Source organism: Takifugu flavidus, chromosome 14, assembly GCF_003711565.1.
Source record: "Takifugu flavidus isolate HTHZ2018 chromosome 14, ASM371156v2, whole genome shotgun sequence".
In the NCBI taxonomy this organism is placed as follows: Eukaryota; Metazoa; Chordata; class Actinopteri; order Tetraodontiformes; family Tetraodontidae; genus Takifugu; species Takifugu flavidus.
In genome coordinates, this window is record NC_079533.1 from 4871864 (window position 1) to 4940837 (window position 68974).

Here is a 68974-nt window from a genome sequence, read left to right on the forward strand (position 1 = left end):
AGCTGGAGCTGGCACCCTACTTAGCACCCTCTCCTCTGGGAGTATGCCAGGCTCTATAATGATTGAATATGACAACCAGTTTTGGCCGCACACTTTCAGGTTGCTCCTTCAATTAAATGAAAATTCTGCAACAAGAGGCAGAAAAGCCTAAACAAGAGTGAGAAAAGTTTGTCAATAATGGTGAATATGTCCTTTAATACAATATATAATGCGAACCCTAACCCAAATATATCAAATAACTGCAAATCGAAGTCAGAGGTCAATAGATTTATTTTATTAGATCAAACTCAGATTTGTGAAATCAAAGAGTCTTTATGTGAAATTCAAAATTGCAAAATAAACTATAGAGATTAAAATTTGATCAAATTAGTGTGAGAGTAAAGTATAATGTTAGAGATTCAAAGACAGGGTGTAAGGGGCTGTCCAGCTGGAGGCCGGGCCCTGAACACAGAAGACTGAAGAAGAACCAGTTTATAAAAACTCAGCAGAAAGGTGACTCCAGAAAAAATAAACCAAAAATGCAAAAGGCAAATAAAGAGGCGAAGGAAAGACAAGGGCTGCAAGGATAGGAAACAGCAATTAGGGAGTCTCAGAAAAAAAACAAGACAGGAGCTGTGTCCTGCAACTGCAACAGGGAAAATTAGAAAAGCTCAAGGCTGTGTTACTAGCACCAACCAAAAATCATCTGTACAACCATCTGGCCCTGGAGGGAGGGATGCCAGGGCCGGCCTTTTAAAGAGAGTTGATGGTGATTGGCCCCAGCTGGTTCTGGGGTGCCCACCAGTTTCCTACCGAGGTGAGTCTGATAAGAGTGCACCTGATGCACAGGAATCCCAGGACCATACAGGGGAGGCAAACATCAAAGAGCAAAACCAGCATTTTGGAGTTACAATTCAAATTTGGATATTTAATGCGGACATTTTGTAATTAAATAAGTTCTAAAAACTCACTCATTCATTCCTGACTGTTGTCCTGGGCATCGCTGTTAAATGGAAGTTAAATTCCCGAAACTCACTCCGATTTAACATTGCCCTGATATTTAGCAGTCAATCCAAAAAGATCCAAAAGTTGCCCCCAGTAAAAGGCTGCATTGCTGACTCTGATTCCTGGCTAATATACAGTACAATTGGGTAAACAACATACAGTGTCCACCCCAGTCTCTTCTAGTCTGGATTACAGCACCTGGACGAAACTAGAGCTGGGCCTGAAATGAGGTTGTGTGTCAGTTCAGATTAAAGGCCAGAACACAGACAAAAGTACTTCACTAGAAATATTAAATAAAAAATTTAGCTTAAGCATCATCTCAAGATCTCATCATTGTGTGACAAGGTCAAAACAACAAAAGACTCTATCCCCATAAATAAACTGCCTGGTCAATACAAATGTCACCAACATAACAAAGGTCACACTAATGTTTGGTTGGACCCCCTTCAGCTCAGATCACGAACACACTCGCTCTAACTTTGTCTCCACAATCTTCTCCAATCTCCATCCAGCACATTCCAAAGGCTCTCAGGGAGTTGAGGTCTGGACTCTGGACCCATCCATGTGTGAAATGATGTCTCATCATCCCTGAACCACTCTCGCTATCTGAGCCCCAAGAATCTTGGAATGTGCCCACATCATCAGGGAAGAAGAACTTTATTGATGGAAGAACTTGTTCATTCAGGATCTTCAGGTAGTCTGACCTCATTCTTTGGGCCCATAGTGTTGCTGAACCTGGACCTGAGGACCTGCATCAACCCCAGATCAGAACTCTGCCCCCCCAGGCTTGTCCAGTAGACAAGCCTGGGGGGGCATCCGCCTCTCTTCTTACCCTGATGCCCGATCACTCTGGAACAGGGTAAATATGAACATCCTGACCTTCTTCCATTGCTGTAGATGGCCTTGTCTTTATGCTCCCCAACATTTCTCTAATCAGCCTCCCTGATTAGTGTTTTATGAGGGCTCCATAGCTGTTTAGTACCTGGACTTCCTTCAAATTGTGCATGTGGAAATGTGTTTTTCTACCATCTGATACCACTAAACTTTAAAGTGACCACTGCTCACCATCATTCAGGATTTTCCTTCATCCTCCAGTTAAAACTGGGAGGACAGTTTTAAATAATGGACAATTCTTTACCCAGTTGTAGTAGTTTCTTTAATTTCCTTAGATGTTTCTTCTGTTTGATGGATAACGATGATGTGACTCTTATCAAAGAAACCAATATCTTCTCCACCACATGTCTTTCACATGGTTGCTATAGAAATGAGAAGCTGCTACATCAGTTGGGCTTAAATAACATGTTGCTAGCTGAAAAGTAATCATCCAGGTAGTTATTATCCAACAGAAGCCTCTGTCTTTTGCTTGGTAAATCCAGGAGGAGACTGTTTTTGGCCTTTTTTCTACCTGATGATATAGAGACAAAACAGGCTGGAATCAACAGATGTTGATGACGTCATGATTATCCTTCTGAAACAGAAATGATTCTTACATTCACTACCATGTTAAAGACCTCAAAATTTACATTTCCAGGTAGCCAAATAAGCCAACCTGCTTTCACCCACAGCATCAACATCTGGAGCTGCTGTTATCATCTATTAGCAGCAATCCTGCAGCCTTTGGCTGTTGCATTGCAGATGCTTTATTACTCTGGTATAATTACAGGCATACAAGAGGCTTTGGAAGTTTAATCACCATCCTTCTGCAGGGTCTCGTGTGTTTGTAGTGAAGTTCTGAGTCATCTCCTGTCCACATCTTAGGGAGGCACAAGAGGAAGAAGAAGAAGAATCTATTCCTCTCTGCACCACTGCCTTTGCAACAAAAACCTACGCATTTTTATGCAGTTCACTGAGACGCTGCAGCCTTCGGACACATACTGAAGTAATCACAAACACAACGCACACATACGCGAATGCTTTCTCTCTCTCTCCCTCCCTCTCTATCTTTTGAAGTACCAGATGAAAGCACACCTCCATCAGCACATGATCAGCTTATGGGGTAGCAGGACAGGGTGCACAGGACAAACATATTTAAAGTGGCCTGTGGACATTTGAATCATGATGGCAGCTAACAGTGACATGCTGAAACATGTAGCTCCTAGCTTCTGTAATGCTGAGCATTATCATTGTTTTTATTTTGCATCAATACAGCCTGCCTGACCTTCCCCACAGGTGCACGTGATATGAGGTAGTTAATGGTCAGTGGGGAAGATTGGTTCTGCTCACTCACACATGAGCAGAATCTTCTGGCAGAGCAGATGACCCAAGCGTCCACTTTGAAGTTGACAGAAAAATGAAGCAGCACGGTGACACCTTCAAAGGGAATGTTTATACCCTCTGGTTAGCTGTTTGATGCGTAGTGCTAGTGCAGTGCATCGCTCCATGTCAAGTGAAACAAAGGTGAGCCCAGAGTTGTGGCGGAACGTGGCGATCCCACGAGGATCCACCAAGGAGGTTCGTCCATCTGGAGGTTCAAATGCCAAAGGAGAGGTTAAAGACTCAGTGTCATTGACTTTCTATCGCAACTCGGAAAATAAAAAACAAAGTCATAAAACATATACTGGTGCTATTGAAAAGCAAAAACCTTGTTGGTTCTTGGTGAATCATTCCTTCATGTGCTGACTTCATGAGAAATTCAGCTTTGACTCCTCGACCAAGATCAATTTATCAAGAAATACAACATCCAGACTCAAAACAAATAAGAAACTTACTAAATAAAAAACTTTTTGGACCAGTTTTCCTGCCTGTACACGAATCTCTCTAAAATAGTCAACCATCTTAATTCCAAGACAATATCATCTTGTGTGTGAGAGTGTGTGTGTGTATGTGTGTGTGTGTGTGTGTGTGTGTGTGTGTGTGTGTGTGTGTGTGTGTGTGTGTGTGTGATATGTAAGCCTCAGGTGGTGCTTGTTGTCCTGAATAGAAGTATCACCTGGGGGACAACACATCTTAGCTGGGTATTCTGCATCTCTTCTTAAGCACGGGGGGGGGGGGGGGGAGGAGAGGAGAGGAGAGAGAGGAGAGGAGAGGAGAGAATGGTTGGGGAAGCGGGGGTAAACCCCCTTTTGCGCTTCATTGCACAGTCAAATGTGCACCTATGGAACACGTGATCTTCTTTGGTGTTTTATTTTTAAATGTTGACCATGACAGCACAACCACACGATACGTCTTTCGGGCTACAGTTGTGGCACACGCGCGCACACCCCTGAGGGGACTGTTTCCAATAACAGCGTGCGCTCTCCTGACATCTGCAGGGACCGTCTTCTTTGTGCTGAAGCAGCAGCACGAAAAAACATGAGCGGAGGTGCTTTATGGTCCCAGCATCAGCTTCACTCAAGCGGTTCTTGACCTACTGCTGCTTTGGAAATTCCTGCTTTGACCCCCATTTCAGTACTTTAGTCTGATTTTAATAAACTGGGCAGTATTTGGGTGTGTGTGTGTTGGGGGTGGGGGGGGGGGGGGGAGGAGGTAGGGCTGAGACAACACTACCCCCTGTTGGTCAAGTTACATAGAGAAACACACACAGCAGGCTCTGAGTGTGTTTGCTGATTAGGTGGTGGGCAGATTATGATGTTCAACCTAAATTCCAGTTGACTAAGAACAACGTAAAGAGAAAGAGGCTGGTAATCAAACCAAGGTCAGTCTACCACCGTTGGCTCTCATCAGAATCAAATCCGATTTTCATGAATTGCACCTCCAGGGCACTTTTCAGTGTGGCCCTGAGGAACTCCATGACTAACCCCAGTAGGAGGAGCTTAATTCAAATGGAATAGTCAAATGATGCCAAATAAATAAGATTGCACTGAATTCATATTGGCAACATTAGCATTTTCAAACATCCCTTAGGTCAGGGGTCGGCAACCTGCGGCTCTCGAGCTGCATTTGGCTCTTTAGCGCCGCCCTAGTGGCTCCCTGGATCTTTTTCAAAAATCTGAAAATGGAAAAAGGTGGTGTGAATACATTTTTTGTTTTAATATAATTTCAGTAGGAAGAAAAACATGAAAAGTTTTAAAGTTTTCTAATGCTGTAAAAATGTGTACAATAATTATTTAATTTCAACATCTCATTACAATGTAAGTTAAACTTAAAGGACGATCATACAGCAGAGTAGTCATGTGGTGCGTCATTTTCTCCAGGATGCTCGTTTTGTATTTGTAGTCCACCTATTATTTTGAAAGTAAGCTAATATAGCTAATATAGACACTTACAGCATGTGTTGCCTTCATAATAAGGCTTATATAAGGCTTTTCATTTTTTGTGGCTCCAGACAGATTTGTTGTTTTGGTCCAAAATAGCTCTTTCAACATTTTGGGTTGCCGACCCCTGCCTTAGGTTTTTCTTTTCTTTTTTTTTTTTCTTTCTCAGGGCCTTTTGTGTGAACGTGTTCTGGACAGGGGTGTTCTCCATGTTCCAAACACATGACTCTAAATTAGCTCTTCCTGTATTTCTGCCTCTGCGAGAAGCTTCCAGCACCAACGGCGGCCCCGCTGGTTTCAACTCTGTGACAACACAAACATGTTTTAAGTGACTTGGAGTGAGCTGCCTATACTGCAGAACCTAGACCATTCCTTTTGCTCATTCCCAACTGCCAACTTCAGCACCGTCTTTATTTTGTCATTTCATTTGAAGCAGCTGCCAGGAAGGGGAGGAGATTCCATCTACAAGAGTTAGCAAATCACATATTTGCCCTTTCAGGACCCCTCTGCTCTGTGTAGGACTCACATTTGTTCCTTCTGGTTGGTATTTTTGCTTCAGGGGGCCACAGCAATCAGAAGTGGATTAATAATATGAGTGAGTGTCCAAGATGAAGAAAGAACTGAAGCATAAAGGAATATGGGGAACATGGAAATGGGCTTTGAACCAATCAGAGCCACAACGTGTGCGCCTATTCAACCGGACTTGCTCGGGCCTGAATGGTTGAATGATTGATTCCAAAAAATGAATTAATTCATTTTGTTGTGTTAAAAAAGTGCAACGGCAAAAAAAAGTATTTTTACCTTATTTTATTAAGTATGTAAAAATACAATATAAAATAAAAATAACAATCATTACCAGGAACACATGAGAGTTTGGAAGGCCAAAACAAGCTTGTGGAAATTGGAACTCCTGCTGGGAGTTCATTCATTGAATGGTGAGAAATGGGAGCTGCTGGTTTAAAAAAAAAAAAAAAAACTTTCAGTGCTGATACCTGTAATAAACAGAGCCAAATGACATAGACACCTGAAGAATCCAAGCTGGAATAGAAATCTTTTAAACAAATCTGCTGCCAGCTTTTCTAGCCCGCCCCCCCATGTTAAACCCCCCCCCAAAAAAACAGAACTGTAAGCTCTGCCCCTTGCCCAGTGTTGCAGGACAGGCTTGATATCTCAACTGACCTTCCTCAAAAGTCTCCTTGTCCTCCTCCTGCTGTGTCTTCAAGAACATTGGAGAGTTGTGGCCACATGATAGGTCTGAGTCTTCATCCGGCGCTTCATCTCTCTTATCATCTGACACACAGCCAAAGGGTAACAGCAGTACACAGTGGTCCAGTCCTCACACACGCTGCCCTGCTGGGACACACTCATGACCCCATCCAGTAGCAAATAGCAGCAGCTCCCCCTTGACTCACTGGTTTTTGCCCCGCTCACCTGGATCTTGTACCTCTCCCTGATACCGACTCTCATGGCAAAGGTGGATCCTGGTAGTAAAGGCAAGCACAGACATTCGCCAAACTGGTGGGCCAAACTCAGATCCAAACAGCACGGCACTAGAGCTCCCAGAATACCTGCGAGCGCAAGAGCAGTTTGTTTGTGAGGTTGATGGTTTGAAGCAGTTAGGCTGTGATTGTAATTTTACCGCTTTGTCCCGTACATGTAGTCTTGTCTCCACAGGCGTCAAACAGGCTACTGCTCCAGTCTCCCCCCGTCTGCGTGATGGTGGTGATGGTGGTGGAGGTGGTGCCGAGGCCAGGCTGTGTGAGCACTGGGTCCGTCGGTGCTCGGACGCTCTTTGACATCACATTATCTTCACTTTCTGCCGCAGAGCCCCCCACTTCCTCTTTCCTCTTGTGAACGTCAATGAGTGAAAGTTCTGGTCTGTAATGACAATTTTAATGAATGCTGTTCTAAAATTAGTCCTATGGTCTGCAAAGTTGTCACTCAACCTCTGAACCAGTCTGATCCTTTCTAGAGGAGAAAATGACATCTCACTTTTAGTGCAAACTGAGAAAAATACAAATCAAACTTTCAAATTTAGGACAAATGGCTCATTTTCACCCTAACAGATGCAAATGTGCAGGATTAAAATGCACAACTAGATTTTGTTGTCACTGACAGCACTGAAAAGACTTACTGGTGCGTAAATTTGGTTGGCTCCATAAAGAGAAGCTGCTGGTATCCAGTAGGGTGAGGTCTGGAGGTGAAAGAGGAGATGGTGAGAGGGCTGTTAGCAGGAATAAAGGGCTGAAGCAGCAGGGTGGAGTGACACATCTTCAGAGAGGGTGCATGTGTGGTGACAGATAAACAGAGATGGCTGCACGACAGAGATAAGTTGTGTAGCGGCGTGGTGAGTTTCCATTTTCTCTTATGACTGAAAAAGCTTTCTGCTGTGTTGGAAGTTCCTGCATGAGCTTAAAGAGAAGCCAGAGAAGGTTTGCATGGTGCAGTTACATGTACCGAAACTGGGTTGGTTTGAAGGCTTCTCACACATGATCATCGCCGCTGGGTTGAGGGTTCAGTTCCACTTCCCTTTGTGATGTCAGGAGTGATTTTTATAGGCATCACACACACCCACAGTCTCACACAAACAGACAGACACACACCCACCACGTCTAATTCTTTTTTTGCAGCAAACAGTGCAGCCCAACATGAAGAACACTGCCATGTTATAGCACAGAAAGCGGTTTTGGTTTTCTTGAAAGAAATTACACAGACATGTCAGAAAAAGGAAAGAAGTAGGCCCAGATTTCTGTGTTTCATTTATTTCTGTGGAAAAGGTTTGACAAGCACCATTCAAGGTGACAGAACAGGACAGCTAGAACTCCTCATCCTCACTTTATAAAAGAACAGGGCAGCTTCACATGAACCCTACATGAGCAGATAAATCATGCTGTGAAACAGCTGTCCTCCTCTGGAAAGCTGTAAATGACTGAATCCAAATCAGCAGGTTTACAGAGACTCGTCATTACATATCTGAAATTAATCACTGCTGGAAAAGCTGCTGTATGGATAAAGCATGAACTCTACTGAAGTAGATAAACCAGAGTGTCCCCGATGTTCACAGTCAGGCCATTGTCAACCACAGTGACTTTCTTCTCCTCCAGATTGACGCTGAATACAGATGTGCTGGAGATGGCTGACTTGCCCTGTTCCTCCTGTCCCAGGACAGGGACCTTGCGTGGCCCCAGCTCAGGGTCCTCGTACCTCATCAGCTTCACTCTGGACAGATCTGTTGGCAGCAAAACAGCAAAGAGAGACAGAGGAACAGAAAAGATGGGAGAAGAGAGGGAATTAAATTGTCATGACGAGTAGCATTGACAGTGCCTTGCGAAAGTATTCGGCCTCCTTGAACCTTGCAACCTTTCGCCACATTTCAGGCTTCAAACATAAAGAGATAAAATTTAAATTTTTTGTCAAGAAACAACAACAAGTGGGACACAATCGTGAAGTGGAACGGAATTTATTGAATAATTTAAACTTTTTTAACAAATAAAAAACTGAAAAGTGGGGTGTGCAATATTATTCGGCCCCCTTGCGTTAATACTTTGTAGCGCCACCTTTTGCTCCAATTACAGCTGCAAGTCGCTTGGGGTATGTTTCTATCAGTTTTGCACATCGAGAGACTGAAATTCTTGCCCATTCTTCCTTGCAAAACAGCTCGAGCTCAGTGAGGTTGGATGGAGAGCGTTTGTGAACAACTCTTTCCACAGATTCTCGATTGGATTCAGGTCTGGACTTTGACTTGGCCATTCTAACACCTGGATATGTTTATTTGTGAACCATTCCATTGTAGATTTGGCTTTATGTTTTGGATCATTGTCCTGTTGGAAGATAAATCAGTCTCAGTCCCAGTCTCAGGTCTTGCTGTTCACAAACGCTCTCCATCCAACCTCACTGAGCTTGAGCTGTTTTGCAAGGAAGAATGGGCAAGAATTTCAGTCTCTCGATGTGCAAAACTGATAGAAACATACCCCAAGCGACTTGCAGCTGTAATTGGAGCAAAAGGTGGCGCTACAAAGTATTAACGCAAGGGGGCCGAATAATATTGCACACCCCACTTTTCAGTTTTTTATTTGTTAAAAAAGTTTAAATTATTCAATAAATTTTGTTCCACTTCACGATTGTGTCCCACTTGTTGTTGTTTCTTGACAAAAAATTTAAATTTTATATCTTTATGTTTGAAGCCTGAAATGTGGCGAAAGTTTGCAAGGTTCAAGGGGGCCGAATACTTTCGCAAGGCACTGTATATCACAGGTTAGTAAATACTGCAATAACAACCTCTAACTTCATCCCTTAACATAAGTGAGCTACACAGGACCTTCGAAATGCAGCCAGGTGTGTGCTGATGAATCTCACTCACCTTTAATGAACCTGTTAACCTTTCCTAATCGGCGGATGATGCCATCTCCGCTGTCCCCCTGTCTGATGTAAACTTTTGTTGAGAAGAGTCCATTGCATGGTTGAGGGTTGACCAGTGAAACACTCACTCCAGGCTGGGGACATAGTACAAATGCACACATAATGATCACATTCAAATAAGCAACTAGAGGGAGAAGTGCACCAAAATTGAATTGAATATCCAAATTGATCTCCTGTAAAGCCAGAATTGAGTGTACTGGGCTGTATATATTCCCTTGCAGGGAGAACGCACTGGAAACCTTTTAACATGACGCAAAAAAGCCTTTTCTCTACCTCTGATCTGAAAACACTGAATGGTTTCCCTGGGCAACAGTCCTCCTTCACTTTGTCATCAGCCTCAGATGCAAATAAGACATCTATCTGTTCCAGCTGTAGAGGTAAAAAGAAAGCAAAATGAGCATCAGGCCAGTTTGTGCCTAATTGACAGTACTGTGATGAAGCTGTTAGGAAGTAAACATCTGGAACACTTGTGAATAGATACATCCTCCATGTGAGGTCTTTATCTGCCATGCATCTCGCGCAATGGCCAATCCTTTGGATTCAGTCAGTCAGAGTTGGAGTACAAGAGCAGGCTCCTCCCTTCCTGTGGTCAAACCCGCACAGGCCTTATCAAAATGTAAGGTGTGTGCTGACAAAAGAATTAAGGGCTCTCCGGACTCACATCTGAGCTCAACTCCAGCTTGATTCAAGTATAAAAACCTGCCCTATGATTTGACTTTGTATTTAACCACCAACTCCACCACATGGACTTGAGTTTACTGACTTTAACTTGCAGAATTCCAGGAGTAGAAGAGAAATGCTTGAGCAGAGCGATATTATCTCCCTTAGCTTTGTTTGAGCCTGGAACTATTCAAATGTGGTTCAGGTGCCGTTTAGTAAGTGGCATCCTCAAATATAACATGTCCAACTGTACAAGGGTTAAACAATTATACTTCTAGGGAATTGGCCAAGTAGACAAGGTTCTCCATCAGAACCACTTGTTCATCAAACTCCAGCTGTAGGTCCAAGACCCTGGGTCCGTTCTTCTCCAGGTTCTCCTACAGAACACACAAAGAAGATTGCAAAAGACTGCATCGGGCTGAGATTATCCATACAAGACATTGGAAAAATAGAAAAAAATATAATAACAATAAAAGCAACTTAAACTCCAGTGACATCTTGTTTTCACCCTCTTTTCCTGATAAGACATGCTTAACCATTTTTCTTTAGTTGAGAATTTTTTTAATTTTTTTTTTTTTTTTTTTACAAAGGTGGATTTTGTACTCATCTAATCAATAAACATTAAAGGGCAGAAGCAGGACTCCTAAATTTCTTTTGAATGTGATAATGTCAGCGCTGAATCTGGTGTTTCTGTTTAGGCTGCGGTTCTTCATTGTTGAACACAAACAGGAATAATCGCTTTGGCTGATACGCGCTACTACACTTTTTGATTGATTGCCAGGGCAGATCAATAAACAGCTTCACTCACAAGCTGAAAAAAAAACAACTTCTTAGCCAGAAAATCAATGTGATGGACTCTAAAACAGTGTGGCCAGATTAGTGAATAAGAACCTATAGAAGAGAAAAAAAATCTTTTGGCCAGAGTTACCTTGATCATGGCTACAAAAGGCATGACTCTCTTCATGTACTTCTTCAGTTCAGGCAGCGCTCCCAACTCACTTGCAATTACTTTGTTGTCTGGAAGAGCTGCGTTATTGCTCTACACACACACCAGGATAAGGAGAAAAAGACAGGTGACACAAAGTGACAGACATCTTGACTCGCACGAGTCACCTGACCACTGGATGGGGAAGTGAGTGTATGTGACTAGTCTGGATGTCATCGCCTCACCTTGTAATGCTTTCTGAGTAAGGATAAGGCACTGTGCTGCCACGGTGGGTAGTTCCTGGCCACGTAGATGGTGCAGTGGGAGGGTTTCGCCGGAGCTTTGGAATCACCCTTCTATGCCATTAAAAAACACACACACAAAGAAGCACTTCAGACTGTGTTCCTGCATGTGGCACCATGTCGGCGGACCCTGTGCCTTAATTACAAAAGGCAAGTGTGTGAGGTTCTGCACAGCAAAGACGAGGATCTGTGAACTTATTTTATGTGACGGCTGTCAAACCCACTCTGGTTCTCACTAAGCTCCCCCAGCACGTTTCTGCTTGAGTGAAGTTGATGTGGCAGAATATTAAAGGCTGTTGATCAAAACTAAAATATGGCTGCTGTGTGAATAAATGATGAGAAGAAATACTGTGACAATGAACAGTGCATGTAACCTTTAGATACTGTTATGCCAGCTCTCAGTTCTCAAGATTCAGTTTGAGTGCACCAGAAAGAGGTAGTGATGCATGTGAAATGGCACACAGCTCCACTTACTTTGTTTTTGGGAGGTTGCATATATGCCTTCAATCTCAGCCGGAGGTCGTGTGCCGTTTCCATCAAGTATTGAGAGGATCGGATCAGGATCTCATCAATTGGACCTACCACGGGCCATGACGCATTCATCAGAGAAGTAGGCTGTCAAGACCAGAGAGCGGAAAGATGAAGACTGACGATAGGTGCTTTTAAATCCTACACAGACAGCTGCCGTAGCTTCTTTACAACTAAATATGAATGTGCTAGATTGATCAGGTATATGGAAAAAGTCGACACTCATATGTCCTTCTCGGTCCATTTAAGGCCCGGATGCTTCTTAGCTCCAGGGGATAACCACTTAAGTGGCAATGAAGGGGCATTTGTTGTTGCTAAGCCACAACTGGAATAAACATCTATCCAAGCAGTGCACTTGTGTCTTCATACAAAAACAGATTTAAATTACTCAGAGCTGTTTATTCTTTGCTAGTGTAGGCAAGAGAGGTAGACAAGTAAGGGAAAAAGCCAGAGGGAATAATCTCAGATTTATTTACCTTTCCCAGCAAAGCCCAGGTATATTCACAAAGATGTGGACAGATGGGTGCCAAGAGCAGAGTTTGTCTCTCTATAAACTGGAAGACCAGGTCTCTGTGCATCCCCTCAATCGCCAGCTCACGATACTTATCTTTGGCTGCCTACAGAAACACAAAGATGGGGTCAAAGGTCAACATCAGTCAATGAGCTGTGTCAATACTCTCAGAATTCTCTGTATAAGGAAGATCAGTTTTGAGACACAAATCAAAGTTGATTTACCTGGAACTCAAAGAAGCCAGTTTTTAGAGCCTCTTTAAACATCATCTTCTCATAGTGTTGCTCCGTCTTTAAGATGCCAGCATTCATCTCACTACACCACACACAGAATCCACAGTTACTGTAGGTGATATTTCTTAAAACACAACTAGGGAGCCAGCTAAGGTGAAAGCAGTGTTGGCTTCATTCTATGCACACTCTGGAAAACAAATCAACGTAATGCATGTACCTGGCAAAGACGCGGTCATTGAAGGTGTCAGCGGGTCCAGTCCTCAGGTTGTTCTGATTGGCGATCATCTCTTTCACCCACTCCAGCCAAGTGTAAAGGCGCAGAATGCCAGCATCAGCCATGGTCTCCACAAAGTTAGCGTCTTCCACTGTGTCGCCGGCGTCGGCCAGAGCCAAACGCATCCCTGAGAAAAGAATTGAGGACTGGATTCACAAAACTCCTCCTTATTCAACATGGACAGACACAGACACACACTTCTTCCACACTTTTCCGCTAAAACAGCTTCTGACTACTGAGATGAGGTTTAGGGAATTCTGTCAGAGAAAACTGGATGTCTCCAGCAGACCGACTGTTCTAAGACAAACTAATAACCCTCAGCTGTCAGGCCATCCAGTTTTTCACTTTCATAGGAAGAACGCTTCAAGACATTGATCCATTAATTATATTTCTAAGGCATTAAAAGAGTAGCATACGAATGAGAAGGCTGGGGGTTGCATATGTCTCTGCTCCACATGCAGTGTGTATGTATACTAAGACAGAAAAAGACAGGCCTTCTATAAAAATCAAATTGTACTAGTTGTAAATTGTAAGGGATAGAATAAATCCAGAATATACCATCAGCTGAGAACTTGTCGATGGCCTGAGTGAGAGTGAGGAAATTTCCAGTTGATTTAGACATCTGGTGGATACAAAAATAGTTTAAAACACAGCAAACTGTGCACATCAAAAAATTAAATTAATGGCTCAACGTATATACCGGTAATGCAATATTTCTCGCTTTGATTTTAACTTCAAAATATTTAACACTGACTGATATTTCCACACCTTTTCTGAGTTGAGGAGTAGATGTCCATTAGCTCTCACTGCCTGTGGCCATTTCCCACTGAGGGTTAAAGAAAATATTTTACAAATATATAAATACAATACAATACAAATATAATCAAAACCTGAAATAAACCTGCCATGAAATAAACCTGCCAGTGACGCGCAGCTCAAAACTCACTTGTCTTGGGGCCACATTGCCACGTGGTTGTAAAGGTAGTAGGAAAGATGGTTGGGCACTAGGTCTTTCCCTGAGACACGAACATCCACGGGGTACCAGTACTCAAACTCCCTCCTTAGCATCTGTAGACACTCTTTTGGGATATCCGTCTCGGGGAAAGGAGATGTCTTAAAAAAGATGAAGTCCCACACTTCTTTGGTCATCTGTTGAGGCCTGTGAGGAGCGAAACAGGACAAAGGTCCCCAAAAAAGGGCTCCTTTAGCATCCTGACAACTGATTTACCCTACTCTTGGCCATTTCCAGTCTGTGGTTTTATTTGGTACAAAAGGGTGTAAATCCTGATTATTTTACATGACAAACATCTCGCAAATGCTGCATTCACACCAGAAGACATCAGATCGCCTGCCCGTCCGAAGTGGGTCTTTCAGACGGCAGTGCAGATGTGTTCTTTTTGCTCTCCCAACTGTACATGTCTCTAAATTTTTTTCCACCTCCTCTTTAAATCATGGTCTGGAATCATGGTCTGGAAATAGACACAGCCTGTCACCTCACTAAAACAGGGAAGTAGCATGTGCTTTGCACTTGTAGACCCCCACCTACAGGAGCCTACAACTTACCAGATATCCCCACAATTTTCAACACCTTCTTCTAGGTATTTTGTTTACTTGTCGTGTCTCTGCAAAAAGACTGGGATCATGAAGCTCAGGAGAATGCAGAAAAACGGGCTCAGATCAACCCAGGATTAACTGTTGCCACAGTGGCGTCACTCCTCATTTGCATAAAGTTGAGCTTCTCTCAACATCAACTTGTTGCTCAAGTCGCTTGCATCGCATTGCTCACTGTCACTTATCTATGCGAGCGTCCATTGAAAATAAATACAGCCGATCGTTAACAGCCGATCGCCGCGGTAACTTCTGGTGTGAATGTAGCATAAACAGCGAAAGGGGGCCATGCTGAGCAAGTGTGTATCCATGTCCATACTTGATCCCCAGTGGTGAGGTTCCCTGACCATTGAGCACTCCTCCCTGGAGCAGGTGGGCTACGGTGTAGTATGCCATGTAGATGGTTGAGTCTGATAGCGACTCTATCAGCCACTGCTCGTCCCAAGGCAGCCGTGTTCCTATGGTAACAGGGTGATGTCCACAAAGAGAAGACAGCACAAAAGAACACACAAGCCCACAGACAAAAGAAGGTAGGACAAGCAGATAAAATCATTGGACAGAAAGCAAGAGGAAACACTGAAATGAAAATCTTGTCTAATCTGAACAAATACTTTTGTTGCATTTGTCATCTTGTCAGGCTGGCTGTGTTTTGGAGCCAACAATGAATTGTAAATATAATAGTCAGCACATATTTATTTTACTGTACCAAAATTATCTGCAAAGGATCATTTTCATTTAATGCTCTAGATCAGTTTTTAAAAGGTTTGATTAATAGTTAAACAAATCAACCCAAAAAGGATACCATAATTCACAATATGAGCCTACAAAAATGACCCCAGAACCCCATGGACAAATCTACAGGGTTGGGCAAATTCATATCACCTGTGAAGCTCAAGTCCTCTAATAGAGATCAGATGATGTTATGTGGCTCACTTTCTTTTAAATTGCATCTATTCAGTGAGGCAGGCAGCTGCCAAACACTACTGTGTTTGATCCAGCTGATCCAAAATGCTGCAGCCAGAGTTCTGACAGGTATTGACAAAAGAGATCACATAAGTCCTGTAATGGCATCGCTTCATTGGCTGCCCGTTAAATTTAGAATAATTTTTAAAACCCTTCTTTTGATCTCCTTCTCCCTCTCCTCTCCTCTCCTCTCTCTCCTCTCCTCTCCTCTCCTCTCCCCTCCCCTCCCTCTCCCCTCCCTCTCCCCTCCCTCTCCCCTCCCTCTCCCCTCCCTCTCCCCTCCCTCTCCCCTCCCTCCTCTCCCCTCCCTCTCCCTCTCCCCTCCCCTCCCTCTCCCCTCCCCTCCCTCTCCCCTCCCCTCCCCTCCCTCTCCCCTCCCCTCCCCTCCCTCTCCCCTCCCCTCCCCTCCCCTCCCTCTCCCCTCCCTCCTCTCCCCTCTAAATAAAGATTGATTTGATTTGATTTTTACTGACAGGCCTCCATCTATATGCCAGGATAGAAGTCAGGCAGCTTTGCTAATTCTCCAATAACTAATCTAAATGTGAGAAAACTACACAGGCGCTCACCGAGACCATATGTCCGAGAGCAGGCGTGCTCCTGTAGCCAGTCCAGTGTTGCCTCAAAGTTTCTCCTGGTTTCCTCACAAAATCTATGCAATGTTGGAAACAACAAAAGTGAACTGTATGTGTGCAAGTACCGGTATGTGAATGATCTATATCGTGAAGCCATCTTACGTCTCCAGGGTCGTGAGGGCTGCATTGGTCGTCTTCTTCCACTCTGCATCCCCATAATCCAAATACCTGAGGAAGGCACAACATCAGTATGCAGCTAATCCAAGAAACCCAAAGAGATTATAGGGCTTCAAAGTGATTTCCTGTAACTTCTAATATCTTACAGGACAGAGATAAAAGTGTGAGCAAAATTCACTCACCACTGGTCGCACAGAGCAACCACACACTCGTCAGTCGATCGGGACATAACTGCCTTTTCTGGCTCCATGTAAATCGCGGCCTCGCCCTGTGATACAGCAGGCATCACAAGACACAGCTTGTAGATAGTGATCATACTTATTGCTGAACTAGCTTAACATCCCCAACCATGAGTAAAGGGGTGAGATTTTACCTTCTCTATCATCTTTTTCTGGATGGGTTTTTTGACATCCTGGACTTTCTGTCCTTTGTAACCATCAACCAGCATGATCTAACACAAGAATACACATTTTATAGAAGCAAATGCCATTACGACGCTCATTCTGCAATCACAATCTAAACCACTAAGATGTGCTTAAAGCGTGCATTTCTTCATTCTCTTCTGCAACTGTGGGGAAATTTAGCCCACAGAGTTAAAAGCAGAAAAAACTACTTTGAAGCAGCCCGGCCAGCAGACAGCTAATGAATAATTAATTTCAGCCTTAAGCTGTGAATAATGTGGTATGTGTCTATGAGATATCTTAGATGAGCTGTAAAAATTTAAATCCATCAGGAGTTTTTCAGAGGGCTTGAATTTTGCTGACCTGCGTACTATAAGGGTTTTTCTACATTAATATCAATAACACTGACTCACTCCTTCATAAAACCCCTTCAGGTAGACTTTCTCTTTGGCCTCAACCAGCTTGTCTTTGTCGTTCTGGCTCTGGATCTTCAGCTCGTCACACACCAAAGGAGCAGACAGATTCCCGTAGCCTGGGATTTCTATGATGGGAACCTGACATTTGACATGTTTGAGGAATGAGTTTCAGTTCACCTTAAGTACACCGCAAACAGGGCAAATGGGCTTACCGCCTCAAAAGGCAACACCATCTTGTCTTCAATTCCATATTTATCCCTTAGAGCCTTTTAGAAGGGCAAGCATAGGGAAATTGTAATGAAAAGGATTTTGCATAGTTAACACTACAGGATTTGTTTCAAAAGTGGGAGATTATACTGAAGTGTCAGATTAGCTCTGATTCTGAGGAACCTGTTTCTTCTTGATGTCTCTGAGAGCAGCAATGTCATCAGGAGCATCAGAGGGCACACTCGTAACAACCCCGGTACCTGAGGTGGAAAAAAGCAGCACAGAAATGTGTTTTTATGGAGATTAGAACAGATGTTTTAGAAGTCAAAAACCAAATTACAACACAAACGCTGGTCTCGGGGGAAGAGATGAAGAACAATATGAATGGGAAACTGATAAATGACACCAGTTAGTCCTGATTTATTAATTTACAGATTCTATCTCAATGAGATTTTGAATCATTTTACAAAAATGATGGCCAGGACAGTTGAAAACAAAACCCTTCACCACCGAGGCTATGCAGAACAGAAAAACTGTCAATTCTTTGGCACAGCAATACGTCGTATAAGTCAAAAAGACCTTTACTAAGCCTGTTGTGCTCCTTCAAGAACATCTAATATGGGGAAGAATAAGATGTCCTCACACAGATGGTATAAACACTTAAGCAGCTTTAAAGTGGTTTGAGATGAGCAATTCACCAGCTGTCACACATTTATCTCAAGTTCATGCACATAAAACAGGGGAGAGAACCATCGGTCAATGGTATTTTTGTGGTCAATGGCAGTGAGAATTGCACAATGTGATTATTTCAACCCTAAAATCATACCTTTGTCCTCTTTAATGGTGAGCATGGGAAGAGCATAGATTATTTTATAGGAGGTCAAAGGAGCATTCAAAGCACAGCCAAGGAGGTCCTAGAAATAAAGAAATACATATTATGAGGCAAAAGTAGATGGAATGGACACATCCCAAGTCTTCCTGTAAAAAAATGATTTGTTTTCTGTTTAAAGTCAATATTAGAATTTACCCAGTGTTCATGTGTAGCATATAATCAGTACCTGTCCCAGAATTTCCATTATGACTGGCACCACTCCATTCTCTTTGGTGAAGCCCTGATAGGACATGTTTCTAGCAGCTCTCTTAGTGCAGATGAAGATGTCTCCACTGGTTGTTTCAAAGGCAATATATTTCATGTCAGGCCTAACCCAGCAGTTAGTTTGTCCAAACATGGTCTCGGGTCTCAGGGTTGCAGCCACCAGGAAGATGGTTTTGCCCTTCACACCACTTTTGGGAAAACAGGGTTATCTTTTATTAATTCGGGGTACATATATACACACACATACATACATATATAAATACACACACACACACACACACATATATATACTGCTCAAAAAAATTAGAGGAACACTTCGAAAACACATCAGATCTAAACGAGGGGAAAAATGATCTTGGATATCTTTCCTGATAAAAAGTAGGTGATGTATTAGTAAAAAAATGATGGCACATAATTTGCTAGAAATGAGGATCAAGGATTTCATCCCGATACCTAATAGCAGTCAGGGTGCCATTATCTAACCTGTAGAGGTCCGTGCGCAGTAGAAAGTCAGTCAGTAAAAAAAAAAAAAAAAAAAAAATCAGTCAAACTTCTGGGATATTGACCTGGTCAGTTAAGTAGCAGAGAGGGATGTTTCTGCTGCTTTGTTGTTAATGAAATCAACAACAGGTGCATCAGAGGGGCAACAGTGAGACGGCCCCCAAAACAGGAATGGCTTTCCAGGTTGAGACCACTGACTTTCTACTGTTGTAGTTATTCATTTGGCTTGGATCAACATCTGTTGATAGCATGGTGCGGTACCTGGACACTACAGAGGTTGCATAAGTAATCCAACTCCTCCAGGATGGCACATCAATATGTGCCGTTTCAAGAAGGTTTGCTGTGTCTCCCAGCACAGTCTCAAGAGCATGGAGGAGATTCCAGGAGACAGATAGTTACTCCAGGAAAGCTGGACAGGGCCGTAGAAGGTCCTTAAACCCTCAGCAGGATCGGTATCTGCTCCTTTGTGCAAGGAGAAACAGGATGAGAAGTGCCAGAGCCCTACAAAATGACCTCCAGCAGGCCACTGATGTGAATGTTTCTGACCAAACAATCAGAAACAGGCTCCATGAGGGTGGCCTGAGGGCCCGACATCCTGTAGTGGGCCCTTTGCACACTGCCCGGCACCGTAGAGCTCGATTGGCATTTGCCATAGACCACTAGAATTGGCAACTACGCCATTGGCATCCTGTGCTCTTCACTGATGAGAGCAGGTTCAACCTGAGCACATGCGACAGACGTGAAAGGGTCTGGAGATGCCACGGAGAACGTTATGCTGCCTGCAACATCATTCAGCATGACCGGTTTAGTTTTCCTCCTGTGTTCCTCCTGGTCCACGACAATGCCCGACCTCATGTGGCTAGAGTATGTGGGCAGTTCCTGGAGGATGAAAAAAAAAAAAAAGATACCTTTGACTGGCCCCCACGTTCACCTGACCTAAACCCAATAGAACACCTCTGGGACATTATGTTTAGGTCCATCCGGTGCCGCCAGGTTGATCCTCAGACTGTCCGGGAGCTCAGTGATGCCCTAGTCCAGATCTGGGAGGAGATCCCACAGGACACCATTTGTCGTCTCATTAGGAGCGTGCCCCGACGTTGTCAGGCATGCGTACAAGCACATGGGGGCCACACAAACTACTGAGAATCATTTTGAGTTGCTACATTGACATTTTGGCAAAATAGACCTGTCTGCTGCATCATTTTTGGGGTGTCTTTGATCTCCCACCTCTATAGGGTGATCATTTTCATTTCTATCAAATCCTGTGGCATCATTTTGTTACTAATACATCACCTACTTTTTATCAGGAAAGATATTCAAGATCATTTTCCCCCTGTATTAAATCTGATGTGTTTTCGAAGTGTTCCTCTAATTTTCTTGAGCAGTGTAACACACACACACACACACACACACACACACACACACACACACACACACACACACACACACACACACACACACTTTTACGTACATTACTAGTGAGGCACATTGTGCAGCATGTCATTTATGAGACATGCCATACAATTAGATTTTATATTATATTACCTACCTGCTAAAAAAGACTTTGGACTTGAATTTGGCCGTGTATGGTTCAACAATCTTCATCTTGATCAGGGTGTACTCCTGAGGCCCGACTCCCTGTGGATGCAGTAATGTTTTAAACATTATAGTTCTAAACTATTTCAAATTTCCTATCATTATTAGCAGACTAAATTTTGCTTTGTTTTCCCTGAGAAAAAGCTTCTCCAACCTCTCCAGTTTGCCTGTCATGGTCCATGCACGGCTGACCATCTTTGGGGGAATAGATGGTGTACCTGCACACGACGTAGACAGTCAAATTATTCTGCTGCAGACACAGCCCAGGGCCACCGTAAATTAAACTGCCACATTAACACCAATCACAAATGGAGAACAAGAGCTGAGGGGAGACACCTAAAATAACTCTGGTAAGAACAAAAATAAAATTCTTATTATATTTTCTCTATATTAGTCAAAAGACAGCACTTAAAAATACCCAAGTCCCACAAAAATGCATAAACAAGCAGACCTCTTGCCAAACTTGATCTTTCTTCTCTCCTTCAGTGTGATGAACTGCCATCTGACGAAGGAGTCGTAAAAGGGATTCACATCAGTGGTGATGAATGAACGTCTCCAGTCCACCTGTAAAATGAAGGCACCAGATAGAATCAGGCTAGACTGGATAAAATAATGTAGACATTACATTTTCCTCACAGCCTGACAAAACAGCTACAGGCTCACAAATAAGTTGAACAAGCCAACTCACAAATGCCCAAAGATTAATCAACGTCACCTTGACTCCCATTTGTTTGAGGTCTTTAACAGCGAGAGGAGGGAAATATTCCAACCAGTGTTCGGCACTGGCAAACCTGGCAATATCTTTGTCACTCAACCCCAAAGACCTCATAATGTCCCACTGGAATGTAGATGTTCCAGATTTGGAAACTGCTTTGCTCTAAAAAAATAAAAACAAAATGTCCATTGTGTTAGCAGAATGAAATGAAAGTGAATGCTTCACTATATGGTATCTCTGTTTGTTTCTCTGGACCTTCTTGCCCTTCGCTTTGTCCTTGATGATGATTTCATCAAATGACTTTGGCTTCTGCTTCTCTTCCTCTTCCTCATCTGGAAACTGTGGAGGATTTCCATACAGCTCTATCTCTCTCTTTAGTTTGTCTGCACAAGCCTGATTAACACATTACAGAAACATGAATGCCAGAAAAATCAAAGTAAATGTTTTTGATTTGTGCAAAAACTCCAAGAATCACACACTTTGATTGGCATTCCTGTGCAGTGTAGCCCAAACGGAAAAAGGCATTTTTTTCCTTTCAGCATCTGATAACCAACCGCAAACTACAAAAAAGAAAACATTTCGCTGCAGTGCACAAATTAATTACATGTTAAAGACACTGCTTTGTGTCACAGGCACAGAATGTAAAAGTGAATAATTAATATTCACCCATCTCATAGAATCTTACCTCGCATTTTGACAAACTGAACGTGTGGCCAAGGTGCAATCGGCCATTCATGTAAGGATAGGGGAAGGTAACAAAGTACTTGTCTTTCCTGGAGGGAATACAAAGCTGTTACATTGTATTTGGTGGTAAAAGTACACAAGAAACACACACAGATCGGGATTGAAACTTTACTGCAGTGTTTATAACAGTCTACAACCCTTAATATTTAGATGACTTTAATAATACCTCAGTGGACAACATAACATAACACAGCTCATCGGTGTAGAAGAAATATACAGCTAAAGGGTAACAGTTATAGAAAAAGCATATGAATCCACAAGCTTGCCGTTGTTCTAGCAGTTCTTTTCACATAAACTGCCTTTCCTGTTAGTAGCAAATACTTACTTTGTGGTCTCTCCAACCGTTGTTGGTGCATCACTCTCAAAAGCCTTCTCTTTCTCCCATCTTTCCTGGATTTCTAATTCTATCTTTTTCAAAAAGTCCAATTTTGCCGTTCCCTTCCGCTCCTGAAACACAACAGACGAGGTAATAACTCAATGGGGAAAGAAGCAAGACTGAATATAACAGTGAACAGGATTTGCTTAAAATGAAGCCAGCAGTTAATTCTCGCTTTTAAATAAGTAAAATGTGTAGCTGACAGTGCCCAACTAACCAATAATTTAGACAATAGTGTTAGCTTGTGTTAGCTAAATTAGCAAAGCGATAGAGTAAGTAATGAATAAGATTAGAAAGTTAAAGCATATCCGCTGCCTTATTTTTCGAAGCTAGTCAGAAGACAAAGCATTGGACCGACCGTCATTTTGTTTCTATTGACGAGCACTTTACTACTATCCAACTCGAATCGAAGACAGAGAAGTAGCTTCCACTTTGACAAGAGGAACACCACGCCACCGGTGTCTGGCTGACGACACACTCAATCCTCCCGCGTGGGATTCTGGTAAATGGAGTCCTGGGTTATATCTAAAACGTTTAATTTGGACATACCCACCGAAATAGGACATCAATTCTGCATAAAGCTACTTTGATATCCACAGATATTTCAGTCCTAAGCGTAAGAATGCTGATACGAATGATGTTTAATTAAAAGTGAATCTCGAGGCGTAGTCCGTCATCCGATTGTATTACGACAGCTCACTTTGTGACGCCAAGCCGTAAACCGTTTTATCCAACCTGCCAGTGGAAAGAGACATACGGCCTTAATGCTTATAAATTTACAGACGATGACAGTGGGGCTGTTGAAGCTCACTTTCAGTTTATAAACAGTATTATAGTTTTTTTTCACGATGATCATAGAGAATGTTGAAGCCTTGAAATCATGGTTGGCAAAACTTCTGGAACCAATGTGAGTACTGAATTGAAATGACATTAAGGTTAGCATTCATGCTATGTTGCTAGTTAGCCAATGTCGGGCTTGGGGAGGGGGGGTTCTTAGAAACTAATGGCAAATTCTGGCACGAGTTAGCTAACAGCCTTTGGAGCTAGCTGCCTTTTGTAGCTAAGGCAGATATTGGAGTTTTATTTAACAAAGAAATCCAGATTGTGTTGCATATAGTAAATATGTTGCAGTATTACTTTAGGGTTGTCCGATTGGGTTAGCGACTGTTCCATTATAAGTTAATATGACTTATTCTGGTTGGAGGCTGGAACAAACTGATAACAGATGTAGCATAACGTGTAATCTGTCAACCTACTTTTTGTAGGATAGAATTAGATATGACTGCTAAGTTAAGCGGTGAGTCTTTTAAACAAACGATAGCAAGCGTTTTGTTAATGAACGTTAGACATGTATGTTCATGTTTACTGTTTGACTTGCCCGGAGTTACGCGCACACACGCACACGCTCTCCTCCCGTTCATGCACAGTGGTCACTATCTATTTCATTGAGACGCGCACATTGTCCCGAGACTGCACTCCTTGGCTTATGAAAACCTATCTTTTGGCTTCAGTTTGTCCGTAGAATAATGTCAATTTCATGATTACAGACTTGCAAACATTTCTATCATGAAAATTGGTTTGTATATTTATTCTCAATATGGTCTACTTAGTAATGTAATTAATTCCATATTAATGTGTGAGTTCTAAAAATAGTTTATTTCTGAAGATGTTCACTGCTTGGCTGGCTAAGGTTTTAATTGATTTTACCTCCGTCAAGGTTTGTTAGCAAAATAACCCAAATATTTGGGAGTGATTTTCATGAACCTTTCGAGAAATGTAGATAATAGTTCAAGGCACAGGTGATAATATTGTGGGCATTTTCTGTATTGGAGAGGGACTTTGATCTTACAAAGATCAAGGAACCTGCTATGTTATCTATCTTTGTATTACTGCTACTATACACACACAAACTCTCACACAAGTACATCATATATGTCATATCAGCGTTTATTTCTAGCACGCCCTGGTATATGCTCATTATAACATAGTTAAACGCCGTTCTTCGGACTTGGTGGAGGTCTGCTTTCTTTCTGTTTTGCCTGAGAAGCAGTTGTTTATTGGGTAATTATGTTTTCTATTCTTGGTTAACAAAATGTTCTGACCTGCAAATGTTTCAAGCCATCTCATTTGATCATTCCTGGGGATTTTTTTTTTTTTTTTTTTTTTTGCAATTTTATAAACTGTCTTATTATCTAAAGCACTGGGTAGATGAAATCATGTACATATTGTCATTTTCAGATGTGATGCTGACCCTTCTGCATTAGCTAACTATGTGGTAGCTCTTGTGAAAAAAGACAAACCTGAAAAGGAGCTGAAAGCACTTTGCGCTGATCAGCTTGAAGTCTTCCTGCAAAAAGGTATGAATTGTACATAGTTTCATGTCCCACAATGAATGATCCCATAATATTTGACATATCTATTAACCCAGGTGCTTTGTTTTACTGCTCTGCCCAGTCCAGGCATAGTTACACCTAATTTTTCAGCTTTTCCAGCCTCTCTAAATTGTGTGGCCACTAGAGGGCGAGTTTGTATCCCGTCCACGTTGGTACCAAGTAAAGCATCGCATTGTCAGCTGAAAGCTGATTTTTTTACTGACACAATTTTAGGCTTTAAAGCTACTTTAATCACAGTTACAGACCAGGTTCAATAAATTAATTATGAAATAAGGCCGCAAAGGGATGAATGCACTGAAAACCTTTGTCCAATTGTGTATTTTCAAGGTTTTAGTGTTGAAGAAATATGCAAATAAATTTTGTACACTGAAACAAAACTTCTGTGCTATGTGGAAATCCCAAAAACAGCTTTGTCCCCTGCAAAACTAAAGGCTTGGACTGTGTGCATCAGGTTCCAATACTGGCTAAAACAAGTGTTCCTGATTTATTTGTACTGTTGTCTTCACAGAGACTATGGCATTTGTGGATAAACTGTTTGAATGTCTGAGTACAAAGAGCTACCTTGGAATTCCTTCTGACAAAGATGTTTCTAAAGAGGAGGTCAAACCGGTAGTTGTCAAGTCAGATGCTGTTGAGGTCAGAGTAATACATCGCCACTCTGTCTTCTGATAATTAATTATTATAATCCAATGAGCTGTTGGCTGAAAAGTAAAGCATGGTGTAAATATGCTTCATGGCTTTATATTAAAGAATTTGTTTATTCCCTGAAGCCTGAAACTCCAGAGGAGGACAGAGAAAACAGAAGGAGGAAAAGTCCCCCGAGAAACCGCTCTGACTTCAGTGACTCCAGGTTTGCTTCTAATTTGTATATTTTTCTGCTTGATGTACTTAGCTTCACTGATGTGATGTGGTTCAGAGTAGAGAATGCTGCCAGTTTGCAGAGTATGGGTATGTAGGAAATCCCAGCACTGTCTCTTTTGCCTCTTAAGGGGCTTCTGGTGTTCTGTCCAGTCCCTATGATTATATAATGCACCACCACTGTTTGGAGAAGATGTTTCACATTTGTTTGTATTGTTATATTATCGTTTCATTTCATGACAGTCAGAAAGAGGGATTGAAGCTTGTCCTCTAATTGTACATAGTTTCATCTTTAATATGTATTTGAAGTCAAATATAAAGAGAAGGTGCTCAAAGAAATGTGTGGACTGCATTGTAAAGGCTATTATCAAATAGATTTCAGATACATTCAGAAATATGCAACAGAAATCTATAGTGTTTCCTTCCCTCTCTACAGGGGCCGGGATGACAGGAAACGCGATGAGCGCAAGCGCCGCGACCCTGATCGGCACGGGAAAAGCTTGAGTGACTCCCACCGTGAACGCGAACGGCACGAGCGCCGCAGGGGCAGCCCTCGAGGGAGGAGCTACAGCCGCAGCCGGAGCAGGAGCGGCAGCCGGGGGAAGAGCAGAGACCGGAGAGGTGAGAAAGCTGCACGCCGGGATCAGCTGCACAAGTGCAGGGACTCATGTGGGAGAGAGTTGCTGAAACCTGACAGGAGAGCTGGATGTAACTGCTGTCAGCCATATTTGCAAGGAATTGTTAGAAGGAACAATGTGGACAGCTTTGCATTCCTATCCAAAGGGAACTGATAACATGGGCTGGAACTGGTCTTATTGCTTTCAAGGTTAAATCTGCAACTTCCTGATTGATGTGGACAGAAACTTGTTTACTCCTTAGTTAAAACTTCTTACAAGAAGAATTGATATGGCTATTTATGTTTTTCATAAAAGTTTCTGTTTCCCTAACAGACTTCAAATCTAAGTTTGATGTGGAAAGGAAGGACTCTGACTGCTACAACTCCTCCACCCAGTCTGGCTCCCAGCAGCCTCACCCGCCACCTCTGCTCCCCCTGCCAACACCTCCACACCCCTTTTCCTCTTCGTCCTCGTCAGGAGCTGGAAGCTGTCCCGTAGCAACACCGGCTCACCTCCCCGATAGCACCACAGACAGCTGGTCTGGCTACTACGGTGCGCAGAGGCAAGATGGTGTCAGCAAGCCATTCGGCAGCAAGAGCGCGTCTCTAAAACATCGTTGCAGAGATTATGATGGTAGGAATGGATTAAGGCCTCCTTTAATAGCTACATTTTATCATTCCATCATTTGATCGTTTTTTAACAGTAAGCGCTGTTGTTGTCATTTTGATCTGATGATGGTGTCAACTCTCCCAGCATCTTCTCATGAGATGTATTGTTTTTCTGGTTGGCTCTCAGTGCTAATGACCACTGTTTAGCTCTTATTCAATTCTCCCGAGGCACCAGTGGATTCAGAATTCTCTACCGTCTCTAAAGCACAGTGCTATCCTTCACAGCGCTCGAGCATGGCCACTAGAGACACTCATCCTTAATGAGGCTATGGGGTAAACCCATGCACTGTTGTCTTCAGCTGCTGTGCTCTACAACTGTTGGTCATTTTAGGTTTTTATGATTCCGCTCTGTCATCTTTATCTTTGTGTTCTTTGTTTCAAAAACAATAAGGTAGTGAGATAAAGTGAGCTGCCTATAATTTTTAAGAGGAATTTGAATTAATAGTTTTACCTTTTTCATTCACAGAAAAGGGATTCTGTGTGCGTGGCGACCTCTGCCCATTTGACCATGGCAACGACCCTCTCGTGGTAGATGATGTCAATCTACCTGGCATTATTCCGTACCCACCCCCGCCGGTCATGCCACCGACCAGCCTGCCAATGCCCCCAATCACAGATCCACTACCTCCACTCAGGATGCCTTCAATGCCCCCCTATGGCCAGCCACCTCCTCCAGGAGTCTTCCCTATGACCAGTAAGCACCAGTGAGGTGTATTCATACCATCCAGTCTGGGTGCTGCTAAATCTGACACTAGTATCTTTCTGCTTGTAGCCGCAGTCTGAGTGCTCACCTTCAGGGCAAGGGGTTGTTTTGTCTGTGGTCCGATTGCAGCCTGTTTCACTGATTTAATTAATTATTTTTATTTTCCTATAACCTGCACAACTTTTTGACTTGACATTAGCATGGGCTCGTGTCTCCCCCAGGACCCCCATTGATAGCAACAAGTGGAATTGACACCCCCAACCATCAAACAGCCATCACATCTCCTCCTGTTGGACCACCTGGTGTGGGGTTGCCTCCTACTCTCCCTCTTCCTCCTTCCTCTTCCACATCTGCGTCACTTCACCCCCAGTATGCCCAGTCTGAATGTAAGCAGTAGCGTTCTTCCTGTTTAGATTGGACCGTGGAGACATTACTGTGGCTTTGCATTGATTTCCTGCCCTCTGTTATTACGTTCCATTGAGGCTACAGTGATGAGCGCTGGCCGGGTGATGGCGCTGTTTACCAACCTTAGAAAGACAGTTAACGTTACCCTTGCATGGCCTCATGGAACTGGATGGGTTTTGCGTAATTTCATCCATGAATAATATATTAATGCACTTTTCAGTCCCACTGGAGTAAATCTATTTTTAGTTTCCTTTTTTTAACCTTAATTCAGTTGTTCAACTGCTGTTTCATCTTATTATTTATTTTTTATTTTTTATTTGATTGTATAGTTTTATTATTCAATTATTTAGGATTTCCACAAACTTGTTTCAAGCCAGTTAAGTCTTCAAATGTTGTTTGTAGTTTTCTAATATCATTTTGTTTGGTTACATTTTTCACGTGTTTGCACTGTAGATAATTATGACCCAGAGGGCTACAACCCGGAATCCCCAGCTTTGACTCCAGCAGGCCGTCACCCATACCGTCAATTCATTCCTCGAGTGCAGACGCAGCGCTCCAACCTCATTGGCCTCACATCAAATGAAGGCCAAGGTTCCAGAGGTAGCGGATATGGCACTGTTTTACAGGCTGGTTATTGAGAGGACAAATGCGAGTTCATGTTGGTTTGCCTTCCAGCTGCCAACATTGTGATTCAGACTGAGCCTGCTGTTACAACCAGCAATCCTGGAAATAATGTGCCCCGATTTAACAAGGACCCGGACAGCAGGAAGAGAACAGTGATACCCAGTACAGCTGACGGACCAGCAGCTAAAAAAGCATGGATGGAGAAGTAAGAATTTTTTAAAAATCCCTAGATTCTAAGAGTTGATAATGCGTCTGTGCTGTGGACATGTACCTGAGTTGCTTCATAAACTAAAACCCCTCCCTTTCAGCCTCTGTTTTCTGGAAACATACAAAGCTCCCCCAGTTAATTTTATCTTGAGAAAATGTAATAATTTGTCCTTAATTTAGAATATAAAAGTGCTGTTTTAAAACATATTAACTATGTAAGTTATCTTGAGTTGTTTCTTAATGATAGCCGGAGAGTGTCGACACTTGAAATTTGATCAAACAGTGCCGCCCCACGTGTCCTGTCGCTGTTGGTCGCTCACAGATCCAAAGCTTTTGTTTTGCCAAAGCTATAAGACATGTCAACCTACTTGAGATGCGGTCGGCTTCAGTTTGCAGGCAGAAACCTAACCCTTTTCTCACCATCTATTTGTTACCTGCTCCACTTTTCTACTCATGTTTTTGCAAGTCAAATCACTTTTTTGATGTTGGCTTCCGTTCTTTCTCTAAAGCTTTAAAATCGAGGCCTATTCTTGTTTTTTAGGACTAGCTTCAACAACCAGAATAAGACTGGCTTTCCCAAACGATATCATTACGTGAACACCAAGTTGGAGGTGCGGAAGATCCCACGGGATCTTAACAACATCACCCAGCTCAACGAACACTTCAGCAAGTTCGGAACCATCGTCAATATCCAGGTAAAATGCGTCACCTGAGGGGCAAAAACCATGCAGGAAAACCTTGATATCTGTGGCTGATTTGACGAGCGGAATGTGTGACGTTAACCTCTGCTGAAGAGTAAAGGCGTGTTGTACCTTCTCAGGTGGCATTTGGTGGAGACCCCGAAGCAGCATTGATCCAGTACACGAAGAATGAAGAAGCCAGGAAGGCCATATCCAGCATAGAGGCCGTTCTCAACAACCGGTTCATCCGCGTTTACTGGCACCGTGAGCCAGGCACCAGCACCACCCCCCAGCAGCAGGAGCAGAGCTCAGGGGGTCAAGCAGCCACCTCTGCTCCCAGTCCAGCAGCTCAGCACAGCAACATGCACATGGTCAGTTCAACATATATTCATTTTCGCTTGTTTTGAACATCCTTCCTTAAACTCTCATCTTCTTTTATCTGCAGGGGATCAGGCAGCACAATCCTGCCGCCTATGTGTTGAACAAGACTATAGGCAAACGACGATCTCCAGCAGGATCTGCCAACGTCTCAACAACAAATTTGGACAGCCTGGACTCTCGCACTGAGCCAGTTGCTGTGCGTTTAACACCTTTGTTAAATATTGCACTGTTGGTTTTGTCTTTGACTCCTTCATGTCAACTCACTTTTAAATCTGAATATCTCGACTTATGTCAGGTGGCGGCTGCAATGACAAATCCCCCAAAGAACAACTATCCTCCCACAGCTCTCCAGCCCTCCAAGAGCCTGGGGAAAACTGCCAAAGCCTTAGAAGTGCAGGAAGTCCTCAAGAAGAAACAGGTATGATTTTTATTTCATGTCTCAGAGATTGTGGGATGATGATCAATTTTTAGCTTTACATTTTTTTTGTCTGACGTTTATGCTTATGTCTGTCTCTTTTTTCATCTCAGGAGGCATTAAAGCTCCAACAGGACATGAGAAAGAAGAAGCAAGAGATGTTAAAGACACAGATTGAATGTCAGAAGGTAATACTGCCTATAACCATGCTTTTCCTCCTTTTAGCCATTTGCACTTTCTTATTATTGTGATCCATCTCTTCCAGGCTTTAATAAACCGTCTGGAGAAGAACCGGGGAATGAAACCTGAGGAAAGGGCCAACATCATGAAGACTCTGAAGGAGTTAACTGAGAAGATCACCCAGCTGCAGAATGAAATGAGCCTTATTCCTGCCTCTCAGGCGTCCCACACCAAACCAAACCACAGCCAGCCCAAAACAAAGACTGATGTAAGTTTGCAGACATCTGAAAGCTTCTAAAGTGTTCAGACTTGGAGATGGTCCCGCTTGATGTGTGTGTCTGTGTGTCCAGGCGCAGAAAGAGCTGCTGGATGCCGAACTAGATTTTCACAAGAGGATGAGCTCTGGTGAAGATACAACAGACCTCAAGAGGAAACTAGGGCAACTACAGGTGGAGGTAATGACATACCCAGTTTAAGATGCCCTTACGTCTGCGTCTGATTAGCAGCTCCGTTTACGGTATCACATGTACAAGCTTACAGCTCAGATTTGGCTTGTCTACAGCTCGTCTTATGCTCATCCAGCTGCAGCCAAAGATCAGCCAAATGGAGCCTCTGCTAGCCATACCCCTCTTGGCATGGTTGTTTTTGCTGTACCCCCTAGCTACTAAATTAGCTTTCTTCTTTAAAAATGCATAGTATCCCCTCCCCATCCATCTCAAACCCGCCCTCATTCTGAAGATTGAACTTCAGCCACTTAAGTTAGCCCATAGGAGCCGTTGCTAACAAAGCCGTCAGACACGCTGATGGAGCTGTGTTTCATTAAAGTTTGAGCTGCTCCTTCCTGTAAGAAAATGAGATGACAATTAGAGGGAAGTGAAGGAGGGACAAGTTGGACAAGGGGCGTGGGGAGAGTGCAGAAATGGTCAAAAATGGGTTAAAAAAAACTGTACAGAAACTTGCTGCTGAAGGTCATTTGTAACCTCCTTCCACAATCATGCAGCATAGTCTGGTGCTAACATCTGCAGACAGGTGTCCATGACAGCCTCTTAAGTGTGTGTGTGCTTGAATAAGAGAACCGTTTCTAACAGCAAACTTCCTGACCTCTTCTGTTGCTAGGCGACTCGATTGGGACTCATCAGACCTCCGACCGGTCGAGGCCGCGGGCGGGGAAAGATGGAGCCCGGGTCAGTGCACGTAGGCCGTGGGAGAAGCCGGAGCCGTGAGATTAGCGGCCGTGGCGGGACCGTGAACCGCATGGTGGTGGACCACAGACCCAGAGCGCTGGCTATTCTAGGAGTGGCGCAGGAAGAGAAGGAAGAGCTGATGCCACATTTTCTGGTGAGCTTTTGGCTATTTTAAGGAAGATTAAGTATGAAAACTGAATTGACTGTTGATTTTTCTCCTTTGTGGATGCAGAAGTTTGGTGAGATTGAGGATTGTCGTGACCAAGACGCCAACACTGTTGTGATGACATTCAAGACGCGAAATGAAGCCGAAAACGTGCGTTGCTTCACTCTAGTCTCCACCAGTTTTAGGTCGCATGAATTGCATCAATTTGAGAAATTTTGGTATTTTTGTTTTCCAGGCAGCTAACCTGGGAGCAAAGTTCAAAGGGCGCGTGCTACAGATTTCCTGGTTCAAGCCCAAGACCCCGTCTGTCACGACAGAGCCAGAGGACGATGAGTCTAAGGACGAGGAGAACAGGGTACAGCAACAGTTCCTCATGAAGGAACATTTATCCACACAGAAAGCGTGACAGGAACTCACAATATGACTTGAAATCCCTGGAGGGCTAACTTGTGGGAGTTTGAGTTCAATTCACAGATTTTACTTGTACATCTGATTCCAGTACAGCTGAATTATTCACCACAGCTCCCAGTGGGAATACCAAACTGAGCTGTACTAAGAGCATCTTAAGCTTTTGACTAAAATGACATTACTGTCAGCTGAACTGCTTGCTCATACTGTAGCGATTTGAAGTTTCAGTGGAGTTCAGAATGTATCAGAAGGTAGAAATAAAAAAACAGGCGTTTTAAAGGGCCTAAGCAGCACATTTGAAGTGTAGCGTCATGTCCAAGTATTGATGTTAGTATTTTCTCACAGAAGGAAGCCAACTCTTATTTGCCGGGTGAGGAGGAAGAAGAGGAAGAGGAAGACGATGACGACGACGAGTATGAGAGTCGGTCTTGGAGACGGTGAATTGGAAGCAAAAACCCTCATAATTTCAGAGAAATGTCGATGCAACTGGACTCATTATTTTCCAGTATTTTCACTTTTAATCTCCAACCAGAGTTTAAAAAAAATCTTTATTGTACATGAAAATTTCAGAGGGCTGATGGTTTTTTCTCTTTGTCCCTCGACAAGAAAGTCTCACTTTTGCTGAGAACCATAAATACTAAATCCTTTAGAGATGGGAAACCTATGTGTGCTTTGTTGTGCTTGCCAGATGATAAATATCAGTAACGCACAATATTTGTGTGAATAGGTATTTTTACTTGTGTGTGTGTTTATATACATACATACATACACACACACACATACACACACTGTATTTAATTAGTCTTCTCACCAGTTTTTTTTAAAACTTGTCCTCGGTTGAGGGACAGCCATTCCTTTACTGATAGAAGACTCTGTCGCTGCAGAGGGACATTAATTTATTTTTTCACTGCACAGATGCACTGTACACAATCCAGATTAGCAGAGTGGCATCGGTCTCATTTGTTTCCATAGGAGTTTGCCAAAATCGTTTTCATGTCGTCCTTTAACTGGCCCGCGTCCACATTAATGCCGGTGCCCACACAGGATGAATCCAAACCATGTTTACAAATGACCACTTGGATGCTCCTCACACAGTCTCTGTAGAGGATGTTTGTGGAGCCACTGCTGTAAATATCAACCTTCATGGGTGTGTGTACATTTTATCTCTCCCCCACAAGGCTGGACTGGTGGCCAGATCAGTGCAAACCAATAATGTGAAATCTGTGTGGATGGGTGTTTGAATGTAATACCTAACTGTTGCTTTTAATACAGAGATCAACCTTTCTTTGCCTTACACGCTCAGCAGAGGCTGGCTTTTTACCAGGTTTGTAATTTACCCTTGTAGATTTTGTAAATGCTTTAAATATGTTGTACATTTAAGTTCCTCCGTTTTCCAGAAGGGCGGGTTTGTGTTAGGTCACTCTGGGCTCAGCCGCAGGACTTTGTTCAAGTTTGTGTTATTTAGTGAAATTTGAAGCGATGACATTTGCACATCAAACTCATGGTTGAGGTTGTGAAATCCTGCATCTTTTTGTTTAGTGGCGTGCTGAATCCTCGGTGTCTGGCATTGTTGTTCAAATGTGAACCCACGTGGTCACCCATGGTCTGTGAATCCAACCAGTCAGAGCATCATTTTCCCGGCTGTACGCATACCTGTTTCTGCCTTTTTTTTTGTTGTTTTTTTTTTAAACCAGGATTCACGCTCGTGACTGAAACTTATGGGAAATTTTTCACTTTTTGTACAATATGCTCACATCTCTGTAAAAAGGAAATGTAAAATGTTTATGGGATAATAGTTTTGGATTTGTTACAGTTTATATTTGAAGGATGTGGATGTATTTTCTTCCTGTATTTGGTCTGTAAGGATTTCTAATTCACTAGCATGTGTGCTTTTGCCAATAAAGATGGAGGAATTTAGTGCTTGTAAAAGAGAAGGGGGAAAAATGACAAATTTGAATTGGCTCTTCAAAAAAAGAATGTTTTGAACTATTAGCAAAAGATCTGAACAGCTAAAGATACAAGCAAGGCATTCCACAGAATCTAACTGTAACTTGTGTTTGATCTCATTTGTTCTGGACTTTGGCATTAAGTTGAACTGGGAAAAAGTTCAAACTGGAGAATTTGGGAATTTTGGTCAAGTGTCGCTGGTCTCGTTTAGCAATGGATAACAAGGTCAGCGACTAAAGTATTACTCAGTTATGCACCACAACTTCCTACTTTAGGAAGTGGAGTGAAGCCACTCAGTCTGTTAATCTTGACTCAAAGGTTTTCAGCTCACCCCAGAGGGGGGGGGGGTCATAGGGTTAGACTTGAATCCACCATGTCATATGTTCCTTTAAGTCTGAGCCGTGTCTACTCCCAGCAGTTCTTGCATGTGGAGGGAGGTCTAAAACTTGAACATGAGGAAGGGGCAGCAGCAATGGAAGCCATCCATGTGCTCTTCAATTATTCAGTCTGTGGAAACAGAGAGGTGGCCAGCAGAATCAGATGGAGCCGTTGTGTTATCGGCCAGCTTTTCTTCTGGCACAGTGAAGGTTAAACAGAGCACCCACATCGGTAGTCTGGGAGGAGTTCACTTGGGAGGGACGAGACACCCCTCCCTTTAACCCTATGTGACTGTTAAATGACCCATTCTGCGGCGGGGTCATCAGTGACCTGTTTCGTACAGTTTTATTCCTGCTTTGATGCACAACAAAGTGGTACTCGGGTAAAAGTGAGAGGAGAAACTTGTCCCTTTATGCCAGAGAGATATCTCAGAAATCACTGTTGAATTCTCAACCACAACAATCCATTTAGACCAGAGGTGTCAAACTCAAATACCCAGTGGGCCAAAATTCAAAACTGGGACAAAGTCACAGGCCAACATTCATGTTTATTGAAAAAAATCTTCCTCCAGCTATAACATGGAACCTTTTCATATGGACCCAAACTAATTTTGCTCAACAATTGAACATGGAACAAGCAAAGCTTAACACAATACAATATATAATTTATTATTGCACACATGCAAAATCTAAATTCAAATTAAAAAACACATCACTGGCATTCATTTCTTCTCTTTATTTGCAGCCTTCTGAATTAAATTTCAACCGTAATCTTTTGCCATTGTAAGTAAATGTAATGTAAATGTAATGCCTTTTCATTTCTTCTACTTTCTGGCGCCTTTGAGTCATTTCTAGGTGCTTGTGCTTGTCTTGGTGATGCGTTTTATAGTGTCATCTGTTGTTGTTCTCCTTGTAATGCACATTGGCTCCACATACAGGTCTGTCTTTTACATATCTAAACAGATATTCTGCCTCCTACCTGTTCAGATAGGTCTTATTTTCTGCCTTTCCTTTAATCATTTTTCAGAGGGTTAGTGCGGTGCCAGAATTAGCATTAGCAAATAAGGTCGCTATGACTATGGTACTTCCTCTCTCTTGGTGGTTGGCAAGCCACAAATTGGTGCATTACAACCACCAACTGATTTGGTGTGTGGATTTTCACACCAAAACACCAGCAGAGCATTCTGGTATTTGTAGTATCGCTTTAAGCGATAATACCGGCAGGCCAGCTCTAATAGTCAATTGGTATGGCTTCGTAGGGCAAATACAATTACATTGCAGGCCAAATTTGGCCCACGGGCCAGAGTTTGACACCTATGATTTAGAATGTCTGTCCCATTATAAAGAGCCAATTTAATGCCTCTGCCCTACTTTGAGCAGTCCGTAGGACCTCTTCATAACAATAGAACCAGACTACTGAGCCCTTCTGTCAGCCTCTCTGTCCCATTATGGTCAGTCCATTCATTCTCCACCCTTTCCTGCTATTTATTATCTCTGTCCAATCAGTTTTACCCATTTTAATTGTCTTCCCCCCTTTAACCAGTCTGTCCACTCTGTCCCCTTATATAAGCTCATTTGTCCTCTCCCACTACAGTATAACCACTGTATAGTGTTTCATATTTTGAAATTTAAATTAAATTGAAGCTAAAATAATCCTTAATTTTAAATGTTCAATGCTTTCTAGTATAAATAATAACTGTCAGTAAATAGTTGTCATTTTAAAAAGAAACATACCAGTAAAGAGAACTGGACGGTACCTGGTTTGGCTTCTGGCCACGCTTTTGTCACCTGAAAGTTGAGCACAGAGGCTGGGGGGGTAGTCTCCTGACGAAGGGGGCATAGGAGCCCCGTCAAGTCCGTGCGCTACACAACGTGCATGTCAAGGGCCACACACGACCTGCGAGGTGAGTGCGAGGATGACGACCATGAACGGCAAGCAGCATTTCTCCGCACACCCACCTCTCCACGAGCCCAAGTATCCCGGCCTGCACTCGGGCGCGGACGGGATGCGCAGAGTCAGTCTGGTCGCCCCGCAGGTATGTCGAGGTTAGGGTTGTGCGTGTGTGTGTGTGTTTCTGTGTGTGCGCGCGCGCACGTGTGTTGTAAAGTTGATTTGACGGGACTTTGTTCTATCCACTCCCCCCCACCCCTCACTGTCTGCCTCCATCCACGTGTCTATTCAATGCTCTTGCTTTCATATTAATTTTTATGACCTGCGCTTTGAGGAGGGCTCTCTCCTCTCCTCGGCGCTGCTTGCCTTTGGAAAATGTTTTTTAGATCCTGAGAGCTGCTTAACAGAATTCCCTACTGACTCCAGTATGCGCACTCTTGCTTGCAGCTGCATGGCAATATATTCGGAGGCTTTGATGAGAGCCTGCTAGCGCGGGCAGGGGCTCTGGCAACTGCTGACAGCATTGTCTCTCACGGCAAGAGTCACCCGTTCAAAGCAGACGTGACTTACCATACCATGAGCAGTGTCCCCTGCACCTCAGCCTCCTCTTCTTCCTCCACCACCTTGCCTATCTCCCACGTCCCCTCCGCCATCGCTTCACACCATCACCATCACCACTTCGACCAGACCCTGGAGACCGGGGACCTCCTGGATCACCTTTCTAACAGCCTGGCCGTCAACGGGATGGGCGCATCGGAGCCTACGGGGATGGCCGCGCCGGCGCACCATCAGCACGCTCACCACCACCACCTGCAGACCATGGGGCAGCTGCACCAGGCGATGGCCTCCATGGCCCACCCTCATTCTCTGTCGGTACACGGCGGCATGACGTGCGTTAACGACGTGGAGTCGGATCCGAGGGAGCTGGAAGCTTTCGCTGAGCGCTTCAAACAGAGGCGGATCAAGCTCGGTGTGACACAGGCGGACGTCGGCTCGGCTCTGGCCAACCTCAAGATCCCTGGCGTGGGCTCGCTGAGCCAGAGCACCATCTGCAGGTTCGAGTCGCTCACTTTGTCCCACAACAACATGATCGCGCTCAAGCCGGTGCTCCAAGCCTGGCTGGGGGAGGCGGAGGCTGCGTACCGGGAGAAAAGCACCAAGCCGGACCTTTTCAGCGGGAGCGAGAGGAAAAGGAAGCGCACCTCCATTGCCGCACCGGAGAAGCGCTCTCTGGAGGCGTACTTCGCCATCCAGCCTCGACCCTCGTCGGAAAAAATCGCGGCCATCGCCGAGAAACTGGATCTGAAAAAGAACGTGGTCCGAGTGTGGTTTTGCAACCAGCGGCAGAAACAGAAGCGGATGAAATATTCCGCCGCGCACTGACTTGCACACGTCATGAATTTAAAAAACTGCTACATTTTTGATCGACTGATTATTAATAGCCCGGGTGGAGGATTTATCAGTGGGATTACCTCCTGGGTTTCCATGCTGTCACTCACTAGTAGTGTTTTTATCCCACCAAGGAGCTCACACACCTGTCAAACATTTGTGTGGGGGCTGCTGTTGACTGGACGGATCGATTGAGGCGCACTTCCCACCAAGACTTTGTGTCCCTTCGGGCTTTTCTTTACTTCCGGAAAAGATTTAGTTCTTTTGTCAGTGTTAAATGGATTAAAAAAACATATATAAAAGAGGCAGAGTTGTGTGTGTGTATGGATGATTCATTCTCTTTTAATTGTGCTTTCACCGGACGCAACAAGAGTTCGACAGAAACACTCCCACTATTATTGTTCTCATTCTTCTCAACAATCTGTCCTGTCTGTGAACGTCTGTACGTACAAATGTCAAACTTGATCCCGTTATTGAAACGGACGTTTAGGAGGCACTTTGGCTGCTGCTGCTGCTGCTGTGTATTTTGTATATATTTTCGATGTAAGCATCACTTCCGCTCTGCTACTTTCTTCAAGCAGGCCGCTTTTAGACGTTTGGGCCTGACTCACCTTCCTTAAGTATTTATTTATTTCCTCACTATTGTTTTCACCTTGAAAATAACGTGGGACTTCAACCCTCATAAATTATTGGTTATTTTCTAATAAAAAAAAATCAAAAGCAGCATATTTATTCCTTATTTTTAGTCTTTGAGGCTTTCTTTTCCTCTCTGTCCAAATGGTGATAAAAGCCTTGTTTGTGCCTGTTTTATGTATGACTCTCCGGAGCTGTGCGAGGATTAAATATGTATCATAGGACATAATATTAAGTGCCACACCAAATAAAAGGGAGGCCCTGGATCGTCTCTTAATTAGCGCAGGTTTTAATCATAGATGCCTCCGGTGTCATCGGCTCTGTCCTGCTCAGCGTTTGGAATTATCAAGTAATGACGAAGCGATATTAAGCACTGTGTTTTGGAATAAAACCAAGAGTAGGAGACTGGGAACACTGGTGACTCCAGGGAGAGACGGATATCAGGTGGAAAGCTGGCAAGTGAATGTTTTATTATATTTAAAAATCTGCGTTTTTACAATTTATTTCTATTAAATCTAATTTGACTTGGCGGTACAATTCAGATAATGTAATTATCTCTATTTAATTGTATTTTATTAGGATTGGTATTTTATTAGACTTTATTGCCGTTTAAAAACAAATCGATAAATTCAAATTTTGCATTTTCTTCACTTTTTAAAACCGACATTATTATTATTATTATTGCTGTTATTATTATTATTATTATTATTATTATTATTATTATTATTATTATTATTGTTGTTGTTGTTGTGTTGTTGTTGTTGTTGTTCGCGGTTGCGGAGACCTTTCCAGGGAGATTCTGCTTGTCGTTTGCTGCTTTGAGGCCTTTGTAAAATATTCCCTTTAATGCTGCAACGTAATTAATAACATTCTTTATTTAAATTTGCCTTGATTTGATCATTTGTCGTGATGGCGGAGGAAGAATTGTTTCACATTCCAACGGAAGCCCGTCTTTTGGACGCGTGCAGACGCGTCCTGAGCTCGAAGGCCCCGCGGCTGTTTAGATGTTCATATAAAAAGAGCCCATTTGATCTCGAATGTTTTTAATAGTGTGTACTGATATGATCCCTCCAAGTTTGTGTGGAAACTGATCTGCTGGACTCCGCACTTCGACGACATGTGGCCACTGAAGGAGCCTCAATTATTCAGCAGCAGCTCAAAGGTGAACCTTCTCACCAGTGACGTCACTAGTGACGTTCAGCATATTCTCATCAACGTCTGAGTGTTCAAAGTGTGTGTGTATCACGCACGTGTTTGAATTGGGATAAGATGGATGTTGACAGAATGGGGTTTCATTTAATTGCAGCTTACACTCTCTCCCTCCCTCTCTCTCTTGAATGATGGTCTTCTCACACACTCTTCATGTGTGTGAGAAGACCATCATTCAATGTTCATGCAGTTAAGTCTAACTTCAATGCTTCATCCAATATGAACCTAACTGTAACTCTTCAAGATAGCCTTCAACCTTCTTATTTAGCAATTAAGTCCACCCCCCCCCCCCCCCCCCCCCGCACACACACACACACACACACACACACACACACACACACACACACACACACACTGGGATTTTAATAATTTATCCAGCAGTCCAGCAGTAGCAACAAATGTGAAGGGAGACATCAACCCCTGTTTCTCTCACCAGAAACCATACTCAGCCAAGGACTGAGTGTGTGTGTGTGTGTGTGTGTGTGTGTGTGTGTGTGTGTGTGTGTGTGTGCGTGCGTGCATGCGCGTGTGTGTGTGTGTGTCTGTTCAATCTATCAAATGTCTCTGAAATGTCCCTGAAATATGCCCACACCAATTAGTGACAGTAAATCTGACCTCTGACCTCTTTTACCCAAGCCTTCCACACCAATAGCCAGCACACACACCAGGGCAACAGCAGTGGGCAGTGGGTGGCACACCAGCCCATGTCCCATGCCAGGATTTGAATTGACAAACCGTGGTTACAAGTGTGATCCAGGATGGAGGGGGACTTGTGTCAATATGTTGTTTTTATTTCCTATAAAAAAAGCCTGCTTTTATAATATTTAATGATATTTTCAAGCTGACAGATATGACCTTTAAGTCTCAAGCAACCTGAGAGAGAATGGATACCTTGACCATGAGGACTCTGAGCTGAGGGGTGAAGAAAGAGGCCAAGACAGTTTACAAAAGCATGCACGTTTGCATGCACCTTTCATGAAGGTCAGACGTTCAACTTGTCTGAGTGGTTTTATGCAGATTCTACACAGGAAGGGACAGCGCTATCCATCCTCTATCCATGGCAACTTAATGATTGATTGATTGATGATTGAACTATTTGGTTTAAGCTGCGCAGCGACACAGAGATGAAGTCGACAGGAGGGGGCACTGCACCAGAGATGGACCCACAAACTGACTTCCAGGCTCATTGAATTCCTCCTGCAGTCCTGAAGAAGCCTATTATGCAGCCATTCATTATTCAGACACTTCCATTATCAAAGTGCCCAGAGAAATAAGACCAAGCCAGCCAGAAATAACTGACTGTGGCGTGATTCTCTTTCCTACAAAGCTTTTAGCTGCTGCAGACTCATGCAGAATAACTCAGATTAAAGCAGATGAATGCTGATGATGATGATGCAAAAACAGGAGGAAGAAAGGGGAAAAGGATGGATTTTAGCAATTAAAGCTGTCAGGGTAGAAATGAGAAGAAGGAGCAGAGAGGGCACAAAACTTGATTAAAAATCCCACATGTCTGTCCTGCTGACTGACTGGATTTAGCTTTTTTGCTGTTTCCAACTTGATCATGTCAAGGTGAGAGTGTCCCTGCTGGCCCAGAGGCCTGACGCTAAACTCCAGTGACAGAAGGAGAACCCAGAGGAGAACCCAGGAGAGAGCTCAGAGAAGAGCCCAGAGGAGCCACAGCCGGGAGGAGGTGTTGGCAGGGCATCAGATACAAACACATTTCACTTTCCTTTGAGTGATTCAGCTCTTCATGTATAGATGACACATGTGATGTCAACAAGGCTGCTTATTTAAGATGGACTGAGGATACATTGAAGAATGAAGGCTGTGAGAACATATCTGTGTCTCCTCATTCACACATGACATCCATCCCAGCATCTATTACTGCCAAAAAGTTTCAAAAATGAAATGAAACTCGTTACCATCAAACAGGAATTACAGAATGCCACTCGGTGGATACTTTTGGTACTAGAAACTAACAAAGTGTCCCTCTGGGCAGATGCAGGCCAGAAGTTCTCAAAGATTACCTTTAACCTCATGCTGGGACATGTAGAATTCCATGTAAATTTACTTTCCACAAGTCATATCTTGTCTCCCAGAAATATTTAAATATAATTATAGGCTGAACATTGAAAGTTAATCAGAACTCAGCAGCTAAATACCAATATTAATAAAAATGTCATTCATATTATTCAGTAATTTACTAAGTGTTAAAGTATTTAACAGATTTACTGCTGATATATTGCAGAGCTCCTGAATTTTAAAATAATGGAAACCCCTCTCTCTCATGTCTCTCTCACTCTGTCTGTCTCTCTCTCCTTCTGCCTGTCTCTCGCTCTGTCCACTGTGCTGTTGAAGACCAACAGACAGGCAGACAGACAGGCAGGCAGGCAGTGCCAGGCAGCAGCGGGGCCCCTGAGGGAGGTCCCTTGGCAGATGCAGCCTCCCACTGGCCCCAGGCCCTGAAGCCTGCCCCCAGGCTAATGGATCAGAAGCACAAACACGCGCAGAGTAAAACGCGCGTCTTCATGGCAGAAACTGGAAAGAGGAGATTTCCCAACCCGGAGACAGGTTGAAGCAGAGCACATCGCCGGTTTCATCAAGTTCCGGAACAATGCCACTGTGATGTGATTGGATTCGGGTGGGGTTCTGCTATTCCAGCTCATCAGCATCAAACAGTAAATGATCAGCACTAAATCAGATGAGATAGTGACGTCATTGCTCAAAATCCAAATCCATCTTGTGTGACGCCAGCATCCTGAATGTGCCTGCGTCGGCCTTCCGCGTATGCGCACCCTAACCCGTTAAAGAAAAGACTTTCATTTAGACCTGAGCTTGTGACTGTTCCAAATGGTAATAAAAAGCACTGTTGAACAGGAGAGATTGTCTTCATTTAGTAGTGAAGGAGACGCGGGCGCGCGCACGCACGCAGGGGTTCTGTGAAAAAAAGAGGGTTCGGGACTGCCCGTGAAGGCTGAGAGCTTCGCAGAATCATTAAAGTTTGAAGAATCATTTTAACATCTAAACGTTGCTTTTTCTGTACATGCATAAATGATTCAATGCTGCTGTTGTCTGGGTACCCCGATTCGATCCACTGCTGGTTCAAGTAAATCAGCCGTTGAGATTTATTCGTCAGAACCACTTCGGTACAGTTTTAATTTGAAATGTGTCATTTATTACTATATTAATATTATTAATACTTAAGACGAATACAAGCTTTTCAATACTTCATTTTCTTCCCAGAAAATGAGCTGCATAATTATAAGGTCATAGAGGAGGCAAACGAAAAAGCCACAGCATAGAGCCCAAACGTATTACGTAAGTTTTATTTTGAATATTCTTTGTTTTGTTGGATTGAAATATTATATTTGATTACACATAATATTAATAAAATAAAACAATAACCACAAACAGAAGTAAATGCTCTTCCAATTTATTTTCCTGTAAACACATTTTCACTGCTCAATGATTTAATATAATAAATATGTAACTAGAAATACATAATAGCATTTAGCTCTTAAATACAATGCTATTTAAATAAATAAGCAGGTTTTTTACAGTACGATGCAATGCATTGTGCCTATTCTTGACCTGGTTAAGATTTTAACCACATGAACATCAATCAGTTGGAGAAAATGAATCCACTTTATATGTTAAATGCCACTAAATCAAATAAAATAATACTCTTGCCATCACTGTAAAAATAGTTGCCAGTGAGCCATTATGTTTACTGATGAAAGTTATGGTGCCGAATACAGGTGGCGACGTTTTTCAGAAGAACAGACAAAGGTTTGGTCATGTTTGAGGGTCTCACGTGCTCCAGAACCAGGCTGCAGTTCACCTGCAGAAGAAAAATGCTCACAATGGCTGTGCCTACTGACGGATGTCGGGTGGAAGGTTGCCTGAAAATCCTTACTTTTTGATGACTGAGGTGCTCCTTCAAGTTCTTTGTGATCTTCTCCCCCTCATTCTTCCCATTCACCACCAATTTGGTAAAGTTATTGTACTGCAGGACGTCTTGGACTTTGCAAAAAAAAGCATCCTGAACATGAAAAAAACAGCATCAGTCAGACACAAAGGCTGCTGTTGCCATTTGTGGGTGGTCAGAGGGCATGGAGCCAATGAGTGATCAAAAGCAAACTTCTCACCCCACAGTTGGAATTGTCCACATCTTCCACATAAATATCCTGAAAAAGAACCAATTCAGCTTTCTCTGTTTGATGGACCTGAGGAGGTTGACAGGTTGGTGACTCTTACCTGGGTGGTGAGGTTCCCAGTGATTTTGTCAATCCAGAGCAACACCGTATTGAGGTTGTGATTCTGAATAGCGAAGGTAGCACCCAGCTGCAGTACCACAGCCACCAGGAGTGTTGGGACCAAAGTCTTCAGGACCAAAGTCATGTCTGGAGCCGATTCAGCAACGCTTTCAGCTTGATGAGCGAGCTCAGACATTTATACGCCACCTTTGCTGTGTTCCCCCACCCACTCATTACAAAAGAAACCCAACGAGGATGCAGATAAGATGAGCTTGATTAAAGCTGTGGTCAGGGAGAAAATTCTCTGAACCGAATCGACAGTTTGGTTCCCCTTCAGGTGGGAAAAAAAGAAAACTCAGCCACATTTGCAGCAGATTTATTGAGAGAACATCAGGAATGAAGACAATGACTCTGAGACATTGTTTTAATCATAACGAACCACAAGGATTGTGGCTGCGCTCCCCCTCCAGTTCCAGTTTTTGAACATTACTCTGAAGACCAACCTTAACGTCTGTGCAGGCCATTTTAAAACCACTCTGCAATCCTCTACATGAGATTATGTCTAGTGAAGGTACGCTGATAGGGAGGAGATGCTGCACTTTGTGATCTCAGAGTTCTGGTCTTGGTTCTTACGGATGCGATAGAAGTGCTCGATGTAGCTGGAGCGACCCAGCAGCTCCACAAAATCCTCGTCGTGAGTGATGACCAGGAGCTGGAAGTTCCGCTGTCGAGAGCGACTCTTGATGATTCTGGAAGAGTGTCAGGTTCAGACGCAATAAGATCTAAGAAATGTGAAAAGCCCTATGGGTCTGGACTCACTCTACAAGTGCATGCGCCAGGGACTCAATATTGTCCCTATCCAGGTTGGTGGTGGGCTCATCCAGGGCCAGAATTCCACAGTTGAGACAGAAGGTTTCAGCCAGTGCCAGACGGATGATCAGGGAGGCCAACACCTGCACGTACACGTAAAGATTCAAAAACATGCTTTGGCGTCGGACATGACGCCCCAGAAACCACCGAATAGTACCTTTTGTCCAGCGCTGCAGCGCCCCCTCATGTCCAGAGCAGTGTCGCCCTTCACCATGACCACTCTGTAGTTGTAAACCCGACGCTTCACGCCAGCAGATGAGCTATCATCCACATCAGACCTGATCTCGATGTACTGGATATCTGGAGGGAGGTGGCAAGAGCGATCGGTAAGACTCAGCCAGAGAAGCTGCACCTGTATCATTCAAACTTTGAAGGCAAGTGAACCTTGACCCCTGTACGTGCTGCGCCACAGGTCTCTAACGATCTTGTTGATCTCATCCATCTTCATACTGTGAAATTTCATGATGGTTCTAAAGAAAAGCAGATAAAGAAAGCTAAAAAAAAGTGTGATTTTTAATAATTTCAACACACAAATGTGTCATATATGGCCATTTCATATATGATGGAATGTCTCTACTAATGGAGCTACGTCCTTGGTGCTGATATCAATAAGCAACAATCCAAAACTGCTGAATTCTGCAGCAGATTTTAAACCAGTTGTTTCCGACACAATTAATTAACTCCTCCTTACCATCTTAATTATCATATTCCTCGTGTGACTGGTCGAGGTGGGGGAGTGGCAGCAATCTATCACTCCAAGTTATTAATTAATCCTAGACCCAAACACAGCTCCAGTTCATTTGAAAGCCTGACTCTTGGCATCACCCATCTGAACCAGAGGACAGAAAAGCCACTTTTGTTTGTAGTTGTATATCGGCCCCCTGCTGGGCCACATTCAGAGTTCCTATCTGAGTTCTCTGACCTCTTATCTGACTTGGTCCTTAGAACAGATAAAGCCATTATTGTTGGAGACTTTAACATCCATGTAGACGTAAATGACAGCTTTAGAAATGGCTTCATTTAATTTCATTCATTCATTTCCTTCAACTGATAAATCAACTCATAGCTTCAACCACACCCTTGATCTAGTTCTGACTTATGGTGTTGAGGTAGAACATGTGTCAGTGTTCCCTCAGAACCCACTCCTGTCAGATCATTCTTTGATCACTTTTACATTTATGATTAAGGATTCTTCTATGTTCAGAACACAGTCTTACTATGGCAGATGTCTTTCAGATAATGCTGTTACTAAGTTTAAGGAAGTGATCCCTGTGCTGATCCCAGGACCACTGTGTGCTTCTCCAGAGATCAATCATTATAATCTTAGCCCTGCTGAGGTCGACTCTGTTGCTGAAGGTGCAGCAGACTCATTGAAAATCATGCTTGATTCTGTTGCCCCCCTGAAAAAGAAAATAGTAAATCAGAGGAGGAGTGCCCCCTGGTATAATTCACACAGTAGGACCCTCAAGCAGAAAGTGCAAAGACTAGGAAGGAAGTCGCATTCTTGTAAAATAGACAGCTACCATTTAGCCGGGAAAGACTCTCTGGCAGTTTACAAAAAGGCCCTCCGTAAGGCTAGAACAGCTTATTTCTCTTCTTTAATTGAAGAAAAACAGAATAACCCCAGATTTCTTTTTAGCACTGTGGCAAAATTGACCAGGAATCACAGTGTTTCAGATCCACGTATCCACGAGAAGGAGAGGAGAGAGGAGGGAGAAGGAGAAGGAGAAGGAGAAGGAGAGGGGCGAGGAGAAGAGAAGAGAAGAGAAGAGAAGAGAAGAGAAGAGAAGAGAAGAGAAGAGAAGAGAAGAGAAGAGAAGAGAGAAGAGAAGAGAAGAGAAGAAGAGAAGAGAAGAAGAGAAGAGAAGGAGAAGGAGAAGGAGAAGGAGAAGGAGAAGGAGAAGGAGAAGGAGAAGAGACATAAAGTCTTGGATGTCTTCAAATTTCCTTGTCCTTAACTCAGGAAAAACTGAGGTCATGGTGTTTGGTCCTCTCAGGGATAGATCACTCTTATTGCCATTAATTCTGTAGTTGCAGTTACTATCCTAGACAGACAAATTATCATACTTAGAGGGTTGTCTAATTATTAGTTATGCTGCTATAGGCCGAGGCTGCCGGGGTCCAGAAACATGATCACCTGACAGGCCTTTGTCACCCCACTGGGTCATGGCTGCCTCTCCTCTCTCCTCCGAGTAGATCATTGATGATGTTGTTTCCCGTATAGTTTCTCTGCTTCTCCCCCTCACGTATCCATCAACAGGTCGAGCTGCCTTTATAGCTGTATGCTGGCCTGCCGACCTCTGAAACTGCTGACCCACTCTTATACCAGCAGCTTGTACTATTAATGTATATCTTTGATTTCTGCCTGTTCTACCAACCTGTCCTCCCCCTTCTCCTCTCTCTCTACCCAGCCGGCCATCAGTCCCCCTACATGAGCCTGGTCCTGCTCAAGGTTTCTTCCTGTTAAAGGGGAGTTTTTCCTTGCCACTGTTGCTTGTCAGGGGTTAGCCCCTGGGATTCCTGAAAACACCTTGAAACAATTCTGATTGTAAAAGACACTGTATAAATAATGATTGATTGATTGATTGATTGATTTTTCCTTGCCACTGTCGCTTGTTTGGGGTCAGGCCCTGGGATTCTGCAAAGTGCCTAGAAACAATTCTGATTGTAACAGATGCTATATAAATAAAGATTGATTGATTGATCATATGTGATGCTGCTTTATGCTCCTATTTATGTTTGAATTTATTATACTGGGCAGGATACTTGCCCCATACCAGTGACGGCCATGGAAAAGCACTAGACTGGCAAACTACTGACAAACATGAAAGAATGAACATGTCTCTGACTGACATCAGCCCAACTTCTGGATCCAACCAGCGACCCCAGACAATTGACAGATACTTGAAAGACACTGGACAGACACTTGACAGATACGGGACAGACACTGGACAGACACTAGACTGACACTGGACAGACACTAGACTGACACTGGACAGACACTTGACAAATACTGGACAGACACTTAACAAATACCGGACAGACACCAGACAGACACTGGACAGATACTGGACAGATACTTGACCAGGCGTGGGCAAACTAAGGCCCGGGGGCCACACGCGGCCCGTTAAACGTTTTAATCTGGCCCGCCAAACTTGAAAAATTAAATGAATAAACCTTGTTAATGTTATATTTTCACTGCAATTCTGGTGTTTTCCCACTAGAAAAAAGACAGTCAGGAGGAGAGTGATCGTGATATCCTGAAGGATAACAGAACTTTCAGTGCTTTAAAATAGAAATGGTTATTAATTTTTTTTAAAAAGGCACATTTTATTCATTTGATTTTAAGTGTTTTAAGACTCATTCCACAGTCAGATATTTTGTTGTAATGCTTCTCTTCATTTTCATTTGAAATTAAAGCACATGTTTTCTCCATATCCCAAGATGTGTATTTTTTCTCCAATGAGGTGAGGTTACCAAAGCACTCCATCCATCCATCTGCTCCTGGTCCGGCCCCTTTGTCAAATGTTAGAACCCATTGTGGCCCACGAATCAAAATGTTTGCCCACCCCTGTACTTGACAGATACTGGACAGACACTAGACTGACACTGGACAGATACTGGACAGACACTGGACAGACACTGGACAGATACGGAACAGACATTGGACAGACACTAGACTGACACTGGACAGATACCGGACAGACACCAGACAGACACTGGACAGACACTGAACAGACACTGGACAGATACTGAACAGACACTAGACTGACATTGGACAGATACTAGACTGATACTGGACAGATACTGGACAGACACTGGAAAGACACTGGACACACACTGGAAAGACACTTGACAAATACTGGACAGATACTGGACAGACACTGGACAGGCACTAGACTGACACTGGACAGATACTGGACAGATACTGGACAGACACTTGACAGACACTAGACTGACATTGGACAGATACTAGATTGATATTGGACAGACATTTGACAGATACCGGACATACACCGGACAGATACTGGAGAGACACTAGACTGACACTTGACAGATACTGGACAGACACTGGATAGACAGGATCTTTTCCCAGTGAAACACTAGTGAAGCTCCAGTTTTTCATTAACTAAGTGTGGCAGCTCACACCCTTGTGAGAATGTGCACATTCAGACAGAAAGTGTGACCTGGATACTAAAGCTCTTCTGAAAGTCTTTGATCTTGATAGCAGCAAACCGATGCTAACATATGATGCTAACCCATGTATGGTTAGGCATGCTCCTGCTCCCCTCTGAGATGCTATCAGACACAGTCTAATCTTAATTCATCACAGAAGAACGCAATGAAGAGAGAGCTTGAATTCTCGGGCAGAGTTGGATTAATCAGTCAATCTGTTGTGTTACTGAAGATTTCCGACTTGCTGCCATACTGCAGTGATGTCAATGATAGTGGCAGAGTTCTTGGAACACACATGCGTAAGCTGATTATGATCTGAGGGGGAACATATCGGTAACTACTTATCTGAGTGGATGTTAGACATTTACTGTAAGGTAAAAAAAAACCGGTTCAATTACAAAATAGATCCAACTTTCTGAGTAACAGCCTGAATAACTGATTAGGAGGAAGAGAAAGGGATGTTTCAAAGCAGAAAAACATATCAAATGTTCAAAAGATGCATTAAAACACTGAGCAGGTAGTGAGCAGGACAATAGGCACTTTAGTTTCTACTCACCAAGCATTTGGGATTGTTTATGTAAATGGAACACTCACTGATCCAGGGCCTTGTAGTAGAGATCCAGGTCTTTAATGACCAGCTCTGTGGTTCTCAGTGTTATCATCTTGTTTTTGTAGCGCTCGTCGGCCTTTTCGTACTGATCTTCTCGTAGTTCTTTTCTGCAGAGAAAGAAATGAAAGGATTTCAGCGTATGAACAGAAAATCTGATCACCTTTTAAACGAACATCTCTCACCTGTAATGCAGTATCTCCTCCTCAAAGCCTTTCTGGCGACCAAGTGCAATGCTGCGGTTCTTCTTCAAGTCCTCCAACTTATTTTCTGCCTCACGGCGCTCTCTGGACAGACATGGGAGAGCGCAGAGGTGAATGTGGGCCCCCACAGAGAGCCTCTGTGCAGCCCAGTTCAAAAGGTCTTACTGGCGGAGCTGCAGGACCTGCATGTTCCCCATGTCCTTGAGAAGGACATCTCGTTTGGAGATCACCTCCTTCAATTCCTCAACGCGTTTCCTCAATGTTAAGTTGTCCTGCAACCAACGCTCCTGGACCTAATCAATATAAATCATAGCGAGGTCATCTCCTTGGTAACCAGGTGAGTTGTAGGACACGCCGGAGTGCATGCATGCACACACACCCACAGCCTTTAAACACTCACACAGACACAGATCCAGAGCGCCGTACCTTCTGAGTGTCGATATCCTGGCGGATGGTTCCCATCTCTTTGCTGATCTTCTCTTTGTGTTTCTCAGCCTCATGCAGTTGACTGTCGGTTCCTTGAAGCTCAAATTCTTTGTGCTGCAAAGACCAAACGGTGAATAAATTCCTCAAACAACTGAAAAGAAACAAGACTACAGCAAACGCGTACCTCTTTGTACTCGTCTCTGCCCTCTTTGACATATTTGCTGATTTCTCCTTCCAAGGCAGAGAGGAACTTTGCTCTCTCCTTTATGGCATTAATCTGACCAAGTTTAAAACACAAAAAACATGACAACACATTCTGGAAAACCGGTCCTAACATGCAGGCACAGACAGGAATTACTGAAATACTCAGACATTTTGATTTAAAAATTGGCATTCAGTGCATCTCTCACCTTCTCCTGCCCCTCTTCCTGCCTCTGCCTCTTATGATCTAGCAGCTCCTGTTTCTCCTGTTGCAGCTTTTCCAGAGCAACAGACAAGGGAGACAACTGTTCTTTAGCTTCCTGAAAGGGACAGAAAACATTGACTGGAACACACCTGAACAACAACAGTTCAGAGAAACCTCTAAAAGAACACAGACCCTGATGTCCCGGGTTAGGGACTGGATTTCAGTGGTGAACTCCACGCACTGCTCTTCCAGCTGCTGACATTTCTGCATATCGCTGCTCAACTGGAGTTTCTCCTCTCTTGTTCCATTTACAGCACTTTTCAGCACCTGAATCTGATCCTGCTGGTCCTGGATTAGCTTGCGTTTCAGCTCCATTTTGCTGGAGGCTGACAGACAAAAAACAAAGAAAAGGTTCAGAGATTGCATTAAATGTCACCACATATTCCACTAGTGACAGAAAACCTGAAGGCTGTTGATGACTGTAACAGAATACAGAGATCGATGGTTGCTAAATGCAAGTTGGGCCATGTCCTGTAGATGTGTCATCGCAACTCCAATCTGTAGCTCTAATTCCACACAACATACAAATGGAGGTGGCTGCAGATCATTATTGAGATCTTAACTCATAAAAGAGGTAGAAAACAGCAGAACATCAGGGTTGAGTGGACAGCGTGGGATTACTGAAATCAATCTCTATGCAATGATGCACGATGTGCAACTCTAAAAAAAGTAAAATTCCCAACCATTAGGCAGGATCATGGCCACTCACTGGTGTCTAGCTTGTGCTGAATCTCCTGCTTCTCCTGACTGACTTGCTGTATGGTTCTGCTTAGGTCTACCCCCTGCAGTCTGGCAGCATGCTGGGCAATTTTCCTCTCAACCTCTTTAAGATCCATCTGGGAAAGGAAAAGCAGCAGGATGAAGAAAGTTGGGACAATCGCAGATATGGTTTCATGTAATATATACCGCTGTAGTGCATTGATAAAATAATGGAACTTTACAAGGATTTCTAAAAAAAAAAAAAAGAAGGCATGTGAATGTGTATAGCATGATGGAAAGAGACAAGCTGTCAAAGAAAAAAGACAGCACAATTGGCTACCAGGTATCGGTTCATGAGTGAGATGTCTTGCAGGCAGGCCTTGGCCGTTTCCTCTTCTGACATCAGGGTACGGAGCAAAGTCTCTTGCTCCTCTATATCACCATTCAGCTTCTCAATTTCTCTGTTTACGGTCTGCAAGCGGTTTCTCAACTCTGGCAACTCCTTTTCCTGGAGGTGCACAATCGTCAGCCTGGACAGAATACAAAAGGATCAAAACATTTATTATATACAGCATTTGGTTAGTCTAAATACAGATTTTCAGACACCAGGATGCTCTTGGATAATGAAAAGATTCAAACGTTAATTTTCTAGGAATATAGCCCCATCTACTGGCCTATGCACCCTAAAACCTCCACTCTCTTTAAGGGAAAAACAGCTTTCTGAGGGAAAAAATAATAAAACAACAGAGTTAATCTTCTCCTACTGCTTTGTGTTATTGTGTTAATGCTTGGCTGACCCCATCAGAGTAAAACTCAACCTCTATTCTGGTGGACAAGTCAACACTTTGAATCATGGATGAGGTTTTCTTACCTTCACATATCCCTAAATCAATTCCTCCAACAATGAACGTGAAATCATACAGCGTACCTGACAGGTCGTAGTGCGACCATGTCATCTCTCTTCCTCTCCTTCTTCTTTAAGTCCTGCTCGGTGTTTCTCAGTTTGTCCGGCACCAGCCGCAGTTTGGACTGCATGTCACTGATGACTTCCTGCAGCTCTGACTCTGCGGGGAATGTCCGCTGACACACAGGACAGCAGGGCTCCCTCTCTTCTGTCAGCTGGCTGATGAACTGGGTGTAAACGGCGGTTGCTCCAGCCAGCATGGCTATAAAATTCCAGGTAGAGGGAGCTCAAAATTATCAAGATTAAAACCAGAAGTAAGTTCCTTTTCAGGAAACTCACCTCTTTGTTTGGAGACCTTCTCTAGATCTTCCTGCAGTTTACTCAAGTCTTGCTCCAGGTCCTGACTTCCACACACGTTGAAGAATGTCTCTTCATCATTGACCAACTGCTGCTCCTTCTTCCGTAACTCAGCAGCAATGTGGTTTTTGTTTTGCTCACTGGAAGCCAGGTCCTTACTAAAAGTTCCAGCATGACGTCAATTTATTCATATTTCTATTCATCAGAGATAGGATGAAAACAAGTCTTACTAACTTGAGTTTGGCAAGTCTGTCCCTGGTGTTAGTGATCTCTTTAGACTTGGAGTAGATCCAGTCCTCCAACTCTATCTTATTAGGAAAGTGGCCCAGCAGGGATACCAGATCCTCGCTGTGCCGAGATTTGATCTTCCGTATGTGATCCTCCTTCTCCATCTGGCAAATTGAAAGAGGAGAGTTGAAATGAGTGGCAACATTTAAGACAGCAGGACAACATAATGATGAATGAGAAGAGTATAGAATGAGTGAGGAGGCTCAAAACAAACAAGGTAAAAAAGCAGCAGATAATGGAAAAGAATCACCTTCTCCCGGTTCAGCATGTCCATCTGCGTTCGTGCTGTCGTGTGGGTGTTTAGCATCTCCATCTCCTTATCGAGCCGTCTCTGTGAATGGTCAAGGTCGGTCTTCTCTCTCTGGAGCTCCCCCACTTCATTCTTTAATTCCTCAATATTTGAGCTCTGAATGGTGCTGTGCAGCTCTCGCTCCTAAAGAGAAGAACAAATGAAGAGGTGCAGTCAGACCGCATGGGACTGAATAAATGGTGTATCCTACATCTATGATCACAGCACCACACTGTTGGGGTGTGTACTCACCACTTTGGCCAGTTCACTCTCCAGTTCTTGAAGTCGGCTTGATGAACCCTCCAGCCTTTGCAATTGTGCTCTGATGTCCCTTAGTTCTTGCTGCTTCTTTCCCTGCAGGTCTCTCTTTAACTCCACAGTTCTCTCCAGGCCAGTCTTCTTGTCCCTCATATCATCGATGGACTGCTGCTTCCGCTGCTCCTTCTCCTGCAGCTCAGCCTGATGATAAAACCATGGGTTAGGGGAACCACAAGATTACAGTTGTTATTAGGGATGTAACGGTATCAGTAACATCGTGATATCCCCATAATAAAAATTCCTTGATACCACAGCGAACATGCAGACGTATGAAAAGAAAGAGCTCTATGCAAAAACAATCAATGTCACAGTCGCAGGGGAGTGTCAGAATAACATTAGAACTACAAAGACCCTGACCCTTTGCACTCCTCCCTGGACACCTTGTAAAAATTGGAGAGCTGTGAGACAACATATGGCAACATGGAGCTGGAGGAAAACAGGACAATGTGCAAACACTACGAGGTCGACATTTCACGCATTATTTACTTGAAAACTTAAAACACTAGACGCTTCTGTTTAAGTAGTTCTGTATTTAATAAAAAGGGTTTTTCAATGTCTCTGTTTTTTTAATGCTTGAACAGTGGTATAAGAATCATACTGTAGAGCTTTGTACATTATCATTGTTGACATGCCTTACAATACGGCAATAAATATCATACCATGGGTTGGTTATCGCACCGTTGAGGTATTTTAACATTGTGAGGGAGTATTAAGAGAGTTTAAGCCCTGGTTAATAGGGCTTCAACTTAAAATGAATGCCGACCTGAGGGTTTTGGCTTACCATAACCTGACTGACTGTCTCCTTCTCCTGCTCCAGCCGCTCTGTGACGTGACGGTGAAAGCTGTCAAGCTGCAGATCTGAGAAGGGTGGTCGGTCATAACCCTCCAGTCCCAGGTAAGAAGATAAAGAGCGAACCTAAAAACAGATTTACTGTAACTTATTTTCAATGCAAACCACTTCAATGTGTCACTGTCAGGCTCTCCTGTTCTGGTGTTGCCTGTTTGGGGATCGAGCACATGTGCAGCATTGACCTGGGTTTATACAGTAGCTTGGTCTCTCACCTGTGTGTCACGGGTCATAATGTTGTCCATGTGGCGGTCAGCTTCAAGTCGTAGACGACCTGGAAAAAAAGGATGTGACTTTAGCCCTCTACTTCCATCTTCTCCTTTTTCAGTGACATGTTCTTTATGAAGACATTTTCCAAACTTTCAAGTAACTACAGTATTTGCACCTTGTTCCACCAGCAGATCTGCCTTTACTCTGTTGAGTCTCTGACACTCCCGTCCAGCTTTTTCCAGCTCCTTTTGGTTGTCTGCCAGCCGTCGTTCTTTCTGCTTCACTGTCCTCTGGTGATTTTGGTAAACATCCTGCAGTTGCTCATCAGAACCCTGGAAGACCTGTCATGTAAGCAGCCCAGTGCATTAGTCACTCCTTCCCTCCATCAGGGAGAATTCTTAGGCCATTCTCTGCTGGGTGGTTTTTGTGGTAATATTCACCGTTTATGCCCTGGTCATATTGACTGTTATTTGAGCAAGATGAAAAACTACATAAAACCTGTGGCATTAAAACAGAAGTGAAGGTCAGCAAAAGGAAGCAGGTGAGTTAACAGAGCAGCACAAATGTATCAAAAAATGTCAGAGACAACCTTGCCATTCCAGAACACCAACAACTTCATAAACCACCGGCATCAACTCCATTATTTATTAAGTGCAATGAGATTTCATAAAGTGTGGTGTCCAGGATATTATAGCAGGAGAGAAATAGGGGCACTGCTTTATCTGAGTCTCATCACTGTGTCACACTTTAACACTTCATTTTCTGTTTACTGTATTTTTGATAAGGCGCACCGTGTTAAAAGGTGCAGTCTCAGTTACGGGTGCTATTTCTGTATTTAACACATCATAAGGCGCACCGGATTATAGGGCGTAGGCATGGTAAAACATACCGGTACGCTAGCCTAAAATATGCATGCTAGAGTGTATTTAGCAATGTACTCACGTACATCATCTTCTGTATCTGAAATGAACGAAATTAATCCAAGATGGCTTTTGCGTAAGCAATTACAGATTTTGGAACTTGGTGCACACCTTATAATGTGCCCCGTCCATTTTGGAGAAAATTTAAGACTTTTAAGTGTGCCTTATGGTCGTGAAAATACAGTAAATTCATTCTTATGTATCTGGTAATTCTTGGGTCCGTTTTTCATTTTAGCCGCTCAAATGCAGCGAAGACTCACTTTCTTTTACCATCAATGACAAAACATTTCCATTTTTTTTAAACTGCTGCTCATAAAGATATACAATTCCCTGTATTTTATTACCTGCTCCATAGTTTCCTCCAGCTCCTTGTTGTCCTGCTCCATCTGTTTCTTCCTGCTTTCTAAAGCCTTGATATCATTGTCCAGCTTCATCACTTTTCCCAGTTTTGTGTCAATATCTGTCAGTTGATTCTGAAAATGATCACACATTAAAATAACACCAAACACTCAAAGAAGATACAATTAATTTTTCTGCTCATCAGTGATGAGGATCATGTTGCATCTGCGTGCCATTCACCAGAGTTAGTAGTTAACTTATTTCACAATGCTGCATCTTATTGCATCTAAAAGTGATGCATTTGACAAGAATGTCTAGGTACGAAGAGAATGCTCATTATCAAACCTCCAGTGGTGTGATCCGGTCCTCAATCTGCTGGACGCTGTCTCTAGAGGCCATCAGCTGGGCCTCTTTGGTAGCAACTGTTTCTCTGATCTGCTGGGCTTTCTCCTTGTTCTGCTTGAGGTAGCGCAGCTCCATCTGACACTCCTTGACTGTCTGAGTCTGCTTAAGACGCAGCTGACGCATCGTTTCCAGGGCTTTGATGTACCTGGGACAAACACAGATTCGAGAAGTCACCCCTGGAGTTCTGAATGAAACATGGAGCTCATAATTGATGCTGGGGAGTTTGTGATCTTCTGAATTTACTTAGTGGCAGCAAAGATGGCGTCAAACTTTTCTTTGAGTGCTTTGCCTTCACTGAGTGGCCAGTTGGATTCCTCTTGATGACAAAAGATGACATGATTCAACACAGGCTTCGACACCCCCAGTGAAGAAATCATCTCCCGGTCCATATCGCCACACTTTGATGATAGGCTCACCTTTTCACCATCTCTATATAAAAAGAATAAAGGTCAATTCAAAATGCACTAAAAAAACAGATTAAATCATTCCAGAAACTGATGCTTACTTTATTCTGGTAATAACCTGCTCTAAGCTCTTGAAAGAGTAGTTCTTGGCTTTCTGAGTGCAGGACATGGAGCGCTGGATGGTCACTTTTTCACCGTTGACGTCGGAGAACAAAAGTCGGATCTGTGCTCGTACATCAGTCTCGTGGGCATCCTGGAATTGACAGTGAGTTTAAATTATTTTAAGAAAGATTTAAGAATACTCACTGGAGCAGAGATAAAATAAAAGTTAAGACTGCGGTATACACATTCCCATATGCTGATGAGGCCATGCTCGAAGGGATGTTAACTCACCTTTGGGTCATGTACAAAAGCACCTCCTTTAGATCCAGGGGGAAGCTCTCCCGATGTTGCGTATCTAAGGCACTCAATAATAGTCTAAAAAGAGAAGGGTTTCATGTAATACAAAATATTGTCAGTTTTATTCTTTCCCTGGCAAATTCCTGACATGCAAGCTCCTAAAAAATCGTGTTCCCTACTGTTTTCCCGGCTCCGTTGGGTCCAACCAGCACAGTCAGAGGAGAAAAGAAAGAGATGACTTGTATGTCTTTATCCTCAATTCCAAAGCTTCTCACCCCTAAAATGCTCATCTTGTCTATCCTCGACATTTTGTTCTGTAAGCCAGACACATATGGGGGGAGAATCAAAGACAGGCAAAGCTGGAACATTTACTGTAAAATCACTTTTTCCTTCAACAAGGAATTATTGTAACCATTTGTACCGTTTGCAGAGTCTATGCGTCATATGTACATACAACAGCTATATAATCGACACCAATTATCAAGAAGTGCTCGAGTAAGAGTGTGTGCACATTCACTTCAAACGATTCAATATTGGGTAATGATAACAGTTCACGAGTTTACTATTCAAAGAACACGTCATTAGATTTGGAGCAAGTATGTGTGACTATGTATGTATGCATGTATGTATGTATGTATGTTTGTGTGTAGTTAGCAAGCTTGATGGTTGTTGTCAAATGTGGAGGCTAACGCTAGCTAGCCACTTTCAACGTAGCTACACAGCAGGATACTGTTGGTTGTTCTCGCTGCAGCCCAACAAAAGCATCTCATCTCAGTGTCCGTGGATAGTGTCAGAATTAGAGTCAGAGTCCCAACTCACCACTGACTTTTCAGCGATCGTATGAAAACTGGACTTTTTCGCGCTGCTGGATGAGCAACGTGACGTAGCACAGCGTAACGTCTGAGTTCCGGGTGTGACCACATAGAATAAGACCACATAGAAGAGCAACTTATTTTCTCGAGACAATAGTTTTAATGTATATCTTTGTCAAGACAGTTATCGGTAAATATGTGATCGACAGTTTCTTTAAAGTCTTTTATAAAATCAGCAGACAATTAATCAGCAGTACACATTTGCCTCCTATTATTTAATCTCTTTGAGCAAAGGTCACTTGTATCTCAAACATAAACAAACAAAATGATAATTACACAAACAAGTATAAGGGATTAACGTGAGTGGCTTACTTTTAAAAAAACAAAACACAAGCTAAATATTTATTGTCGAGTTAAACCTATACAAACCGGTTTTCATTTGGAAAAAAAAACAGAAAACTGGAAATCTTAGTAGATGACTTAAATCACCATCAAAATGTGTGTTAAATGATGCAATGCAATCAATTATCCTTCCAATCACAAGTACCATCATTCAAGCACTTCACTAGACTAATTTGATTCTTAAATTTAGATATGTTGTGCGAACCACAAGAAGACACAAGAGGGCAGTATTGCCCTCTAAATGTCTTCCTTTCCCTATGCTGTTGGTGGAGTTGTAACCTTTTACGTTTCCTTGTAGTCACATGTATAAAACACACTTAAGCCTGTAAAGCTAAATTGTAAAAGCCTAGTTGGGGATTCAGTTACATGGTTAAGATAAAATGTCAGATTAAAAAAAAATCACCTCTTTTCTTCTTTACCGCTCCAATGGCACTCAAGACATACTGTATTTTAAAACATATAAGAAGGGCATAAGAATCTTAGAGCAATTGTGTGATGTTTTTGAAAGATGGAACAAGGATAAATCTTACTGGCATAAAGTGGCGTAAGTGATTGTAAGCCCGTGTTTGTGGTTTGAAGGGCAGGCTGTGGTTGTCTGCGTGGTCATTGCAGAATTGGTTTCCCCAAATACATCACATCCCCTCCAAACAGCTTCTGTCTGACTCAGCCTGTGAATTACACACATGCTCCCATGAACTGTCTTTGGCTTTCAGTCCCCTGATTCAGTCTGTTATCAGCTCACTGACTCATCAGCCTCGCTCTGTCCTGCTCATGGCCCTCCTATTTTGATTCTGTCCTGACATGAAAATGCCACGACCTTGTAAGTTCACAACTGTACGCGACACATATTTAAGATAAATAGAAATATGTTGACAGGTGAACATCACCAAGAAAAAGACAAGTGGCTCATAAATAGCAGATTTCAGGTTTTTCCTTTTTCAACAATCATAACTAAAATGTCAGCATAATAATAATAGATTTAGGACACTAGAAGGCCTGTTGCCATGGCAGTTTTCTGCTCGCAGGGTCTTCCAAGGCAACACAGTCACAACCGAATGAAGAACCGGTGCAAATACTTGACAGGCCTGTTCAAATAAGAGGCAAAGGTAAGTGGATCTGGAGATGGTCAAAAAATGAAAGAGCTTTTTATACTTAATACATAAATGAGATGTTGTGGACTGACTATCAGCACTCTGCTGCGGAGCTCGAACTGTCAGGTATCCCTCACTCCATGTCCTCTGAAATCGCTCCAAAAAATTAGTTAGCTTTCTTTTTAATTCCTGTAATTGTCATTAAGAGAGATCATGCTTGGTTCTTGGAGAAATAGGTGAGGGAGGGAGGGCGAGAGTAGAAAGGGCGGGAGAGAAAGATGGGTAGATGAGAGGGAGAGAGAGGGAAGGGAAGGGGAGAGGGAGAGAGAGAGAGGGGAGAGATGGAGGAGATACAGAGAAAGGGAGAGAGAGAGGGGGTGATATGAAAGAACGGGACAAGGTTACTGCTTTGTGTCAGAGTTCATCCGCTGATTTCTTACATGTACAAGTTTTAATTCCACATTTCTGAGCACAGCTGCATGGATGTGTGACTCCATCATGCTACAGGACAACACGGCTGACACACCTTTAATGAAATAAATAACGTCTGTCTGACGTCATGCCTGTCAAAAATCATGCGCTCAAACCAGCTTATGGATCTGAGTGAAATTGTCATGTTCTTGGGCTGCAGAAGTGGAAAATATTCCTCCTTCTTTGTTTTCCCAGTGTTTGTGTGGTGCCGGCTCCTCCAGCTCCTCACTTGAAGATTTTATCAAAATGGCTTTGCTTTCAGGTTCTCTGTTGTTCATATCATAGCTGATGGGCTTTAGTCTAAATAAATGGATAAAATATTATCATTCATATTATAAAATGAATGGTAGTATCAAATGTACAAGCTGAATCGTGAAGAATTGCTTCTAATAACAGTGAATGTTGCTAATTTTGATACCTAAAATCTAATAATCCGACATCTGTCACAATCACAGTGTAAACCCAGCTGTTCCAGTCCAGTCAGATTGTCATAAACCACATATCAACATCTGAGTCTTGGAGTTTGTTTTTTAGAATTTACCGGTACTGGGGAACAATCAGAAATGGCCCATAGTTTGGACACCCCCAGCTCTGATAGTTCATCCTCTGAGAATATCCAAAGCATTATTTGTATTTCAAGGATAATTTTTCCATCACAATAGTTAAATCACAAAGTTAAATCCAGATGGAATTTTTTTTCCTGGATAAGTACCCCCACTCCCCTTCCCCAGTGTGTGCCTGGGTGAGTCTCTACTGCCAGTGACTGTTCTTAGGACTGGTGTGGACCGGGAAGAACAACACAAGGCCCAAGCAGTTCCTCAGGCTTCAGTTGAGTGCTTAATTTATCCAGAGGGAGCTCCTGATCCAGTCAACCAGCACATCCTTCTCTCCATTCTCTCTGGCCTAAGTATCACTGACAGGGCACTGTCCTGGTTTGACTCTTACCTCTCTGGGCGTTTATTCAGGGTGTCTTGGTCAAGCCAGCTTTCGGCCCCTCACCAGCTCTCCACTGGGGTCCCCCAAGGATCAATGCTCGAGCCACTGCTCCTTGCCGTAGATGTGACCTGGCTAATCTGCCTGAATGGGTTTTCATACCAGAGCTATGCAGATGACACCCAGCTGTCCATGTCGTTTGAACCCTCAGACTCAGATAAGATCTTAAACTGTCACATGGACACATGTGCATTGATGCAGGAGCACCGCCTCCAACTTAGCTTTGGTAAAATTGAGCTCATGGTTTTCCTGGCCAACCAATCCAGTCATCACAGATCTGACATTTCTGATCACGTGGCCTCGGCCTCCTTCTTGTGCCACGTTACCTTGTTCAGCATCAAAATAATCAGGCCGCTCTTAACCCAGCATGCTCCCCAGCTGCTGGTACAAGCCATGGTGATCTTTCCCATCCACTACTGCATTGCTCTTCTATCTAGCGGGTACACAGATGTGTGTAGTAAAGCTACTTCAGATGGTCCAGAATATGGTGGCGCATCCAGTCTTCAACCAACCAAAGGTGGCCCATGTTACCCCACTGCTGATGAAGCTCCACTGGCTGCCTGCATTAAGTTCAAGTCCCCTATTCTGACCTACAAAGTATCAGCTGGATACTGGATGGAGCTCTCTTACTGGAACTTGCTAGAGTCCATTTACCCCTCTGCTGCATTCCTCACATGATTGTTGTTTAGCAAAGCATCTGTTCAGGCATGATAATCCAAACTCTTCTCATCCCTTGTTCCCAGATGGAGGAACAACCTTCATTGTTCTGCCAGAGCAGGGGCGACCCTCTCATCCTTTAAGAAGCTCTGGACTGTAAGGTAGTGCTTTCTTCATATTGGTCTCAGTTACACAGTGGTTTGATTGTGTCTCTCATTGGACAAAACCATCTGGAAATGACTAAAATTAAATATGTCAACAACTGTGTACAACTTTAAAGAACAAATTATGTGACTTGAACTCCACTTCAAATTAAAGGGTAGAATTTCTCCACTTTGGCAAATTTGTGAAATTTAAGGATTTTCTGCACATCCTCTCTATTCTACAATTTTCCCTTCATGATCTGTTATCTAAAGCCATTTCATGGATTAAAAGTTTCAGTAAAGGGCATTTAATTGTGTGTATGAGAGTAAATGTAATACAGCTGCCGTTAAGACCATTAGCTACACTTGAGTTCACATTTTATCCAAAATGATGCTCTCGTGAGGCGCACTGAATTGCAATGTTGCCGGCCGAAACGTGAAATGTTATCGTAAAGACAAGTGTAGTAAACTGCAGCAGCTAGATATTGTATTATAATTGTTTCTGCGAGGCAGGTTGATAGAAATTCCTCTATCATAACTAACAGCCCAGATAACCTGCAGACACAAGCCAACAAAGGCATGCAAGGAGTGGAGGATGAATGGGGAGGACATGTGCTGAATCTGGTGAGGGGAGATAAATTAGCTTCCCTCTGTTGCGGCGTCACTGTATCAGAAGACTACACAAACAGGCAGCAACAAGACCTCACGAGTCAGGAAAAAGGAGATATGAAAAGGCCTCAAATGAAAACAGTTTCACACATTGTAAAATCCCCATTGAAAAATAGCAGAAAAGTCAAAAGCTTTTTAAGTTTTGTGTATTAGGAAGGATTTTGTCATGTTTCAGATGTCCACAGCTGGAAATAACAGGATTTTTTAAAATTCTTTTGGTGCTCTCAGATCGTTCATTTATGGAAACACTTACAGAATACACTTTTTTCCAGGTCAAAGGCAAAAAGGCATCTTACTTCTCTGGTGGTTTTTTTGTTTCTTTTAATTCCTTGAGACAGGCCTGCCGACTGGCATCCAGGAACATTGTTGTGTGGCTCAGGTGCGGATGCTGACTCCAGCTGTTTTCTGACCTCTGCCTTTTCTCAACTGTAGCATACTTTGATGACACGTGTGTGATGGAAAAGGAGCTGGGGTGTGAAATTGGCAGAGGTAAAGCGGCCAAGACAGTCTGTGGGAGAGGTGCAATTATAATGAACAAGTGGAGAGACCCTGCTGCCAGTCGGTGAGTCAGACCTGCTCCAGCGTCTCATATCTGGTAAGTTTGAGGTTCTGTGCTTCAGCTTTAGCGTCATCAGAAGGTACACTGAAGACTTTTAGGATTTTTTTATGATATGATTTCCGAGTGATGTTTTTGAATGCACTAATAAAGTTCTATTTTTTATCTGAAATGTTTTTTTTATATTGAGCAGCACATATGATTCCATATGACTTTGACCTTGTTTGTTACTGATTGTTGGCTTAAATGAGTGTGAGGATGGAATGTCAGATGCTCAAGGTCTCTGCAGACTCACGTTTTTAAATACAATATCACAAAAACACACTTCATTGATTCTCTGATCCTCACTTCCTGTCCTGCAGTCAACAACGACGCTATGACCCTATGGCAACCCGTCTGGGGGTGTCATCTACTACACTGCAGCCATTGCTCCAATGGTTGATCAAGATTGTAGGAAATAGGGTGCAAGACATTCAGGGGTACCCATAAAGAAAGGATGGACAATTCAATGTTAGCATTTGCAGGAGTTATTCAGGTTTAAATTGAGGCTGGTGCTGAGGTAAAAGAAAGAAGCAGGAAGAGAATTAAAAGTTAAATTATTACTTTGTGCCCCCAAACAGGTCGTTTTTACTCTCTGGGTAATGACATTTATGCAGCTTTGAAGAACCGTGCTGGCATTAGCATCAATTCCTGGGGATCCACCTCTCACAGGACCTCACCTGGACGACTAACTGCTCCAGTTTGGTGAAGAAGGCTCACCAGCGTCTCTTCTTCCTGAGGACCCTGAAGAAACACCACCTCTCTTCAGACATCCTGGTGAACTTCTATCGCTGCACCATCGAGAGCATCCTTACCAGCTGTGTTACGGTCTGGTATGGGAACTGCTCTGCCTCAGACCGGAAGGCATTGCAGAAGGTGGTGAAGACCGCCCAGCGAATAGCTGGAGCTTCTCTTCCTTCCATCAAGGACATATACAGGAGGCGTTGTCACAGGAGGGCCAAGAAGGTCTCTAAAGACTCCTGTCACCCAGCGCATGGACTGTTTACCCTCATGCCCTCTGGGAGGCGCTACAGGAGCCTCCAGACAAAAACCAGCAGGTTCAGAAACAGCTTCTTCCCCACTGCTGTCTCCCTGCTGAACTCCGACCCCTCCCTCTTTACCTCCCTTCAGGCACAATAACCCTGTCTGGATTGACTGATTGTACATTCATGCTATTTGCTATTTATTTATTATCTGTTATTTGCACTATTTACAACTGTTGTTATTTGCACTACCCACATCCGGTTACTTGCACTGCTTTCCATACTTTGCACATCAGCACCATAGTTACAGCCTGCATATACTGTATATTTATCTTGGTTGCAAAGACTTTTATATATCCTTTACATATCTGTGAACTCTGTAAATACAAACATATAGATTGATATCATAAACATACTGTATATCATTGTGTGTATATATTGTATATACCCATCACAGTTTTATTCGCTACTTAAGCACTTCTGGTTGGATGCTAACTGCATTTCGTTGCCTTGTACTTGCGACATGTGTAATGACAATAAAGTTGAATCTAATCTAATCTAATGGCCATAGTATAATTAACTGCTACTGTAGTTGTGCACAGACCTGTTCACTAACCTAACCTAACCTAACCTAACCTAACCTAACCTAACCTAACCTAACCTAACCTAACCCTCGCCTTGCTGTAATATACTGTATGTGTCTGTTTTGTTTCTGTCCTTCTCTTCCTTTATCGGGCTGGGCATCAGCCCTGGTCCAGCTCAGGGTTTCTTCCTGTTAAAAGGGAGTCTTTCCTGCCATTGTTGCTTGTTGGGGGTCAGGCCCTTGATTTCTGTAACACACCCAGAGACCATTATGATTGTAACAGATGATTTGAATTGAATTAGATTAATGGAGCCACTGACTGTTACCTAGTTACCGTCTGCATGGGTTGGAAAATCTCACAGGTCTGCTGAGGGTCAATGGAAACGGGATTTCTTTGTTGAAGATGTTTTGAGGGGTAGCGTTTGATACGCTGCTTCCTGTGAAACTGTAATGCAGCAAGTGTTATCTGTCGGTTATGATTCCATAAGTCACTTCTATGGTATATGAGTGAAGGTAATTCATCATCATTGGGAGTCATTGTTATGACAAAATACTAAATGGTTGTCTGTGACCTTTTCTCCTCTGGCTGCTACCAGCTGAGTGGTTTTCCATTCCCTCGTCATGGACGTGAACCCGTACAGTTCCGTTTACAGTGGGCAGGAATGACAGAGAGGGGCTTACAGCCGATGAGGCCGATGAAGTAGCAGAGCCGACTGGGGATGAGCAGCAGCGAAGTCGGGGCCAGTCAGAGCGGTCAGGACCAGGAGAGCTGACAGGAACCAGAAACGCTGGGGCAGAAGTCGTGGTCAGGGATAGTGATGTTCCCTCTGACATGGGGCTTCGAACCACGCCCCAAAACTCAGTAGAGTTTTTTTCTGAAGCACTGCTCCGGAGCTCGCTTCAAATCACGTGACTGATGACGTTTGAACCACTTCACTGCTTCATTCAGACTGAATCAGCAGACTGGTTCGGTTCAATGGGTGGGGCTTTGAACAATTGGCGGGTCTCAGTTGTGTTTAAAAATGGATGAAACAGCGCAATACATTGCCTATCTGGTCAATAGCTTTTTGGATTGATTTGATTAGCGTTCGTATTGCTTTCGGTTTGCTTTCTTATTGCTTTGCAATGGAACCAACCAGGACGAGATCTCAAGTCTGGGACCACTTTGAAATGGTGCCGCCGAACAAGGTAAGTGTTACAAACGTATTTTTCAACTCTTATTCACAATTAGGAACAATTACAGTGGGAGCTCTACTTACAAACGTCTCTACATGCGAATTTTTCAGGTTACAAAGCCATCTCAACAGGAAAATATTTCCTCTTGTTACGAAGGAAATTTCAGGATACGAAGGTCAAAAATATGCTACCGCTGCTACTTGCAGCTCGCGGAGTTTAGCGAACACAAACTTGCTTGTAGCTGCTCTGCAATTGGCTATCGTCTAGCATTTTCCTGTCATCCCATTGGCTAGGAGGGATGTCAATATGTACAAGTTTGTGTGTTTCCCAGCATCGCCTTCGTTTCACTTTTATTTATTGTGGGTGTTTGTATGTTTGTCCATTAGATGGTGGTGTTACCACAAGTGTTAACATTCGTTGCTAGTAATGACGGCTAATGTAAGATTAGCCTGTAATAAAGTTAATTTTGTTCCTGAAAAAGCCTTGCACTGAATTACTACATTTATTGTGCGGTAATCTAATTGTAACATGTATTTGTTACATGTTTTGATGCATTTTTATGATTTATAAAAAGAATTATGTCCAAATTTTTGGGGGCTTGGAACGGATTAGGGCATTTACATGGAAAACGCGTCTCTACTTACGTGATTTTCAGGTTACGAAGCAACTTCTGGAACGAATTTAATTTGTAAGTAGAGGTCCCACTGTATTTCCTGTTGATAAATAATGTTGAAGCTTTCATAAATAAATGGGCCCTTGGGCGGGGCGCTGTGCTCCATAAGGGAGCAGGGACAGCTTCTCTTTTCGTTTTAATTCAGCTATTGATTGATGGTTTGTTCTCTAGTTTGTCTTTATTTAATTTTTTTTTCTATCCCATGAAAATGTGAGGACAACCATTTTTTGTTATCATTATTATAGTAAATAAATGAGATATGAAAACAAAAACCTCTCCTCTCCTCTATTTTGTTTGCTTTTTGGAGCAGATGTAAATTACCCTGCATGGCTGGTTGTGTGTGCGTTTGTGCGAGTGTGTGACGTGGTCTTGGTTTGAACTTTGTCGGCTGCACGCACACCACGACTCTGTGCTACAGGGAAATGTGGGCGTTGTGTCTGCCAGGCCTCTTACACTTGGCTTGTCAACATACATTACTCACACGTACACACACCCTCTCTCTCAGACATTACCAAGTCCATCGGGCATGCGCATGCCACAGGGAGTCTATTGAGGATTCTCCCGGCTCAAAAAGGAGAGCAGGGCCTCTGTGTAACGTGCATACGGGACAGACGCGCTCAACCTCCGAGTTTCTCAGTCTTGGTGGCTCCGTGATTCGAATCGTTTATTGATGTGACGTTATTGCTGCTGTGCTACAAGTCAAGTCGCTTTCATGCCATCTGACTGCGGCTGCCAGCAGATGGCTCTATCGTCCCTCTGCGTAGGTGTCCGCTGTCCAAAAGTTCAGGTTGGGGCGCACGCGCACTTTTATTTTCCCGGATTAAACTGGGATTCCACAGCGGTGAAACCACTGCTGGTGGGCCAAGCTTAAAACAATGGAGTCACAAACAGCAAATAAGCCACCACGAGACGCCTCGGCGGAGACTTTGGCAACACCGAGCCAAAGTCAAGGCACTCTGGAAGCACTCGCACAAGATTTGAGTTGATAAAATACTAAATCCTCAATCGTAGCTGGAGAAACACATCCAGGCTGCAGGATCGGTCGGGTAGTCTTGTCGTCTACAGCCTCCTTGGATGGTTGTGGCAAAGATCCGTAACGCCGTCCACCGAGAGAACAGTTGAGCGCCCGAGAGAGGGGAGCGCGCACGGAAGCGACGCCGAGGAGACCAGTGTCATTCCCCATCACTCTGCAGTCAGAGCACACGTGCGTCACAGAAGGGCTTATTTTCCCACGACTGAGAAAGAGATGAGAAAGAAAGACGGACGTACGGAGCTGCGCGGCTGAATTCGGATCAGAGAAGCACGCAGAGAGGTTGCACTCCTCTCCACCTGGGGACGCAAATTTGATGTAAGCCGCAGGCATGCATATTTTTGAAAGGACTGTTTTCACCCTGCAGGAATTGATTTAGGATTTGTGTAAAACAAATTCCGCTCAGCGTCGAAGCCTTCACCAGCGGAGCTCATGCTGACTACAAATTTTAAGCCAATAAAATGACTGAATTCTTCGGGTCGGTTTAAGAGGAGTCAAACCGGGGATGGGCTACATGGGTGATTTAGGTGGGTGACGTGCTCACTGATAAATGCTTTGAAGAGCTCGTTTTGCTGTGTTGACAAAACTGCTTAAACCAAAAAGAAATTAAAAAAAATCAAATATAGTTACAAAAAAGAGCTCTGATATCAATGTTCCTGTCCTACTTGTGAGAAAAAAGAAAATTCAAACGCTTGGCTATCATTGAAACGGACCATAGAGACTTTTCCGGTCCGGTCTTGTTGGCTCACCAATTCGGGTGCATCATCTCCCCGAAGGGTGAAGCAAATGTGGGCAGCTGCTGAAGGAGAAATTAGAGTAAATGAAACCTGCAAATATATTTTTAAAGTGCCACAGGGGTGGAACCGCGTCGATACAGACACCAATATATTCACAGAGACCCGCCTCAAGGATAATTACACAAATCAGATAAACGCAGTGCGAAAACCATCGATAGAGGTTATTGATGAGGTGGTACACGAGGCTCAGGATTGGATAAGCCTCTGTTTACTCAATAGCTGGTCGACAATATGATGTGAAACTTGCGGGGAGCTTTGCGGCAGATTCATGAAGTGAGAGCAGTAAAAGGAAGAAGGCATTTTTGTTCTTCTTTTGTCAGAAACTACCACCCAACACCCAAAACATCCTTCCTCTTCTTCATACTAGAATGTCTACTGCCTGCCCCGCTGGTGCAAGAACCAACCAAAGTGGAATTTTTGGACAGCATTTTTTCCACATCTTTGTGAAATATTTATAGTGGCTCTCATGCCAGGATGGTGGTTGTGGTGAGACGCCTATGGACGACCGAGTGTGTGGGAGAGCTGGTGCCGAGACAGTTAACATCCCTCCTGGCTGCGCTGTCTGTTTGAAATTCCTCCCCGGAGAGGTGCACCTGCTGCATGCTTAGGATGTGATGGGGTGACAGCTGACACCCCTCCCCTCACCCCCCCTCCCCTCTTGCTGTGTTAGCAGTCTAACGTAAACAATGGCTCAGAATTTCTCAACGGTGGGAGATGGCAAGCAGATGCTTCTGGAGAGAGACTCGTCCAAGCGTGTGCTGACGGGATGTTTCCTCTCCC

General features: G+C 43.3%; 6 protein-coding genes across 23 annotated transcripts in view; 3 read left to right on the forward strand and 3 right to left on the reverse strand.

The window, feature by feature from the left end:
- Window positions 1–1892: 1892 nt before the first annotated feature.
- Window positions 1893–7471, reverse strand: plac8l1 (PLAC8 like 1). 16 transcript variants are annotated; one of them, XR_008953795.1, is made up of 6 exons: window positions 7312–7471; window positions 6817–7055; window positions 6609–6745; window positions 6357–6530; window positions 3316–3445; window positions 2676–2737 (listed from the first exon to the last, which is right to left on the reverse strand). XR_008953795.1 is itself a non-coding variant. In XM_057055572.1 (5 exons), exons 1-4 carry the CDS (start codon window positions 7446–7448, stop codon window positions 6396–6398), a joined length of 648 nt encoding a protein of 215 aa, XP_056911552.1. In that variant the 5' UTR covers window positions 7449–7471; the 3' UTR covers window positions 1893–2389; window positions 6357–6395. The 16 variants fall into 16 exon arrangements, 12 of the variants coding, with proteins under 12 accessions (XP_056911552.1, XP_056911556.1, XP_056911550.1 ...); XR_008953794.1 differs by having other exon boundaries at window positions 2676–2793; XR_008953793.1 differs by having other exon boundaries at window positions 3212–3445.
- Window positions 7472–7923: 452 nt separating this feature from the next.
- On the reverse strand, window positions 7924–23026 carry LOC130538159 (leucine--tRNA ligase, cytoplasmic-like). Of its 2 annotated transcripts, none has more exons than XM_057055522.1 (32): window positions 22760–23026; window positions 22351–22472; window positions 21967–22054; window positions 21761–21841; window positions 21537–21674; window positions 21282–21443; window positions 21018–21130; window positions 20721–20784; window positions 20520–20608; window positions 18432–18657; window positions 18200–18287; window positions 17557–17633; window positions 17379–17432; window positions 17164–17304; window positions 16723–16800; window positions 16532–16617; window positions 16335–16400; window positions 16167–16249; window positions 14957–15095; window positions 13976–14188; window positions 13798–13855; window positions 13588–13651; window positions 12973–13156; window positions 12747–12837; window positions 12488–12628; window positions 11958–12098; window positions 11427–11537; window positions 11185–11295; window positions 10529–10633; window positions 9870–9965; window positions 9538–9670; window positions 7924–8406 (listed from the first exon to the last, which is right to left on the reverse strand). In XM_057055522.1, the coding sequence occupies exons 1-32, from the start codon at window positions 22763–22765 to the stop codon at window positions 8201–8203; spliced, it is 3555 nt and encodes a 1184-aa protein (XP_056911502.1). In that variant the 5' UTR covers window positions 22766–23026; the 3' UTR covers window positions 7924–8200. The 2 variants fall into 2 exon arrangements, with proteins under 2 accessions (XP_056911502.1, XP_056911503.1); XM_057055523.1 differs by having other exon boundaries at window positions 22955–22973.
- An 82-nt stretch (window positions 23027–23108) lies between these two features.
- On the forward strand, window positions 23109–34340 carry rbm27 (RNA binding motif protein 27). 2 transcript variants are annotated; one of them, XM_057055524.1, is made up of 21 exons: window positions 23109–23308; window positions 24640–24758; window positions 25303–25430; window positions 25565–25644; window positions 26089–26273; window positions 26603–26902; window positions 27404–27631; window positions 27862–28026; window positions 28499–28645; window positions 28721–28874; window positions 29418–29571; window positions 29697–29927; window positions 30002–30133; window positions 30233–30355; window positions 30466–30540; window positions 30618–30800; window positions 30883–30987; window positions 31649–31870; window positions 31949–32032; window positions 32118–32237; window positions 32636–34340. In XM_057055524.1, the coding sequence occupies exons 1-21, from the start codon at window positions 23250–23252 to the stop codon at window positions 32729–32731; spliced, it is 3090 nt and encodes a 1029-aa protein (XP_056911504.1). In that variant the 5' UTR covers window positions 23109–23249; the 3' UTR covers window positions 32732–34340. The 2 variants fall into 2 exon arrangements, with proteins under 2 accessions (XP_056911504.1, XP_056911505.1); XM_057055525.1 differs by having other exon boundaries at window positions 32639–34340.
- Window positions 34341–36229: 1889 nt separating this feature from the next.
- pou4f3 (POU class 4 homeobox 3) lies at window positions 36230–38791 on the forward strand. Its single transcript, XM_057055583.1, has 2 exons — window positions 36230–36650; window positions 36953–38791. The coding sequence occupies exons 1-2, from the start codon at window positions 36531–36533 to the stop codon at window positions 37886–37888; spliced, it is 1056 nt and encodes a 351-aa protein (XP_056911563.1). The 5' UTR covers window positions 36230–36530; the 3' UTR covers window positions 37889–38791.
- Window positions 38792–44352: 5561 nt separating this feature from the next.
- Window positions 44353–58045, reverse strand: rad50 (RAD50 homolog, double strand break repair protein). The gene is made up of 28 exons (XM_057055521.1): window positions 57939–58045; window positions 57299–57433; window positions 57114–57197; window positions 56822–56973; window positions 56560–56745; window positions 56257–56461; window positions 55917–56045; window positions 54828–54993; window positions 54658–54716; window positions 54377–54511; window positions 53530–53736; window positions 53239–53421; window positions 52935–53092; window positions 52683–52858; window positions 52368–52605; window positions 51780–51969; window positions 51450–51576; window positions 50873–51066; window positions 50685–50795; window positions 50459–50551; window positions 50275–50388; window positions 50014–50141; window positions 49831–49932; window positions 49633–49755; window positions 45247–45332; window positions 45020–45162; window positions 44812–44945; window positions 44353–44741 (listed from the first exon to the last, which is right to left on the reverse strand). Exons 2-28 carry the CDS (start codon window positions 57425–57427, stop codon window positions 44555–44557), a joined length of 3939 nt encoding a protein of 1312 aa, XP_056911501.1. The 5' UTR covers window positions 57428–57433; window positions 57939–58045; the 3' UTR covers window positions 44353–44554.
- An 8956-nt stretch (window positions 58046–67001) lies between these two features.
- The window catches only part of drd1b (dopamine receptor D1b), a 5332-nt gene continuing 3359 nt past the window's right edge, over window positions 67002–68974 (forward strand). Inside the window, exon 1 of the mRNA XM_057055555.1 lies at window positions 67002–68974. This exon is cut by the window's right edge and continues 3359 nt beyond it. Coding sequence (XP_056911535.1) covers window positions 68881–68974 — 94 coding nt within the window. The 5' untranslated portion in view covers window positions 67002–68880.

Coding starts and splice junctions, on each gene's coding strand:
- plac8l1 (XM_057055572.1), bottom strand. CDS start 7,448: ATGTGTCACTCCACCCTGCTGCTTCAGCCCTTTATTCCTGCTAACAGC. Junction 7,056..7,311: donor CCAACCAAATTTACGCACCA/GTAAGTCTTTTC, acceptor TTGTCATTACAG/ACCAGAACTTTCACTCATTG. Junction 6,531..6,608: donor GGGAGAGGTACAAGATCCAG/GTGAGCGGGGCA, acceptor AGTGTGTCCCAG/CAGGGCAGCGTGTGTGAGGA.
- LOC130538159 (XM_057055522.1), bottom strand. Junction 20,609..20,720: donor ATGACAGGCAAACTGGAGAG/GTTGGAGAAGCT, acceptor CTGCATCCACAG/GGAGTCGGGCCTCAGGAGTA. Junction 16,618..16,722: donor AGAAAAAGATGATAGAGAAG/GTAAAATCTCAC, acceptor GCTGTATCACAG/GGCGAGGCCGCGATTTACAT.
- rbm27 (XM_057055524.1), top strand. CDS start 23,250: ATGATCATAGAGAATGTTGAAGCCTTGAAATCATGGTTGGCAAAACTT. Junction 23,309..24,639: donor GCAAAACTTCTGGAACCAAT/GTGAGTACTGAA, acceptor TGTCATTTTCAG/ATGTGATGCTGACCCTTCTG. Junction 29,572..29,696: donor GAACCATCGTCAATATCCAG/GTAAAATGCGTC, acceptor GTACCTTCTCAG/GTGGCATTTGGTGGAGACCC.
- pou4f3 (XM_057055583.1), top strand. CDS start 36,531: ATGACGACCATGAACGGCAAGCAGCATTTCTCCGCACACCCACCTCTC. Junction 36,651..36,952: donor TCAGTCTGGTCGCCCCGCAG/GTATGTCGAGGT, acceptor TCTTGCTTGCAG/CTGCATGGCAATATATTCGG.
- rad50 (XM_057055521.1), bottom strand. CDS start 57,427: ATGTCGAGGATAGACAAGATGAGCATTTTAGGGGTGAGAAGCTTTGGA. Junction 56,746..56,821: donor CAGGTTATTACCAGAATAAA/GTAAGCATCAGT, acceptor CTTTTTATATAG/AGATGGTGAAAAGGTGAGCC. Junction 53,093..53,238: donor ACATGCTGAACCGGGAGAAG/GTGATTCTTTTC, acceptor TCAATTTGCCAG/ATGGAGAAGGAGGATCACAT.